The following is a 72,089-nucleotide window of genomic DNA, read 5'->3' as shown; positions in this document are numbered from 1 at the left end:
AATTATTTTATTCGTTTCTTAAGATTAACTATAAACAGCATACCGGTATATGCCTAAGGCCTCTTTCACACTTCGGTGTTTTACAATCAGTCACAATCCGCCAGGTTTTGAAAAAAACGGATCCGCAATTTTCTTTTGAGGATCCGTTTTTTTCCCCATTGACTTTCATTATAGGCGGATTGTGACGGATTGCCGTCCGTTGGATCCGTTTTTTTGCGGATCCGCCAAATGTTGCTGTCCGTCACCATCCTCAAAGTTTTCAAAACGGAGCTTGCAATGTTTTTTTCTCTAGCGGATCCTCCAGACACTGATTTAACCCGAAATTCTTTCTGGTTGCCGGAAAAAAAAAAACCTCTCTCTCTCTCTCTCTCTCCTGTGATTCCTTTAAAATTCTTCATTTGTCGGATCCGTCAAAAAAACGGATGGGTGGCATCCGTTGTCATCAGTTCTAAAACGGATCAGCATCCGTCCTTTTGGCGGATTTTGACTGATGCAAAAAACTGAAGTGTGAAAGAGGCCTAATTGGAAAGTGGCCGTTTACATATAATTTTAGAATGTTCTTATTAAATATCAAGTTTCAATCTGTAATAAACATTGTCCGTTTATGAAAAACTTCTGGCCCACTGTTTATTTCCGTAATTTTGCATCTCTAGACTTTTTCCCAACCACGACATTTTGTTTTTCAAATGAATGTTTTATTTTAACACAACATAAAGTAGTGCTAAACATCACTATCACTCAGTCCTTAGGCAGTAACAAGTAAATGGAGTAAAAAATACCCTTTAAGGCTGGTTTCACATTTGCGTTTTTTAGCGCTGGAAAAAAACGCATATGTGCGCATGCGTTTTTTCCCCTATATTTAACATGGGTGCGCATACCTGCGCGCTTGTAAGCGCATGTATGCGATTTTCATGCGCTGCATTTTTTGGGGGTGTGCGTTTGTATTTTCCAGACGCAGCATGTTGCATTTTTTGGCCCTGCAAAAAAGCGCATGCGCACATATGCGCACGTTTTGCGCTAAAAATGGCCATTATAGCCTATGGATGCGCATATGTGCGCACTGGCATGCTCATGTATGCGTTTTTTTGCATATGCGTTTTTTTTTTTTAACCATGGAATTTAGGGGTTTGGGTTAGAGTTAGGGTTAGTTAAGGGGGTTTAGGGTTAGGGTCAGGGTCAGGGTTAGGGTTGGGGTTTGGGTCAGGGTTAGGGTTAAGTATGGTTTGGTTAAGGGTTAGGGTCAGGGTTAGGGTCAGGATTAGGGTTAAGTATGGTTTTGTTAAGGGTTAGGGTCAGGGTTAGGGTTAGGTTTAGGGTTAGGGTCAGGGTTAGGGTTAGGGTCAGGGTTAGGGTTAGGGTCAGGGTTAGGGTTAAGTATGGTTTTGTTAAGGATTAGGGTCAGGGTTAGGGTCAGGATTAGGGTTAAGTATGGTTTGGTTAAGGGTTAGGGTCAGGGTTAGGGTTAGGGTTAGGGTCAGGGTTAGGGTTAGGGTTAGGGTTAAGTATGGTTTGGTTAAGGGTTAGGGTCAGGGTTAGGATTAGGTATGGTTTTGTTAAGGATTAGGGTCAGGGTTAGGGTCAGGATTAGGGTTAAGTATGGTTTGGTTAAGGGTTAGGGTCAGGGTTAGGGTTAGGGTTAGGGTTAGGGTCAGGGTTAGGGTTAGGGTTAAGTATGGTTTGGTTAAGGGTTAGGGTCAGGGTTAGGGTTAGGGTTAGGGTCAGGGTTAGGGTCAGGGTTAGGGTCAGGGTTAGGGTCAGGGTTAGGGTTAAGTATGGTTTGGTTAAGGGTTAGGGTCAGGGTTAGGGTTAGGGTTAGGGTCAGGGTTAGGGTCAGGATTAGGGTTAAGTATGGTTTGGTTAAGGGTTAGGGTCAGGGTTAGGGTTAGGGTTAGGGTTAGGGTTAAGTATGGTTTTGTTAAGGGTTAGGGTCAGGGTTAGGGTTAGGGTTAGGGTCAGGGTTAGGGTTAGGGTTAGGGTTAGGGTTAGGGTCAGGGTTAGGGTTAGGGTCAGGGTCAGGGTTAGGGTTAGGGTTAGTTAGGGTTTAGGGTTTGGGTTAGGGTTAAGTATGATTTGGTTAAGGGTTAGGGTCAGGGTTAGGGTTAGGGTTAGGGTCAGGGTTAGGGTTAGGGTCAGGGTTAGGGTTAGTAAAGTAATGGTTTGGGTAGTGTGAGGGGCCACCTAAAAATGTTGGAAAAAAACGCAAACGCGGTAAAAACGCACTAAAAACGCATACAAACGCATAAAAACGCTGCGTTTTTTTCATGCATGCTCATAAAAATGCTTGAAAAAAACGCAGCAGTTGTATGCTTTTGTATGCGTTTTTTCAATGCGTTTTTTTGCGGGAAAAACGCGCTGCAAAAAAAAGCAAGTGTGAAACTAGCCTAAGATACCCATATTAACTCTGAGGTCACTTGTATTATACGTAAAGAGAAAAAAACTGGACTATGCACAACCATAAAATTCCCAATATTCCAATAATGCTTAATCAATTGTTAAAGGGGACTTTCTGATTTGCTTATTAGATTTGTAAATACCATGAAAATAAAATAAAGTTGTTGATTTTGATTTCAGCAATCTGCTGCTCTAAATAATGCATTTGAGCACTTTCACTGTATTAGGCTATGTGCACACCTGCGGAATTGCTGCGGAACTTTCCGTGGCATTTCCTCAACTCCCTGCCGCGGGAAATATGCGAGAAATCCTCATGCATAAGTAATTCCAGTGAAAAACTAGCGTTTTGTAAGCGTAATTAACTTGCAGAATACTAGCGTTTTAAAAGTGATCTGTAGCATTGCTTGGAAAACTGATTGACAGGTTGGTCACACTCATCAAACATAGTGTTTGACAAGTGTGACCAACTTTTTACTTTTGAGGCTGCCTATGCAGCATCAATAGTAAAAAGATATAATGTTAAAAATAATTAAAAAAAATAAAAAATCATGATATTCTCACCTTCCGGGGTCCCACGCAGCGTTCCCAGGCCTCACCGATGCTCCCGGCAAGTCCCGTTCCCAGTGATGCCTTGCGACAAAGACCCCAGATGATGTAGCATCTCACGAGACCACTACGTCATCATAGGTCATTGTCGCAAGGCATCACTGGGAATGGGAGTTGCCAGGAGCATCGCCGAGGCCTGGGGACGCTGCGGGGGACACTGGAAGGTGAAAATGTCACAATTTTTTATTTTAATTCTATTTTTAACAGGAATATGTTACCCAGGTACTCTCCTCCAGACCATGGGTACCATCCGCACATTTTCCACTTACTTTGCGCATGGTGGCCATAGCCACATGCGGAAAGTCAGCAGAACAATGCATTCCTATGTGTGCGGAAATTCCCGTGATTCTGCAAAATGAGTGAGCATGCTGCAGATTTTTCTGCGATGCGATTCAGCTGCGGAAAAATGCGGAGCATTAGCACAGCATGCCCGGAATGCCATTGAATACAATGGGTTGCTTATTTTATGCGTTTTTGCTGCGAAAAAAACGCTGCAAAAATGCATAAAATTAGCGGGAATTCCGCACGTGTGCACACAGCCTTAAAGTTGAGAGCTGATTGCTCAAATCAGCATTAACAGATACAGCATTAGGGCAGTTTCACACGTCAGTGTCTCCGGTACGTGTAGTGACAGTTTTGTCACGTACTGGAGACACTGACACACGTAGACACATTCGAATGTATGTGTCTATGCAGATGTCAGTGTGTTTTCACGGACCGTGTGTCCGTGTGCAAAACACGCTGACATGTCCATTTTTGTGCAACAGCACGGATCACACGGACCCATACAAGTCAATGGGTCCGTGTAAACACGTACCGCACACGGGTGCTGTCCGTGTGCGATCCGTGTGTGTTTTTAAAAGTCAAAGGGTTACCATTGAAAATTATTTTTCAAAAACACGGACACGGACAGCACACGGACAGCACACGGACAGCACACGGATGATACACACGGACATACGGATAGCACACTGATGTCACATGGATGGCATACGTATTCATACGGACACACGGATATGGATAGCTCCGGTACCGGTTTTTCCGGTACGGCTGGGGTCACACTAACCGACGGAAAATACGGTCCGTAGTTTACAGGCGTAATACGGATGAATGACCCCTAAATAGTGCTCCATATGTCATCCGTAAGCAAGATGTGGTCGCGTATTTTGCGCATGTCAGCATCCGTATGTAATCCGTATGGCATCCGTATGGACTCCGTATGGCGAGATTTTCTCGCAGCCTTGCAAAATGGAGATTTAACGGTTTTGAGGCCTGCCAACTATTTAAATCATTAGCCTGCACCCTATTTATTGGCTCAGGAACAGGTGGCTGCCTCCATTCTGTCCATTTGTGACCTTGCCTTCACTAGGTGTGTTGGGGTTGTATGTGCAACATGGCAAACAGTCTGACTTTCAACACAACTGAGCAGGTTCTCTTCAACTGGCTTTTGTCACGCCGCTTTGGCCAACCATACCCAGTGATAGTGGATCCGCGGAGGAGGAGACGCATGTGGGTACATCCACTTTGAGGCAACGACTCGCAAGGGGTCATTTTCACCGCCTCTATTCTTCTCTGCGGCAGCATCCGGCTAAATTCTACCAATACTGTCGCATGAGCCTTGCAACATTTGATAGACTCTTGGAGACAGTGCGCCCTGGGATAACCTTTCAGGATACAAGGATGCGCAAAGCTATATTTGCAGAGGAGCGACTTCTACTCACAATACGGTATGTACTACACAACCGTATTCTCTATGTTCATGATGTGTTGGCCAAAGTATGTATTTTTTGCTTCTTGGAGTAACTTTTATGCCCTCATCTTAGTCCACATATGTGTCAACTTACAGACCAGAATGTTATGTGTAATATGTACTGAATATCACTAACTCATTGTGCAAACAAAGATGTGTGTGTTATTTGCTCTGAAATCCTACCAAGTTTGTTATGTATGAACCTGTTTGGTTTGTAAATATGTGCATTCTAAAATATTCCTTTTCTGTTGTTCTTCAGCTTCCTGGCCACTGGCCTGTCTTATGCTGCCCTACACCATGAGTTTCTGATTGGAAGATCTACCATTTCTGGCATAGTCAGGTCAACATGTAGTGAAATCTGGACAAGACTACATCAAGTTGTTATGCCCGAGCCCAGGATGGAAGACTGGTTGAGGATATCAAGGGACTTTGAGGAGGAATGCCAGTTTCCAAATTGTATTGGGGCCCTTGATGGCAAACATATCCGGGTGCATAAGCCACCGAACTCTGGCTCCCAATTCTTCAATTATAAACAATACTTTTCTGTTGTATTGTTGGCTCTGGCCGACCCTCAATACAAGTTTATAGTTGCTGACATTGGGGCCTGTGGAAGGACGGGAGACTCTAGAGTCTTCAATACTTCCATTATGGCTCGGCGGCTACGCACCAACCAGTTGGATCTACCACCACCACGCCAGCTACCAGGCTCCACTCAAGAATCTGTCCCTTATGTCCTTGTGGCAGATGAGGTGTTTCAGTTAACACGCAATGTCATGAGGCCATATCCCCGGCGCAACCTTGACCACAGGCGCAGAATTTTTAACTTAAGCCTATCATGTGCTCGGCGACTGGTGGATTGTTCCTTTGGCACTCTTTGTGCCAAATGGCGTGTACTTCAGTCTGCCATTCAGCTGAGTGAGCAAAATGTTAATGAAGTAGTGAAAGCCTGTGTGGTTCTTCATAACTTCACCAGGATACATGATTGTTCCTCTGCTGGTGTTGTGCGTAGGCCGGACAATGTGCGTAGGGTGAGACCACCTATCAACCCTCAACGTAGACCGCTCTCTGGCCTCAAAGTGCGTGATATTTTCACTAATTACTTTCTGGCACCTGAGGGGGAAACTTCTTGGCAAGAGCATGCTGTCTCTATGTTGTAAATTTTGGTTTGATGTGTGTCCAAAAATATATATTTCTACCCCTTCTGAATCTATGACTGTTTAATTGAATAGGTAAGCGTATGTTGATGCTGTTTTTGAGAATTGAGACAGAGACGTAAAGTGTAGTAGACAAATTTTTACTTTTGCCTTTTTTAGGGGTTTTTTTCTTAAAGGCAAACATATTCTTGCCCTATGTAAAACTTGGGCAATGGGTCAAATTGGCCATTTGGCAGATTTGAACATTGTTGCAAAATAAACTTTACAAACATATCCAACAAACGATATAATGCAATAACAACATTGCAACATTAGACAATTGGATTCCAAAGTCAAAAAGAGGAGGTCTCCATCATGAAAATGATATAAAAAATATAATACAAACATTTATTATGAATGTTTTCAAATCATATTAATAAGCCACCATGACAGTCAAGGCTACCTTACGCGTTTCTGAGACATATTACATGTCTGCAAAAAAGACAATATTTCAGCGCAATATACAGGGAAGCTCAAAGGATCACATTACAATACTCACTTGATAATACATAGAGAGAGCGTGATGTTCTTGAGGCTTTTTGCCTTGATTTGGAAAGAAAGTTAGCTGCCCACAAATTTACAAATTTTATATGGACAGCACGCCATTTCTATGTATTATCAAGTGAGTAGTCTATTTTGATCCTTTGACTTTACCAGTATAGCGCAGTGAAATATTGTATTTCTTACAGACATGTAATATGTCTCAGAAACGCGTAAGTAGCCTTGCCTGTCATGGTGGTTTATTAATATGCTTTGAAAACCTACATAATAAATGTTTGTTTTATAGTTTTTACATCATTTTGATGATGTAGAGCACCTCTTTTTTACTTAGGATTGTGATTTTTAGCACCAGTTGTAACACACTGGACATCTCCTGCCATCAGTCCACTTATGGACACTGATGTACAGTATGCATCAACAATTTGCATGTTTGTAGCCACTTATAAATTGTGGAATGTTGGGGAAGGAGAAGGCGGAAGAGCAGCCTGTGGTTGCTGCTGACTATTTTGAGCAACATCGCCCTGTGTGGGGGCATACTGTTGCCCATGATGTTGGTACTGACCTTCCTCCTGTGATTGTTTGGGGTAGTGGACAGAGTAATACTGCTGAGGGGCTTCTTGTTGGGGCGGGTAGGCCCGTGTCTCATACCCACCAATATAGCCATGTCGTCCCCAACTAGGTTGGGACCAGCCTCCAACACTGGGTGGGAAAAAGTGGCCATATTGGTGGGGTTGGCTAGAGGCAGACATATGTTGCTGCTGTAGGGAAGGTTGGGTAGGGGGAGGAAGGGGGTGAGGTGTAGGGCCACGTATTTGAGGATATTCAGACCCTGCTTGAGCAAGCATCTGTGTGGGTGGTCTCATGCGCATAAGATTTCTGGGGGAAAGCTGCCACCTCTCCAGATATTCAAAAAGCTCATATGGGGCGGTGTGCTTGCATCAAGCAGGATCTGAAAACATCCTCGAATACGGAGCCTCACCTCACGGGAAAGGGCACGGAGATAAAGGGCAAGGCTACGTGAGTAGGCCTCCTCCCCATCATCTGCATTGACTCTAGATAGGTAATTTAGGACCCCAGTGTCCACATTGGTCCTGGTATCTTGTACAGCCATCTGCCGCCTTCTTCGTCCTCGCCGGGATGTTACAGCAGCCTGTGGGGAACCCCAGATCTGGGCAGTTGGGCTGCTGCTCATGTTGCCCTGCTCCTCCAGTATGGGTGATGGGCCAGCAGCACAGTCCTGGTGGTGGTGTTTGTTGGGCAGGCAATGGGTTCTCATGAGATGACTCTTCACCCATGCTTCTTGTTGGGGGAGAAGATGGGCCATCCACCTCATCCCCTACAGGATCAATTATGGCCTCTGTCTCTGAGCCCGTTCCTCGATCCGCAAGGTTGGATTGAGTTCTGTTATGAAATAGAACAGAGCCAAAAATACATCAATATTTTTGGCCCTGTAAAGTATGGGTGCAATGTGGTGTGAGGTATCTACTTACGGTCTCAGATCCAGAATTGGGGCGAGGAAGGAGAGGCGGTCATAATATATATATTTTCTTTTTACGTAGCCCGCATCCCCATTCCTGGACCGCTGCTGACGTTCCCCCTGGTACTGATCCCGGATGCTGCGCCAGCATTTCATAACATCTTCCACTGCAATGTGACAGGAAATATTATCAATTTCACATATTTGATCGGTCACATTTGCTACCAGTAGTCTAGGCATGTGGCCTTCTGGGGTGTGCTTTCTAGCCAGGGTGGCATATCTAATTGGCCCATCCAGGCCAGATACACAGGGTCTGAATAGTTCATGTATCAAGTAACTACACTTAATAACATGGTTGGCTAAGAGGATGAGGAGCTTGTGGCCTGGGCAAAATTATGGCAGTGTGAAACTATGTGTCACATTAAAATCTACCAGCCTCATGAGGAAAAAAGTAGAAGCACAGGAAGGGGAGGGGGCAGAATCTGTATGCATTTTTGGTTGTGAGGTAATTTTAATCATTTTTGGGCCTTGTACTTACTCAGTTTCTGCTGCTCCTCACGTGGCCGATCACCAAAGTCATGAAACATCTGGCGACATATGCGCCTCCATGACGCCTCCTTTCTTGCCCGGTTTGCATAATTGGCATCCTGTTGGTCCCAGAGTTCTGGCCGCTCCTGTACAGTACAATGAGCATCTCCACATTTAGGAAATATGGCGCCATGACGCTGCTGTACTCCGTGGAGGCTGGCTTCCTGGATGTCTGGAGCGCTATTTGAGGTGATTTGCATGTCTAGGCTTCCTGATGATGGATTGGGCCATTTCCTGTTACCAACCAAAAGACCTGCGTATTTCTCGCAAGTCACACGTGTGGTCCGTGTGTAATCCGTATTTTTTGCGCACCCATAGACTTGCATTGACGTATTACGGGTGTAGTACGCTGACAATCGCAGCATGCTGCAATTGGCACGGACCGTAGAATACGCCCGAGAAATATACGGCTGTTGGGAGCAAACCCATAGAGAATCATTGGTCCGTGTTTAATGCGTGCTTTTAACGCCTCTCACTCGTCCGTATTCCTTGCCAGTGTGACCCGGGCCTACTGGAATTATCTGGACGTGTGAAACTGCCCTTACATTGTTTCAATGGACCTTCTTCCAATTATCCAAACCTATTGAAAGTCGACCAGCTCACAAAAGTTCTGATTAATTGTTTTATTAGCCAGAAGGAGATGGTGCCTAAAAATTTTTACGCTAGAGAGGAAGTAATTAAACACAAATGGTCCCCAAATAAACTTTGTTGTCAAGGACAAAAAACTCAGATGAACATTTTAACACTTAGAGGAAGTGAGTTTCCACCACCAAAGAGTATAATCCTTAAAAATTAAATATTTGTTTAATAATCAAAGAAAAAATTCATAGCAATAATTAATGAAACTAGTGGACACTAAACAAAGGGACAGAATGTTGCCTATGTAATATACAGTGTGTAGTAATTAAAAAACATAATATAAAAAGCATTGTAATTTTGCCCCACAAAGAAAGTTGGTGACAAACATCAAAAGGTGCACAGTGCAATGATAAATGCAAATGCAATGTTAAACCCAGCTGCCCGACACAAATTTATTGTTACCACATTATGAACAGCAATTAGGTTAGTATATAATGAACAGTGCACAGGAGGCACACGTTGTTAGCATGGAAAATAGATAAAGTGCGATGTGCTAACCAACAAACATAGTTTAACCCCTTTACCCCCCAAGGGTGGTTTGCATGTTAATGACCAGGCCAATCTTTACAATTCTGACCTGTGATTCTGACATTTTCTCATGACATATTGTACTTCATGATAGTGGTAATATTTATTTGATATGACTTGTGTTTATTTGTGAAAATAACTGAAATTTGGCGACTACTTTGAAAATTTCGCAATTTTCCAACTTTGAATTCTCATGCCCTTAAAACAGAGAAATATGTCACATAAAATAGTTAATAAGTAACATTTCCCACATGTCTACTTTACATCAGCACAATTTCGGAACCAACATTTTTTTTGTTAGGAAGTTATAAGGGTTCAAATTAAACAGCGATTTCTCATTTTTAAAACACTATTTTTTTAAGGACCACATCACATTTGATGTCACTTTGAGGGGTTTACATGATAGAAAATACCCAAAAGTGACACCATTCTAAAAAGTGCACACCTGAAGGTGCTCAAAACCACAATCAAGAAGTTTATTAACCCTTCAGGTGCTTTACAGGAATTTTTGGAATGGTTAAAAGAAATGAACATTAAACTTTTTTCACAAAAAATTTACTTCAGATCCAATTTGTTTTATTTTACCAAGGGTAACAGGTGAATTTGGACCCCAAAAGTTGTTGAACAATTTCTTCTGAGTACGCTGATACTCCATATATGCAGGTAAACCACTGGTTGGGCGCACAGCAGAGCTCAGAAGGAAAGGAACACCGTTTGACTTTTCAATGCCAAATTGGCTGGAAATGAGTTTGGACGCCATGTCGCATTTGGAGAGCCCCTGATGTGCCTAAACAGTGGAAACCCCACACAAATGACTCCATTTTGGAAAGTAGACCCCCTAAGTATCTTATCTAGATGTGTGGGGAGCACTTTGAAAACCAAAGTGCTTCACAGAAGTTTATAATGTAGAGCCATAAAAATAAAAAAATCATATTTTTTTTCACAAAAATTATATTTTTGCCCCAATTTTTTATTTTTCCAAGGGTAACAGGAGAAATTGGACCCCAAAAGTTGTTGTACAATTTGTCCTAAGTATGCTAATACCCCATATGTAGGGGTAAACCACTGTTTGGGCACAGCTCGGAATTGAAGGAGCACCAATTGACTTTTTCAACGCAGAATTGGCTGGAATTGAGATCAGATGCATGTCGCGTTTGGAGAGCCTCTGATGTGCCTAAACAGAAGAAACCCCCCCAATTCTAACTCCAACCCTAACCCCAACACGCCCCTAACCCTAATCTCAACCCTAAACATAACCCTAACCCTAATACCAACTGTAACCCCAACCCTAACCCTCATCCCAACCATACACCTAATCCTAACTTTAGCCCCAACCCTAACCGTAATTTTAGCCCCAACCCTAACCCTAATTTTAGCCCCAGCCCTAAACCTAACTTTAGCCCTAGCTCTAACCCTAACTATAGCCCTAGCCCAAACACTAGCCCTATCCCTAGTCCTAATCCTAACCCTAAACCTAATGGGAAAATGGAAATAAACACACTTAATTTAATTTATTATTTTTCCCTAACTAAGCGGGTGATAAAGGGGGGTTTGAATTACTACTTATAGAGGGTTTTTATAGCGGATTTTTATATTTGTCAGTTGTCACACACTAAAAGATGCTTTTTAATGGAAAAAATATCTATTGCTTCACCATATTTTGAGAGCTATAATTTTTCCATATTTTGGCCCACAGAGTCATGGTGCAGTCTTGTTTTTTGCGGGACGAGTTGACGTTTTTATTGGTACCATTTTCAGGCACATGACATCTTTTGATCGCTTTTTATTCCGATTTTTGGGAGGCACAATGAACAAAAACCAGCAATTTATGAATTTTTTTGGGGGGGCGTTTATACCGTTCCGTGTAAAATTGATAAAGCAGTTTTATTCTTCGGGTCAGTACGATGACAGCGATGCCTGATTTATTTCATTTTTTAATGTTTTGGCGCTTTTATACAATAAAAAATATCTCATAGAAAAAATAATTATTTTTGTGTCGCTTTATTCTGAGAGCTATAACTTTTTTATTTTTTAGGTGATGGAGCTGTATGGGGGCATTGTTTTTTGCGGGACATGACATTTTCAGCAGAACCATGTCTAGTTATACCCGTCTTTTTGATCGCATATTATTCCACTTTTTGTTCAGTGGTATGATGATAAAGCATTGTTTTTTGTCTTGTTTTTTTATTGGTGTTCACTAAAGGGGTTAACTAGTGGGACAGTTTTATAGGTCGGGTTGTTATGGACACGGCAATACTAAATATCTTTGCTTTTATTGTTTAGATTTTTTAAATTCATGTATTGATTTAATTATGGAATAACTATTTATCTTTTTATTATTTTAATAATTTTTTAATTTTTTTTACAATTATTTTAATTTTTCTATTTCATTCTATCTTTTACACCTTGTCCCACTATGGGACACTCATTTTGTGCCAGCTGATCACTTATATGGCATTGAGATCTGCATGCCATATAAACTGTCAGTGCTGCAGGGATTTGCACTAACCTCAGAGACTTCCTGATGTACACTACGCATGACAGGAAGTCTCTGAGCTCTGGTAACCCAGATGCTGTCATGACAACATTAGGTTACCATAGGAGCGATTGGGACCCCATGTCATGCCGTGGGGTCTCTGATCCAAAGGCACAGGGGTTGACACAGCTGACAGCCCCTCTGGCTGCTCCATGAATGCTGCGATCATGTTTGATAGCAGTGTGTCGGGGGTTAAAGTGCCGGGAGCGGTCCGTGACCAGTCTTCGCACTTAGTGCCGGGTGTCAGCTGTGAGAATCAGCTGACACCAGGCAGTGATCAGATGCGCTCCCCCTGTAAGCGCGGCTGATCACTATGATGTACTATCCCGTCCATGGTCATACGGGCCTGGGTCACCTGGATGGGATAATATGTCATATGTCAGAAAGAGGCTAAAACTCATGAACAGAAAATGGCTTTAAACAAATGGCCAGTAAAAGAGAATAAGAAATGAAGGGGTTAACTTACTGGTTCAATGCAGTGGCAACATGCTGTCCCCGCCTCCCCAATGCACATTTTGTTTAGACTTCTTAAGGAGACGTGTCCCATTGTTTAATGTCCAGTAGTTTTATTAATTATTGCTGTTAATTTTTTGTGTGAATATTGGGTAAATATGTAAATTTTAAGGATTATACTCTTTGGTGGTGGAAACTCACTTCCTCTAAGTGTTAGAGAGGAAGTTAGCAACAGTGTTTTAGTAATTGCAAAATTTTCTTTTTTAATTTTTTATTGACAAACCATAACAATTTAAACATTTTAGAATTTTTCCATGATTTTGACTTTCAAAAGAAATCAAGCCTATAGTTTTGGGCTATCTACATTGTGGGATCTAATATACAGTATATAATGAAAACAAAGATTTTTGAAAACATTGTAGATTCATTTATTAAAACCAAAATATTAATGACTTTGCAAATGATAAACGAAAAATATTAAGGATGGTTAAGATTTGTCAAATATTCTCTGTTTCATTAAATTACAGTGATCAAATGTTATGGACTCAACTAGGCACAAACAGGTTTTGATTTTTTCGATTTTTATCAAATTTCAAATGTAAGTTTGGTATAATCTTTAAGAAACAAATATTAAAGGGTAGTGAGCATTCATGAATAATTCATGAATTAAAATGAGTACAGATAAGTACATTAATTTGAACGATATTAAATTGTACATGAATTTTACAAAAATTGATGTTTGCTAAAATGCCAATTTTTTTTAATTGACTTCCTCGTAGATTCAAAAAAAATCACGGAACCTGGCTGCTATTTTTCTGAGCCATTAAGAGTCATTAAAAGATTTTAAAAATACCTCACTGTTCACCTGTATGGACCTTCTGCTCTTCAACTTCACCTGCCCAGCCCTCATTGCATCTTTTCATGACTGCCACAAGGGCTGAAATTGCTAAGTTCTGTGCATGTAATGTCATGATGTGGTGACTTTTTGAGTGCTTGCATAGAACACTTCTGTACCTCATCAGTATTTCAGCATGAGACACCAGACCATAAAAAGTGACTATAAGTTTGTGGGAATAACTTATTATGGTGCTTGAACCTCTAGGTTATATTATATTATATTAGGTTATATCGTAATCCAATTTCTTATATTTATAAAGTAGTGCTTTGAAGAAAGCACTATCATGTAATCTGAACGCTGCTAACTTCTTTTTCTTCTTATTATTATTCAGTTGATTTCCGCAATTAATGCGGCCCGAACCGCTACACGCACAGACTCCGTTGAGGTGTCGTTTCGAAGCCAGTGTCCACAAGAGGTGTAATAACTATTTTTCGTGTCAATCGGATTTGTAGTTTTTGCGCAATTTGCATTTGAAATTTTTTTTCCTGTCATTGGAATGCACTGTCTCAATACTTTTCAATGGGAAATGGCAAAACGTGCCCTGAGGACATTCAAATGGCAGTTAAGCTCATTTATAAGAGGAGGCAGACCCAGTTACTATGCTAACGCCTACGAACGTCACATGACGCCCCCAGGGCACATAATATCAGCTCTTAAAGCGAAACCCACAGCATAAATGCAAATCTAGCTTCATCACATGACGCATGGCCCTGAGAGAGAGTGTGCACCAAAGTGAATTTAGAAGCCCAGTGAGCCAAACTAGCTCTTAAAGTGCCGACGTGCCTAAGTGATTCTTAAAGGGCCGGCGCACCAAACTGAGTCTTAAAGGGCCTGCGCGCCAAATCTGAGTGACCCCAGGCTCCAAATCGGAGACTGATCGACCCTGGCCTACAAAAAGGAGGCTGAGCCACCCTGGCCTCCAAATTGGACCCAGAGTGGCACCGTCCACCAAATCGGACCCAGAGTGGCCCTGCCCACCAAATTGGACCCAGAGGGGCTGCGCCCACAAAATCAGACCCTAAGGGGCTCCGGCCACAAAATCGGACCCTGAGGGGGCCCCGGCCACAAAATCGGACCCTGAGGAGCCCCGGCCACAAAATCAGACATTGAGGGGCCCCACCCACAAAATCGGACCCTGAGGGGACCCACCCACAAAATCAGACCCTGAGGGACCCCAACCACAAAATCGGACCCTGAAGGGCCCCGCCCACCAAATCGGACCCTGAGGGGACCCACCCACAAAATCGGACCCTGAGGGGACCCACCCACAAAATCAGACCCTGAGGGACCCCAACCACAAAATCGGACCCTGAAGGGCCCCGCCCACCAAATCGGACCCTGAGGGGCCCCGCTCATCAAATCGGATTCTGAGTGGCCCCGCCCACCAAATCGGACCGTGAGGGGCCCCGCCCACCAAATCAGACCCTGAGGGGCCCCGCCCACCAAATCGGACCCTGAGGGGCCCCGCTCACCAAATCGGACCCTGAGGGGACCCACCCACAAAATCAGACCCTGAGGGACCCCAACCACAAAATTGGACCCTGAAGGGCCCCGCCCACCAAATTGGACCCTGAGGGGCCCCGCTCACCAAATCGGACCCTGAGGGGCCCCGCTCACCAAATCGGACCCTGAGGGGCCCCGCTCACCAAATCAGATTCTGAGGGGCCCCGCTCACAAAATCAGATTCTGAGGGGCCCCAACCACAAAATCGGACCCTGAGGGGCCCCGCCCACCAAATCGAACTCTGAGGGGAAGCGCTCACCAAATCGGACCCTGAGGGGCCCCGCCTACCAGATCGGACCCTGAGGGGCCCCGCTCACCAAATCGGAGTCTGAGGGGCCCCGCTCACCAAATCAGAGCCTGAGGGGCCCCGCTCACCAAATTGAACTCTGAGGGGCCCCGCTCACCAAATAGGACCCTGTGGGGCCCCGCTCACCAGATCGGACCCTGAGGGGCCCCACCCACCAAATCGGACCCTGAGGGGCCTCGCTCACCAGATCAGACCCTGAGGGGCCCTGCCCACCAAATCGGACCCTGAAGGGCCCCACTCACCAAATCGGACCCTGAGGGGCCTCGCCCAAAAAATTAGACCCTGAGGGGCTCCGGCCACAAAATCAGACCCTGAGGGATCCCGTTCACCAATTCAAGCCCTGAGGAGTCCAGGCCACCGAATCGGATCCTCAGGGGCCCCACCCACCAAATCAGACCCTGAGGGGCCCCAAAGGCCAAAGTGGCCCCTGAGAGGCACCCACAGTTAAAACGGATCCTGAGGTGAAAGTCTTGCAGGGGCAGCAGGCAAGTCTCTCTTAAAGGGGCAGCCTGGGCTCCATTTCAAAGCACTATCTGTACTTCCTTCAGGAAATACACATCTAGTTCTTATTATTATTCAGATGATTTCCGAAATTATTGCGGCCCAAACCGCTACACGCACAGACTCTGTTGAGGCATCGTTTCGAAGCCAGCATCCACGAGTGGTGTGCTAAGTATTTTTTGTGTCGATCGGATTTGTAGTTTTTGCGCAATTTGCGTTTGAAAAAGCATTTTCCCGTCATTGGAATGCATTGTCTCAATGCATTTCAATGGGAAAATTTTGCCATAGGAATACATTGGGCAGTCGTGAGACATTTCAAATGGCAGTTAAGCTCATTGATATGCGCAGGCACACACAGTTACTATGCCAACGCCTACAAACTTTACATGACCCCACCAGGACACAGTTTCTGCCAGATAATATCAGCTCTTAAAGCGAAACCCAAAGCACAAATGCAAATCTAGCTTGATCTCAAACTGGCTCTTAAAGGGCCGATGCACCAAAGTGATTCTTAAATGGCCAGCGCACCAAAATGAGTCTTAAAGGGCCGGTGCGCCAAATCAAAAGCTGAGTGACCCCAGGCTCCAAATCAGAGGCTGATTGACCCTGGCCTACAAATCGGAGGCTGAGCCACCCTGGCCTCCAAATCGGACCCAGAGTGGCCCCACCCACCAAATCGGACCATAAGGAGCCCCCCACCAAATCGGACCTAGAGTAGCCCCACCCACCAATTCGGACCCAGAGTGGCCCCGCCCACCAAATAGGACCCCATGGGACCCCATCCACCAATCGGACCCAAAGTGGCACCGCCCACCAAATCGGACACTATGGGGCCCTGCCCAACAAATCGGACCTAGAGTGGCCCCACCCACCAAATTGGACTCTGAGTGGACCCACCCACCAAATCAGACCCAGAGTGGCCCCGCCCACCAAATCGGACCCAGAATGGCCCCGCCCACCAAATAGGACCCTGAGGGGCCCCACCCACCAAATCGGACCCAGAGTGGCCCCGCACACCAAATCGGACCCTGAGTGGCCCCACGCACAAAATCGGGCGCAGAGTTGCCCCGCGCACCAAATCGGACCCAGAGTTGCCATGCAAACAAAATTTGACCCAGAGTGGCCCCGCCCACCAAATCAGACACTGAGGGGCCCCGCCCACCAAATCGGACCCAGAGTGGCCTCGCCCACCAAATCAGACTCTGAAAGGCCCTGCCCACCAAACTGGACCCTGAGGGGCCCCACCCACCAAATTGGAATCTGAGGGGCCTCGCCCACCAAATCAGACCCAGAGTGGCCCCGCCCACCAAATCAGACTGAGGGCCACGCCCACCAAATTGGACTCTGTGGGACCCCGCCCACCAAATCGGACCCAGAGTGGCCCCACCCACCAATTTGGACTGTGGGGCCCCACCCACCAAATCAGACCCTGAGGGGCCCCACAGGCCAAAGTGGCCCCTGAGAGGCACCCACAGTTAAAACGGATCCTGAGTTGAAAGTCTTGCAGGGGCAGCAGGCAAGTCTCTCTTAAAGGGGCAGCCTGGGCACCATTTCAAAGCACTATCTATACTTCCTTCAGGAAATACACATCTAGTTCTTATTATAGTGCTTTGAAGAAAGCACTGTCTTGTAATCCGAACGCTGCTAACTTATTATAGTGCTTGAAAAAGGACTATATTGTAATCCAAACGCTACTAACTTACACTTCTTCTGCTTCTTCTTATTATTATAGTGCTTTGAAGAAAGCACTATCTTGTAATCCAAACGCTGCAAACTTATTGTTCTTCTTCTGCTTCTTCTTCTTATTATTATTATTATTCAGTTGATTTTCTGCCACTGTAAAAAAAAATAGTCCCTGGTCTCACTTTTGGCATTGTTGTGTGAGAAAATTCCCACACAGCTTTTGACATAAAGTGAGACCAGGGACTATTTTTTAACAGTGGCGGAGGAATACAGTGCAGAAGGATACCTATCTCCCGTCACTGGATTCCTGGAGCCCCATAGAGAGCGGTCGCATCAGCTTATGCTGCTGTTCTCCACGAGAGATCGGCGTGGGACCCTCGTGGATTTCTGCGGATCAGGGAGTATATGGCTTGTTTGTTATTTTCATATTTTTCCTAGATAACACTGGCTTCGGGGATCAAAGTGACAAGTAATGGTGAGTATGTACTCTATGTTATATGTACTGTATGTCTATATGTATGTATTGTATGAATGTATGAATGTATTGTATGTATGTAGTATGTAGTATGCATGTATGTTGTATGTCTATAGCATGTTGTATGTATGTAGTATGTATGTATGTTGTATGAATGTAGCATATATGTAGTATGTATGTAGTATGTAGTATGTATGTATGTTGTATGAATGTAGTATATATGTAGTATGTAGTATGTATGTTGTGTGAATGTAGTATATATGTAGCATGTATGTAGTATGTATGTATGTTGTATGAATGTAGTATATGTGTAGCATGTATGTAGTATATATGTATGTTGTATGAATGTAGTATATATGTAGCATGTATGTAGTATGTAGTATGTATGTTGTATGAATGTAGTATATATGTAGTATGTACTGTATGTAGTATGTTTTTTTTTTAACATTCAGCACGCACATTAGCCAGATGATGGGACTACTACTGTCCCATCATTGGCTAATGTGTCAATCACTGTCATTGTAGCAGGCATCGCCCGATGGGACTTGTAGTGCCATCAGACGATGCCTGCACACACACAAGACCCCTGGCAGGCCCGCACAGACCACCGGCACAGGGCCCCGAGAGGCCCGTACAGACCACCGGCAGCTGGCACAGGCCCACAACAGGCCTGTACAGACCGCCGAGAGGCCCGTACAGACTACCGGCAGCCGGCACAAGCCCTCCGACAGTCGGCACAGACCCTGCCCGCACACACAGACACGCACAGTGTCCGCCCACGCACCGCCCACACTCTTCCCCCCTCCCGAACAGGATGTGCAAGGCAAGAAAGGTTTTTTTTTAATTCCGATATTTCTGTCCCATTGACTTGAATGGGATTTCCGGGATCGGAATTGGCGATACCTGATACTTTTTTCATATCGGCCGATCCAATTCAATCCGATATTTTTCAATATCGGGTGGTATCGCTCAACACTACACATGACAGCTCCAGGACAGAGCTTCTGCCACATAATATCAGCTCTTAAAGCGAAGCCACAGCATAAATGCAAATCACATGACGCATGCCCCTGAGAGAGAATGTGCTCCAAAGTGGATTTAGAAGCCCAGTGAGCCAAACTGGCTCTTAAAGAGCCGACGCGCCAAAGTGATTCTTAAAGGGCCGGCGCACCGAAATGAGTCTTAAAGGGCCGGCGCACCAAATCGAAAGCTGAGTGACCCCAGGCTCCAAATCGGAGGCTGAGCGACCATGGCCTACAAATCGGAGGCTGAGCCACCCTGGCCTCCAAATCGGACCCAGAGTGGCCCCACCCACCAAATCGGATGCAGAGTGGCCCCGCCCACCAAATCGAACCCAGAGTGGCCCTGCCCACCAAATCGGACCCTGAGGTGACCCGGCCACAAAATCGGACCCTAAAGGGACCCCACCGACAAAATCGGACCCTGAGGGGCCACACCCACAAAATCGGACCCTGAGGGGCCCCGGGCACAAAATCGGACCCTGAGGAGCCCCACCCACAAAATCAGACCCTGAGGGGCCCCAACCACAAAGTCAGACCCTGAGGAGCCCCACCCACCAAATCGGACCCTGAGGGGCCCCGCCCACCAAATCAGACCCTGAGGGACCCCGCCCACCAAATCGGACCCTGAGGGGCCCCGCTCACCAAATTGAACTCTGAGGGGCCCCGCTCACCAAATTGAACTCTGAGGGGCCCCGCTCACCAAATCGGATTCTGAAAGGCCCCAACCACCAAATCGGACCCTGAGGGGTCCCGTCCACCAAGTCGGACCCTAACAGGCCCTGCCCACCAAATCAGACCTTGAGGGGCCCGCCCACCAAATCAGACCCTGAGGGGCCTCGCTCACCAAATTGAACTCTGAGGGGCCCCGCTCACCAAATCGGATTCTGAAAGACCCCAACCACCAAATCGGACCCTGAGGGGTCCCGCCCACCAAATCCGACCCTGAGGGGCCCTGCCAACCAAATCGGACCCTGAGGGGCCGCGCCCACCAAATCGGACCCTGAGGGGCCCCGCCCACCAAATCGGACCCTGAGGGGCCCAGCCCACCAAATCGGACCCTGAGGGGCCCCTCCCACCAAATCGGACCCTGAGGGGCACCGCCCACCAAACCGAACCCTGAGGGGCCCCGCCCACAAAATCAGACCACGAGGGGCGCCACCCACCAAATCAGACCCTGAGGGTCCCCGCCCACCAAATTGGGCCCTGAGAGGCCCCGCCCACCAAATCAGACCCTGAGAGGCCCTGCCCACCTAATCGGACTCTGTGAGATCCCGCCCACCAAATCAGACCCTGAGGGGCCCCGCTCACCAAATCGGACCCTGAGGGTCCCCGCTCACCAAATCGGACCCTGAGGGGCCCTACTCACCAAATTGAATTCTGAGGGGCCCCGCTCACCAAATCAGACCCTGAGCGGCTCCGCCCACCAAATCAGATTCTGAAAGGCCCCAACCACAAAATCGGACCATGAGGGGCCCTGGACACAAAATCGGACCCTGAGGAGCCCCGCCCACCAAATCAGACCCTGAGGGGCCCCGCCCACCAAATCGGACCCTGAGGGGCCCCGCCCACTAAATCGGACCATGAGGGGCCCCACCCACCAAATCGGACCCTGAGGGGCCCAGCCCACCAAATCGGACCCTGAGGGGCCCCGCCCACCAAATCGCACCCTGAGGGACCCCGCCCACCAAACCGAACCCTGAGGGGCCCTGCCCACAAAATTGGACCCCGAGGGGCCCCGCCCACCAAATCAGACCCTGAGAGGCCCCGCCCACCAAACCGGACCCTGAGAGGCCATGCCCACCAAATCGGACTCTGAGATCCCGCCCACCAAATCAGACCCTGAGGACCCCCGCTCACCAAATCGGACCCTGAGGGGCCCCGCTCACCAAATCGGACCCTGAGGGGCCCTGCTCACCAAATTGAACTCTGAGGAGCCCCACTCACCAAATTGAACTCTGAGGGGCCCCACTCACCAAATCGGATTCTGAAAGGCCCCAACCACCAAATTGGACCCTGAGGGGTCCCGCCCACCAAATTGGACCCTGAGGGGCCCCGCCCACCAAATCGGACCCTGGGGGGCCCCGCCCACCAAATCAGACCCTGAGGGGCCCCGCCCACCAAATAGGACCCTGATGGACCCCGCCCAGCAAATCAGACCCTGAGGGGCCCCGCCTACCAAGTCGGACCGTGAGGGGCCCCGCCCACTACATCGGACCCTGAGGGGCCCCGCCCACTAACCGGATCCTGAGGGGCCCCGCCCACCAAACCGGACCCTGAGGGGCCCCGCCCACCAAACCGGACCCTGAGGGGCCCCACCCACAAAATCGGACCCTGAGGGGCCCCGCCCACCAAATTGGACCCAGAGAGGCCCCGCCCACCAAATCAGACCCTGAGAGGTCCTGCCCACCAAATCGGACTCTGTGAGATCCCACCCACCAAATCAGACCCTGAGGGGCCCCGCTCACCAAATCGGACCCTGAGCGACTACGCCCACCAAATCAGATTCTGAAAGGCCCCAACCACAAAATCGGACCATGAGGGACCCTGGACACCAAATCGGACCCTGAGGGGCCCCACCCACAAAATCGGACCCTGAGGGGCCCCACCCACCAAATCGGATTCTGAAGGGCCTCAACCACAAAATCGGACCCTGAGGGGCCCCGGGCACAAAATCGGACCCTGAGGGGCCCCACCCACAAAATCAGACCCTGAGGGGCCCCAACCACAAAGTCAGACCATGAGGAGCCCCACCCACCAAATCGGACCCTGAGGGGCCCCGCCCACCAAATCAGACCCTGAGGGACCCCGCCAACCACATCAGACCCTGAGGGGCCCCCCACCAATTTGGACCCAGAGTGGCCCCGCCCAATAAATCAGACCCAGGGGGCCCCACCCACAAAATCGGACCCTGAGGGGGCCCCGGCCACCAAATCGGACCCTGAGGGGCCCCGACCACAAAATTGGACCCTGAGGGGCCCTGGCCACAAAATCGGACCCTGAGGGGCCCCAACCACCAAATCGGACCCTGAGGGGCCCCGGCCACAAAATCGGACCCTGAGGGGCCCCGCCCACCAAATCAGACCCTGAGGGCCCCGCCCACCAAATTGGACCCTGATGGGCCCCACTCACCAAATCGGATTCTGAAAGGCCCCAACCACCAAATTGGACCCTGAGGGGTCCCGCCCACCAAATCAGACCCTGAGGGGCCCTGCCCACCAAATCGGACCTTGAGGGGCCCCGCCCACCAAATAGGACCCTGAGAGACCCCACCCAGCAAATCAGACCCTGAGGGGCCCCGCCCACAAAATCAGACCCTGAGGGGCCCCACCCACAAAATCGGACCCTGAGGGGCCCCACCCACCAAATCGAATTCTGAAGGGCCTCAACCACAAAATTGGACCCTCAGGGGCCCCGGGCACAAAATCAGACCCTGAGGGGCCCCACCCACAAAATCAGACCCTGAGGGGCCCCAACCACAAAGTCAGACCATGAGGAGCCCCACCCACCAAATCAGACCCTGAGGGGCCCTACCCACCAAATCAGACCCTGAGGTACCCCGCCAACCACATCGGACCCTGAGCGGCCCCCCACCAAATTGGACCCAGAGTGGCCCCGCCCAATAAATCAGACCCAGGGGGCCCCACCCACAGAATCAGACCCTGAAGATCCCCGGCCACAAAATTGGACCCTGAGGGGCCCCGACCACAAAATTGGACCCTGAGGGGCACCACCCACCAAATCAGACCCTGAGGGGCCCCAACCACCAAATCGGACCCTATGGGGCCCCACCCACCAAATCGGACCCTGAGGGGCCCCACCGACCAAATCAGACCCTGAGGGGCCCGGCCACAAAATTGGACCCTGAGGGGCCCCACCCACAAAATCGGACCCTGAAGCAAAAGTGGCCCCTGAGAGGCACCCACAGTTAAAACGGATCCTGAGTTGAAAGTCTTGCAGGGGCAGCAGGCAAGTCTCTCTTAATGGGGCAGTCCGGGCACCATTTCCAACCACTATCTGTACTTCCTGCAGGAAATACACATCTAGTCTTATTATTATTATTCAGTTGAGTTTCCGCAATTAATGTGGCCCGAACTGCTGCACGCACAGACTCTGTTGAGGTGTCGTTTCGAAGCCAGAAGCCAGAGTCCATGAGCGGTGTGATAAGTAATTTTCGTGTTGATCGGATTTGCAATTTTTGCGCAATTTGCGTTTGAAAAACATTTTCCTCAATGTATTTCAATGGGAAAATGTTGCCACAGAGAAAACATGCCGAGTCGATTCAAATGGCAGTTAAGCTCATTGATATGCACAGGCACACCCAGTTACTATACCAACGCCTACGAACTATATAGGACCTCTCCAGGACAGAGTTTCTTGAAGATAATATCAGCTCTTAAAGCAAAACCCACAGCACAAATGCAATTCTAGCTTCATCACATGACGCATGCCCATGAGAGAGAATGTGCGCCAAAGTGGATTAATAAGCCCAGTGCGCCAAACTGGCTCTTAAACGGCCGACGCGCCTAAGTGATTCTTAAAGGGCCGGCGCACCGAAATGAGTCTTAAAGGGCTGGCATGCCAAATCGCTGCCTGATCGACACTGGCCTACAAATCGGAGGCTGAGCCACCCTGGCCTCCAAATCGGACAGAGTGGCCTCGCCCACCAAATCAGTCCCAAAGTGGTCCCGCCCACCAAATCGGACCCTGAGGGGCTCCACCCACCAAATCAGACCAAGAGTGGCCCCACCCACCAAATCAGACCCTAAGGGGCCCCACCCACAAAATCGGACCCAGAGTGGCCCTGCCTACCAAATCGGACCCTGAGGGGCCCCGCCCACCAAATCGGACCGTGAGGGGCCCCACCCCCAAAATCGGACCTAGAGTGGCCCCGCCCACCAAATCGGACCCTGAGGGGCCCCGCCCACCAAATCGGACCCTGAGGGGCCCCACCCACCAAATTAGACCAAGAGTGGCCCTGCCCAGAGGGGCTCTGCCCGCAAAATCAGACCCTATGGGGCCTCACCCACAAAATCGGACCTTGAAGGGCCCCGGCCACAAAATTAGACCCTACCAGGTGGCCAAAGTGGCTTCCAAGGTGTCGAATGTGCCAAAGTAGCTAACAATTGGCCAAAGTGGCTACCAAGGGGCCAAAGTGGCTACTGAGGTGCCGAATGTGCCAAGTGTCTACCAAGAGGCCAAAGTGGCTACCGAGGTGCCAAATGTGCCAAAGTTGCTACCAAGTGGCCAAAGTGGCTACCAAGGTGTTGAATATGCCAAAGTGGCCACCATGTGACCAAAGTGGTACCAATTTGCCAAATGTGCCAAAGTGGCTACCAAGTGGCCAAAGTGGATACCGAGGGGCTGTGTGCACCAAAGTGGCAACCAACGATTCCTGCATGCCAAAATGGCTACCAAGGGGCCAAAGTGGCTAACAATGGGCCACGCACATCAAAGTGGCTACCAAGGGGCCAATGTTGTGAGTTCATTTTCCCCTTCACCGTTGAGGTCTGATGAACTCCCTCTTCTGGTGAAGGAGGATAGTGAGGCTGATTGCCAGGCACCTGGGCAGGATGATGATGACTGGGTAACGGGAGTTACTGACTGGATATAAGGCAGCCGACGCCCTTCTGCCTTGCTCATGATCTCTCTGAGGGATTCTAGGAGACCAGTCTGTTTCCTGCTCCTCAAAAGCTAAGTTTTCTGCTCTACTTTTTGCATTTGTGTTTTTTTTTGTTTTGCATTGTTTTCCTTGATTTCTGCCATTCCCTGCTGGGGTGAGCTGAATTCCTTTTTGCTCTGTCTTCAGAAAATACCTGAGTGCTGATATAGTCATTTTGAGGCCTAGCGTCTTCAGGGCTTTTTTTCCCTATCAGCTGTTGGCTCTTGTTTTGATAGGGTTTTGGTGGATTACAGACAGCAGCTTTTCTATCCTGTCCTATCTAGTTAGCTTGGGCCCCATCATTTGCTCAGCCTATCTTTCTATCTGTGTGAGTGTTTTTTCATCTTACTTCACCGTCATTATATGTTGGGGGCTGCCTATTGCTTTGGGGTCTGCTCTGGGGCAGTTTAGATTTCCCTTTCTGTCTTTAGGCTATGTAGTTCTCCGGCTGTGATCGAGGGGTCTAGGGCACCGTAAGAACCCCCCAAGGCTGCTGCTAGTTGTTGTTGATAGGTTCAATCCGATAGCTGCCAACTTCTCTGGTTTTCTGGACTTAGCTAGTATTTCTGCTTTTTTGCCTCCTATGGTGACTCATTCATAACAGGCCAAAATGGCTACTCAGGGGCAGGGCACTGCATGGCAGACTTGCTCCTGAGGTTCATTGGCACCAAAGTGGTTTCTGAGGGGCCCTGGGAACCAGACTGGCTCCTGAGGGGGCCCACACAACAAAGTGGGTCTTGGGCTTCACATACTAAAGTAATCCCTGAGAGGCCTCGCATGCCAGACTGGCTCCTGAAAGGCCCCGACATCATAGTGGCTGTTGAGGGGCTACACCATGCCAAAGTGGCTTGTGAGGGGCCGTACTATGCCAGTCACTCTGGCTTTTGCCAACTTAAGATGATTCGCACCACAAGAATGTCCACAAAATATTTCCATGAAAACTTGATATGCCCTTTTGTCCATTTTTATTTTTAAGGGGTACAGCTGCAATTAAATGGTTGCTATCATTACTAAGGTCCCTATCACACTGAACGAGCATCCGATCCATGACGTTTCAGCAATACCCCGCTGTGACGACAGCAATTGCTGCATGTGACAGTGGGATACAACATTGCAGGGGGCATTCCTGAGCACGGCAGATCCCTGTCCCGGCCGTTTTCATCGCTGGGGTGTCCTTGCATGCTTTTCCTTTAATTTAAATTTAATTGGTATGGCTAGCTTACCTCCCAATGTGATGGCCTGGTATATTCCCTTACAGTACCTTCACACTTGTCAATTGACAGCCAGTCAGCCGTGGTCGATCGCTGCTGTGGCTGAGTGGCTGTCAATTGAAAGCCGCCCTTACACTGAGCTGCTGCTGCGTCCACCTGCTCGACCGATTGGGTGGCCATGGCCATAGACCTTCATTGCTGTGGTTGAGTGCTAGCGTCAATGAATGGCCAAGCACGATACTGCAATGGCTAATTTACAGTGGTGCAGTATCTCTCCAACTGATCGAGCACTTGTTCAGTGCCCAATCTATCAGGGTGCAGACACGTACGGCAGCTGCTTGGCCGAGTATCTGCAGATGGTTGATGTGTGTGAGAGTACCCTTAACGACTAATCAGATCTTGTCACGTCCTTTGACACCGCTTCCGACATTGGATATAGCGTGTGCAGCATAAGAATTCTTCTCTTCCCACCAGGTGTGTTTTCTGTCCTGCCGTCCAACCCATGTATTGTTATGAACTCTGTATTTATGGATTTTATTGTAATCCCCTTTATAAAAAAAGAAAGAAAAAAAGTATATATTATATAAAGAATATATGATAATATAAAAAATAAAATAAATAAATATATATATATAAACATATATGGTTTACATGTTGTCTCATTTTGGGTGTTTATTCTTGATTTATTGTTATTAAGACACAGCTGACGGTATATTTTAACGGAGTGGATAAAATTATATGGGAAGGCACTAGTGCACGCCAAAAGTCTGTGTGGCACCCTGCTTCCTGTTCCATTTGAATGGTTTTAATTTTTAAAATGTGAGAGTTTCTGATTTAATATATCATATAACATACCCTAAAAATAATACTTTATTAATAAAAAACCCACCAGGGTCACACCACAAGTGAACACAAAGAACAAGACAAGAAAGTGTCCAAAAATACAAAACACATAAAATTGTGGGGAATATCCTAGGAATCCCTTTTGATGTCTCCTGTTATCACCTTCCTAACCGCGGAGGTTGGCACCCTAGGGGGAATGTTGTGGCGTCCCCGCTCAACGGTGGCTGTCCCTGGGGACCCTATTGTACCCTGGCACCACTAATGAAGTCCCTTCCCCGATACTAAGGGGACCCCTATCAAATAACAGAGAAAATCCTACGATGAGGGGGACCCTAGAACCCACAAAATATTGCACATATAATAGAACACATCAATAAATAGGCATATAGGGATACAGTTCTGAAAATCTTGACAATAAAGGATTAATATGCTATAAATAGTCCCATCTAGACTCGTGGCTCAGACATATAGATATAACTGAGAGGCCAAAATGCATCGTGACTCATCAGCAGCAAACAATGTGTGTCAATCCACCTAATTGTAGCAGCATGTATATTGATTCACAGATATGTATATATAATCCAAGATACCGCATCCTCATATATATAAGTCACGATATATAAAAATAGCCAAGGTCAAAAGAACACATTGAGCCTATATCCACAGCATTGGTTCACAGATCTCATCATATTGTCAGACAACAGATAAAAAAATCTCATCAGTGGAAAGCTCAGATAAAGGAGTTAAGATACTCATCGTATTGTCCATCGACTGCCCCATAGCCTAAGACGCCTCAACGCGTTTCACCCCTTTGGGATCATCAGGAGGCTCGATAGCAACCTTACTAGTGTCCTGATGTGGTATAGTGGCTGGACTGTCCCGATATCCCTCCATTTAAAACTACCGCCACAGCGTGCGCCAGCCCTGAACGCTGCGTAGGGACACACCCCCTAGTATCTGTGCGCATGTCAAACCAGAGTGTCATTAATCACCTTATTGTCAGGGCGCTCTATCGGCACACATCCCCTCAGTGCGCATATCTGATCTCAAGACAGAGATCTCGCATCATGTCTCGCGATAACTTAACACCAATCAATCCAGTGCACACACCGGCCGTGCAGCGCGCATCACATCCCTTGATCGACTAGCATAGGGGATGGATCTTTATATAATTTCTTCCATCCCTCCAATGCGCATGTCATTTCTACAATAGTGATCACATACCACATAGCGCGATGTCCGTAGTATACAAACAGAACGCGCATATTGTTGGAAAATGACCCGCGTCAGATCATACAATTTACTGTCAACAACCCGGAGACCATAGCAGTATCTCCTAGTGATCTCTAAAAGAAGAGGTAATGTCATGCCCAAATCCTAATGAAGAAATTATATATAACCATACAGGCAGGTAAATGCAGACTCTCAGGTTCTTAATTCATAATATATATACATAATTATGTTGATGATTCATTTAAATTATCCTGGAGACCTCAATAATTTTCTCCACCGTTTCATTGCATAAAAACGCATCATAGATGAATAATCTGCATTATTCTTTTCTTATAACTACCTCGATGGTTATTAATTATGGGGTATCCCGTCCCATGCGATATTAAGGGAAATAATATCCAAACAATCCACATGGAAAATCCATAGGGGTCTTAATCTAGACTCCCACAAGAGTTGCAATCAGATCCAGCATTCAAAAAAGGTACTAGATGGAAAATAAATAAATAAATTCTCTTCTCTCATAGGTTAGTATATGGCAACCATTGTCCTTATAAAGTGCAATAAAGGCCTGGCTCGACATATATAGATTCAAAGGGCCTATTCTGCTATAAGAAACAGGCAAATGACAGTTGTTCATTTAACCCCATCGGTTCGAGGCTCTCCATCCTGAAGATCCACTCACATTCTCTTTTGAGGATGGTCTTGTCTATATTACCCCCACGGGGATTAATATTGACCACCTCAATAATCGTAAATTTTATATCCGCAAGGGAGTTATTATGAGCACATTGCATATGTTTAGCAAGTGGAGTGTCTCTTCTATTTCTAATATCCCCCACATGTTCCCCCACTCTCCTTCTAAACTCCCTTTTAGTTTTACCCACATAGTCTTTAGGGCAGGAACATGTGGCAAGATAAACCACACCAGTGGTCTTACAGTTTGAGAAGTCTCGTTGATAGAAAACCTTCCCCGTCACTGAACTGTGGAAGGATTTGTTGGGTTTCATCCACTTACATAAGCTACAGTCTCCACATTTGAAAAAACCAACAGGTTTCCTCTCAAGCCATGTTCCCTTCTTAGCCGGCCTCTTATACTGGCTATGCACCAACATATCTCTTAGGGATTTCCCCTTCCTGAACGTGATGTTTGGCCGTTCACCTATCAGGCCTCCAATCTCGGGATCTAATTTCAAAATGTTTCTGATTTATTAAAAGCTGTGGCCACCACCACCCATTTACAATTTACAAAGTTGTTTGCGTTTTTACTTCATATTGTCAAAGGGGCATGAAGCGTAAGATCATCTGGTGTGTGTGGTGCAGTACTGGCACAGGCTTCCTGTTCTCTGACTTGGCATAAAACATTCTAATTCACTTTCCTTTGATTTTAAAGCTATATGTAAGTAATCATACTGTAGTATGTGTACACTTATACACTGCTTTATAAGGGCTAGTACGACCGATTATTTATTTTGACCGTGTGTACTAGCCCTAAATGTGACTTCATTAGGTACATAAAAATAGTTTGTTTCCATTATGGCCGTCCCTATTAAAATCTGCCAAAAGCAGACAGACTTTACATTAGCAGAGTCAACCTGTGAGAACTTGCTGCTAGAGAGATTATTCATTGCAATCAGAATTTCTAGTGAAATCAATAAATCAAACTGAGCAGCCACTATTTCTTACATACAGACACTGCCTTGGACAGTCTGCCTGTTCTTCACAAGTGTCTGGACCCCGTTCATTTAATCATTGTGGGTCCCAGTGTCCCCTTGAAGCAAATGGTGGTGACATCACACACATCCTTTAGCCTGCACCCAATATTATATGATGGTGACATCATTACATCACCCCCATTGGCTTCATATACAACCCATCCCAGGTTGTGCCATCGCTATACACAACATTCATATTCTATCTTTACTTTCTTACAGTCGACACCTGATACACTGCTGTAAAGCTGGCAGCACTGTTCAAGCACCATGTATTTCCTTCAGGAACTGCCCATCTATTTTGCAAATTGAAATTCCTGGGGCAGTTTGAGCGGATAGGCAAATTTAAATTTTGCCTGATCCACTCATCTCTATTACTGAGGATCCTATGAGCCTTATAGATCTAAGAACCTGTCCTAAGTTACTATACCCCTATGGTTACTTTGAATCAGGCTTTTGCAGTCCTTCAGCAGGAACTGTTCCAATTTGTGACGCTCAGGAGCAGACAACGTCCGAGAGTGGGCACTCTGGATTGCGGATCTGGAGCCCCTGGGCCAAGCGCGCCAGGTGATAACTGACCCCTATACAGGGATCGTTAGGGGCAAGACTGCAGGGGTCAGAACCGCGACAGTCAGTACCAAGAGGGATGGCTCAAAGGACAAGGAAGGCTTAAAGCGGGACAGGGATGCCGGACAGAGCAAAGGGTACCTGAGCAGGAAGTACCGGAGAACGAAGGAACCAGGCAGCAAATACTCGTGAGGGCAGCAGGAAAAAGGCACAGGCGGGGAGGAAAGGCAGAGGTGGAAGCCCCAGGGGCAGGTATAGCAAAGAACGGACTGAGGACAAGAGACCCAGGAAGGGAAGGAGACAGGCCAAGAGGCACGTTTACAGACGATAGGCTGGAGGAACACTGAGCGGAATGCACGGACAGGACGAGGCGGAACCAACAGGGAGGAAGGCAACAGAACAGGGACAGGGATGAAGCAACCTGGAACTGAGGGAACCACAAGACTAGAGAACTATAGTGAAACTATAGGGGCCAGAACTGTGCAGGGATACCACACAATCAACAGGCGTCTTCCCCATAGGGAGGACGCCTGAAATACCTCATTGCCAGGAAGTGGTCATGAAGCCCTGCCCCTCAGCGACGCCCACCGCCAGGTAAAGAGAGCGGTCTGGTGCGCGCCCGCGGCCTAAGGGCGGCACACAGGACCGCAGCAGAGCGGGAGCGGGGACAAGAGAGCGCGCAGGTGGAGGAGCGCCGGTAAGCAGAGGCTGCGGCGGGTGCCGCCGCTGATGGGGCATCGGCGGGCACGGCCGCTGATGTCACACAATTTCATATGACAAAATACTGTTATAGTGCAGTGTATTGTAAAGGCCATTAAACTGTTACAAGTTCACATAATATATATATTTTTGTTTCTAAAATTTAAAAAAGAGTATAAAATATATGAAATTGCCATTTTCCTAATTGTACAACCTAATGAGTCATAAAAACATTTATTTAATATGAACAGCAAAATTAAAAGAAAAGCTGAATTCCCAGAAATTTTATTTTTTGGTGGCCGTTGTTCCGCAAAAAAATGTAATAAAAACCTATGAAAACATTATATGTACCAAAAAATTGTATCAATACCAGCTACAGCTTAACATGCAAAACAAGCCATCCCACATCTCCATCAATGGAAGAATGAAAAATGACTTATCTAAGAAAATGGCAGTTGAAACCATTTTTTTTTTACAAAATTCAGAATCTTAATTTGCCTTTGAAGTATGCATAAAAAACTAGAAGTATGTTATTTGTGTAATTTGTGAATAATCCATGTCATTTTTACTCTCCAACAAAAATTCATAAAAACAAAACTGAAAAAACATGGCGGGATTGCCCTTTTTCATAATTTCACCACCTTTTTAATATTTCAGTTCATTATGTGATAAAATAATGGTGCCAGTCAAAACTACAAATTTGTCTGGCAAAAAAAAAGTCCTCGTATTTTTTAGTGTTGACACAAAGATGCAAAAGTTATGGCTCTTGGTAAAAGGGGGAGAAAATGAAAAATAGGCTTCTCCTTAAAGGGTTAATTAATGATTAAATAGTTTGTTAATACCCTGTGATGGAAGTGAATATGCAATACTATCCTGTGAAGAGAGTGAATGTTGGAAAAATAGGTTTGCCTATTAAGATTAATGCATCCACAATGTAATATACAGTCATGGCCAAAAGTATTGACACCCCTGCAATTCTGTCAGATAATATTCAGTTTCTTCCTGAAAATGATTGCAAACACAAATTCTTTGGTATTATTATCTTCATTTAATTTGTCTTAAATGAAAAAACACAAAAGAGAATGAAGCAAAAAGCAAAACATTGATCATTTCACACAAAACTCCAAAAATGGGCCGGACAAAAGTATTGGCACCCTCAGCCTAATACTTGGTTGCACAACCTTTAGCCAAAATAACTGCGACCAACCGCTTCCGGTAACCATCAATGAGTTTCTTACAATGCTCTGCTGGAATTTTAGACCATTCTTCTTTGGCAAACTACTCCAGGTTCCTGATATTTGAAGGGTACCTTCTCCAAACTGCCATTTTTAGATCTCTCCACAGGTGTTCTATGGGATTCAGGTCTGGACTTATTGCTGGCCACCTTAGAAGTCTCCAGTGCTTTCTCTCAAACCATTTTCTAGTGCTTTTTGAAGTGTGTTTTGGGTTATTGTCCTGCTGGAAGACCCATGACCTCTGAGGTAGACCCAGCTTTCTCACACTGGGCCCTAAATTATACTGCAAAATTTGTTGGTAGTCTTCTGACTTCATAATGTCATGCACACGGTCAAGCAGTCCAGTGCCAGAGGCAGCAAAGCAACCCCAAAACATCAGGGAACCTCCGCCATGTTTGACTGTAGGGACCGTGTACTTTTCTATGAATGCCTCTTTTTTCTCCTGTAAACTCAATGTTGATGCTTTTGCCCTAAAAGCTCTACTTTTGTCTCATCTGACCAAAGAACATTCTTCCAAAATGTTTTAGGCTTTTTCAGGTAAGTTTTGGCAAACTCCAGCCTGGCTTTTTTATGTCTCGGGGTAAGAAGTGGAGTCTTCCTGGGTCTCCTACCATACAGTCCCTTTTCATTCAGATGCCGACGGATAGTACGGGTTGACACTGTTGTACCCTCGGACTGCAGGGCAGCTCGAACTTGTTTGGATGTTAGTGGAGGTTCTTTATCCAACATCCACACAATCTTGCACTGAAATCTCTTGTCAATTTTTCTTTTCCGTCCACATCTAGGGAGGTTAGCCACAGTGCCATGGGCTTTAAACTTCTTGATGACACTGCGCACGGTAGACACAGGAACATTCAGGTCTTTGGAGATGGACTTGTAGCCTTGAGATTGCTCATGCTACCTCACAATTTGGTTTCTCAAGTCCTCAGACAGTTCTTTGGTCTTCTTTCTTTTCTCCATGCTCAATGTGGTACACACAAGGACACAGGACAGAGGTTGAGTCAACTTTAATCCATGTCAACTGGCTGCAAGTGTGATTTAGTTATTGCCAACACCTGTTATGTTCCACAGGTAAGTTACAGGTGCTGTTAATTACACAAATTAGAGAAGCATCACATGATTTTTCGCACAGTGCCAATACTTTTGTCCACGCTCTTTTTTATGTTTGGTGTGGAATTATATCCAATTTGGCTTTAGGACAATTCTTTTTGTGCTTTTTCATTTAAGACAAATTAAATGAAGATAATAATACCAAAGAATTTGTGTTTTCAGTCATTTTCAGGAAGAAACTGAGTATTATCTGACAGAATTGCAGGGGTGTCAATACTTTTGGCCATGACTGTATGGAGATTGCAACGTTAGCATGTGCCTCACAATTTTTTTTCCACCAAAAATAGCAATAAATCCTAAATATAAAAAACATGCCTTATTTACATACACAGAGAATGGAAAACAATAACAATAATAATAATAATAATAATAATAATAATAATAACTAAAATAATAATAATTAATAAGAAAATGGAGATAAATTGGAGTCATGTAAAATGTAAGTGCAGAACAAACTAACCAAAGTCTTGTGTTTTTCTTTCTATGAACTATATGAGTTAAAAGAGATAAGACAACTAGTCTTATGTAAATTAGTTTTATGTCTAATGTATGTTCCATTCTGATTATATATGACTCATACATTGTATTTAAAAAATAATCTGTTGATAAACGTCCGTCATTTATGTGATAATAAGTACATAGAATTTACAGAATTTGTACAATACCCGAAAAAGCATAGAGACAGACATAAAAAATGGTTTATGTAGTCAAATATAAGCTTTTTGAATCTGAAATTAGCATTTGTCCTTGGTTATCAAAAAGACCATCACCCTCTTTTGTGAATATATTAGGTCTTTAATTCAGTTTCCCCTAGGAAAAAAAATGCAGACGCAATCCCCTTGTGTGTAGGGCAACACTTAAGCCTCCTACACAGGTAACAGTCAATCCATTAACCTTTGCTTTTTTCTTAACCTGTGTGTCGTACGCATCACAATCGTCCTTCTTTTTAATACCTTTTCCTTAATAGTAGCTCACCCAGAACTGAAAAGGGCAGAGCAGCTTCTCATGACATTGACTGTGCTGCTACAATAATAAGCTTTCCTTTTTTCTTATCCTCTCTACCCCCACCACACTTCCACCCTCCGCATCAGTACAGTGTCAGCAACCATTTTTTGGAAGGTAATCTAAAAAGAGCTGTAGAGGCAGGGGTCATGTTAAACTGTAACGCAAATGTTATTCCTCGATTATCTAGCTGGGGTAAATGTCAACTGCTTCAGGCGAAAGCAATTGGAAGAGTAGTGTGTGAATCTAACAAAGAAGAAAAGACAGAGAAACAGAGGTTGTGACTGGGTTTGGCTGAAAGGCTGTGAATATGAAATAAGGAAATTCAGCCTATTGAGTTTTCATTTTCCTTCCCTGTGGTCATGCCGCATCAGCTAGATCATAGTAAGATAGCTTTCACTCTTGACTCTCTTATTATGTCTGCTTGTATTAAATCCCTGTAACTGAGTCGCTAGCTGGCCCTATGCGATGTGATATGCTGAGTAATACATTATACAAAACTGACCTTACGTTATTAAAAAGCGTTATAGGCATCCCACATATTAATTTCCCTTCAATTAGAATTGGAAAATATATATTCATTAAGCTTATAAACATGACCATGAACTCCAGTTATCCAGATGCCGGAACCCACATCCCCTCCTTAGGACCATACCCCTACCAGTGCACCAAGAATCCTAAAGAATGGCGAATCATATGAGAATACACAATCATTGCCACTTGAAACTCCAAATTACCATCAACAATAATCGGTGGCGGGTGATGGCTCCACAGGCGCTACATATTTTTTGAGGAATGACCTGTAGAAAACATTGTGAATTTTGAGAACGACAGTAAGCTCAAGATGAAAGGACACAGGGTTAAATACGATGACCACTTTGTAAGTAGAGTTGAGCTAATTTGTTAGGAATCGGTTCCGAATACGAACAGCAGCGAATATTGTTTTTGCAATATTTGTTGAACACAGCCGAACATCATTAGAATCAATGGGAGTAGAAATTACTGAACGTGTTCAGAACTGATCATCAAACATACATTCGGCACGAATAAAGTACCCATATGGCACAAATATGGCAAATTCTGATTCGGCAACCAAATCCGAACAAATTTTCTCAGGTCTACTTGTAAGGAACCTAGGACCTAATTTCCAGGAAGGAATCTTCAATTTAATATTTCTGGTACACAGCCTTACTAAATCGTTCATAGCCAGGTTTAGATCAGACAACCGCTTCTTATCAGCATTGCATTTTATTTGTCTCACATGATTTTATTTGTCCCATATTCTACCCCATATTTGGGGTAAACCACTGTTTGAGCGCATATCAGAGCTCAAAAGGGAAGGAGCGCCGTTTGACTTTTCAATGCAAAATAGGCTGGAATTGAGATCAGATGCCATGTCGCACTTGGAGAGCCCCTGATGTGCCTAAACAGTGAAAATCCCTCAATTCTAACTCCAACTGTAACCCCAACAAACAAACCCCTAACCCTAATCCCAACCATAACTATAACCCTAACCACAAACCTAACCCTAACACACCCTAACCCTAATCCCAACCGTAAGCCTAACCCTAACTTTAGCCCCAACCCTAACCCTAACTTTAGCCTCAACCCTAACCCTAACTTTAGCCCCAACCCTAACCCTAACTTTAGCCCTAACCTAGCCCTAACCTTAATCCTAGCCCTAACCCTAACCGTAAAGGGAAAATGGAAATAAATACATTTTTTAATTAATTATTTTTCCCTAACTAAGGGGGTGATAAAGGGGGGTTTGATTTACTATTTATAGCACGTTGTTATAGTGGGTTTTTATGTTTGTCTGCTATCACACACTAAAAGATGCTTTTCATTGCAAAAAATGCCTACAAGGAAACTGACCCCCTTAGACTAGCGTTTCTTCTGCGGTGTTGTTATCAGTGTGTCAAGAGTGGGAAAAGAGGGTTGCATTGACAATCCAACACAATGGGCAGCACTTTGAACACATTTTATAAGTGGTCATAAACTTGTAAATAACTCATGAAAGAATAAAGTTGTGTTAAAACCACGCACACCATTGTTTTTCTTGTGAAATTCTCAATAATGTGCCACAAACAGGAAGTTGATATCACCAACCATTCCCATTTTATTTAGGTGTATTCATATAAATGTCCCACCCTGTAGAAAAAATACAAAGCTGCACTCTGGATTGCTTAGAATGGTAAGGCTATGTGCACACTTTGAGTATTTGCTTGCAGAAAATTCTGCAAGGTACCTTCATCTCTTGGCAGGAAAAACACTGCTGCAAAAATGTGTGTTGAATGAAGGCTTTTTTGAGCTAAATAAAGATATTTAAACAAAGTTTTGTGATGTAATTTCTTGCTTGAACACCAACTTTTTCATTCTGATGTAGTAGCATCGGAGTAATGGAGTAATGGGATTAGGGCTTGGCGTCAGCAGCTGTCATTCATACAATGCCCTAGGCTTAGTAATGAAAAGGTGTCAGCCATTAAGTAAACACAAACACACACACAAACCCACATACATTGTCACTAGCCTATGTAGGAGCGTTAGCAGAATGCACATACATAAACTGTAACCAAGCAGAACTCTTAATTTAAAGAAAAAAATGTGTAATTTAATAACCAGCAGAGGGAAAACCAACAGTTGAGTGCTGATGCTAATATTCTTTGAAGGAGCCAATAGTCATAAAAACTCCCAGGCTATTAATATCAGCTCACAGCTGTTTGATTAGCCTTTACTGGCTAGATTACAGGGGGACCCCAGAAAAAAATTGACATAGGGTCCCCCTATAAAATCTAACCGGCAAGGGCTAGGCAGACAGCTATGGACTGATATCAAAAGTCTAGGAAGGGGACTTGGATATTGGCCCCCTTCCAGACTAAAAACATCAGCTCTCAGCCACACCAGAAAAGGTGCATCTATAAGATGAGGGAAATATGGTGCTTAGCCTTGCTCTTCCCACTTTCCCTGTAGTGGTGGCAAGTGGGGTTCATATTTTTGGGGTTCATGTCACCTTTGCATTGTCAGTTAACATCAAGCCCACGGGTTAGTAATGGAGAGACATCTATAAGACACTTATCCATTAGTAACCCCATAGTGTATTGTATAAAACACACACATGTAGAATAAAGTCCTTTATTTGAAATAATGACAGACTCCTTTAATGAATCTTAATTTAAAAATACTTACCAAATGACTAATCCACTGATGCCAACATCTCTTGTAAGAAAAATAAAATAATAAACCAACAAAAATAAAATAATAAACCACAATATTCCTCACCTGTGCACAGAGAAGATAATCCATAATGTCCCACGAAGATTCTGGTGACTTTGAGAGCAGTCACTAATGTGACTGCTCTCAAAGACAACCAGTGATACACTGACAGGAGGTAATTGCTCCTACAGTGTATCACTGAGCTGTTGTAAGAAAGTTCTCATGCAGCAGTGCCATAAGTGAGAGCACCAGAGCTGATCAGCTGATGAACTCCGATGAAGTCGCTCACTGCTGCTCAGTGATGCACTGCCGGAGCTATTACCTCTAGTCGGTGTATCACCGGCTGCTGGATAGAGCATTCACATCTCCAGATGTGACTGTTCTACGTGTGAGATCACTGTGGGACACTCGGGAATATGTGGACTATGGCGGACAGCCAGGTGAGTATATGGTGGTTTATTATTTTACTTTTTTTTTGGAGACAAGAGCATCTTGGATAATGTGTTAAGGAGAGTATATGTTTGTTTATTATTTTACATTTTCTATAGGAGATGAACGTGTCAGGGATTTGGAAACACCATAGGAAGCCAGTAAAAATGCAAACAAAACCTCAGCAAATCCGCAAGCATTTTTCTACCTGCGTTTTTGCTGTGGATTTGACTCACTCAGTTGAAGGCAATGGGTGAAAACTCTGCAGAAATGCCCAAAGAATTGACATGCTGCAGAATAAAATGCACTGCAAATACTCAAATGAAATTTACTCATCATGTGCACAACACTTCAGGATTTAATTGAATTAGCTTGCATAAGGATTCCATAGCATTTTTGTCCCATTTCCACAAGGAAAAAACACTGCGAAAATGCATAAAAAATGCACTGTGTGCTCACAGTCTAAATCTAGAAAATTGGGACTGCATTACTGCAATAGAAAATAGGTAAGTGCTATATTATGTACATATGGAATTTTGGAAAATTGTAAATGCAATGATGCTATATGAAACTGTACAAGGAAGGTAGTTAGCATATAAATTGGCCAATGTATTTGAATCCAACTGCAATGTCAATGTGCACCTTATAGTGGGGTCCCTGTACTGATAACACACCTCTCTTGGACTAAAAATCCTACAATTTATGGGGCAGGAAGGACCCAGCTAGCTAAAACCACTTGAGTTGGATGGGATTGGGAGTGGGAGTGCACATGTCATGTGATTTTGCTATAAACAGGCAAACTGACCAGCACATCACAACTAGTGTGAACATGCACAAGCTGACACAATTCTAGAAAAATACAAATATTTATCTTATCAGCACTGAGACCCAACTATAAGGTACGCATTGACTTTGCAGTTGGGCGCATATAAATTGGCCAATTTATGTACACTACTCCGGCTTGAAGTATGGATGCATTTGTAAGAGATTGCTGGCAATCTGGTGAGGAGAGATTCGACCCTGAAACAGAAGTGTCCCGCAAACTAGATGTCAGACAGGGGGACCAGGGAATGGTGCTGTCTTTGCAACCAAGAGAAATCAAGGTGAAGAAATTTCAGGTTTTCTGTAGGTAAAACCTTATTCAAGCTGATTAACCCCTTTCTGCCATTGGACGTACTATCCCATCCATGTGACCTGGGACTTATCTACCATGGACGGGACAGTACGTCATAGCAATCAGCGGCGCTCCCGGGGGGGCGCCGCAGATCGTGGCCTGGTGTCAGCTGATTATCACAGGTGACACCCGGCGCTATGTGTCAGGAGCGGTCACGTACCACCCCTACACATTAACCCCTGGCACACTGTGATTAAACATGATCGCAGTGTGTACTGGGGGCACAGGGAAGAATCGCTCAGGGAGGGGGCTCCCTGCGTGCTTCCCTAAGACCCCCAGAGCGACACGATGTGCTGCGTGGCTCCGAGGGTCTCCTTCCCTGCAGGACCCTGGATCCAATATGGCCGTGGGGGCCTTTGGGGTCCTGCAGGGAGGTGGCTTCATCAGTGCCTGCTGAGAGCAGGCACAGAAGAAGCCTGGGCAGTGCCTGTCAGATCGCTGACCAGACAAAAGTGCTGTGCAAACTGTCATATGAGCAATCTGACACGTGATAGTGATGTCCCCCCGGGACAATGTAATAAAGTTAAAAAAAAACTTTAAAAATAATTTAAAAAAATAAATAAAAAAAATTCCCTAATAAATTCTTTTTTTTCTAAATAGAAAAGAAAAATAAAAGTACACATATTAAAAGAACACGTAACGACCCACCCTAAAAATCTGTCCCACTAGTTAACCCCTTTAGTGAACCCCTTCAAAAAAACAAAGCAAAAAACAATGCTTTATCATCTTACCGCCAAACAAAAAGTGCAATAACATGCGATCAAAAAGACAGTTATGAATAAGCAAGGTACTGCAAAAAACATCATCTTGTCCCGCTAAAAAAACGCTGCCACATAGCATCATCAGGGAAAAAATAAAAAAGTTATATCTCACAGAATAAAGCGATGCAAAATAATTAATTTTTAATATAAATTGTTTTTATTGTATAAAAGCGACAAAACATAAAAAATGATATAAATGAGGTATCGCTGTAATTACACAGACCCAAAGAATAAAACCCTTTTACACACGCAGAATGGTGTAAACGCCTCCCCCAAAGAAATTCATGTATTGCTGGTTTTTGTTCATTCTGCATCCCAAAAATCAGAATAAAAAGCGATAAAAAAAGTCACGTGCCCGAAAATGGCACCAATAAAAACGTCAACTCATCCCACAAAAAATATGACCTCACATGACTCTGTGGGTCAAAATATGGAAAAATTATAGCTCTCAAAATGTGGTGATGCAAAAACTATTTTTACAATAAAAAGTGTCTTTTAGCATATGACAGCTGCCAAGCATAAAAACCCACCATGAATAGTAAATCAAACTCCCCTTTATCACCCCCTTAGTTAGTGAAAAATAATAAAACTAAAAAAAATGTATTTATTTCCATTTTCACATTAGGGTTAGGGTTAGTACTAGGGTTAGGGTTGAGATTAGGGTTAGAGATGTGTTAGGGATAGGTTTGGAGTTAGAATTGGGTGATTCCACAGTTTGGGCACATCAGGGGCTCTCCAAACGCAACATGGCATCTGATCTCAATTCCAGCCAACTCTGCGCTGAAAAAGTCAAATGGTGCTCTTTCCCTTCCAAGCTCTGCCATGCGTCCAAACAGTGGTTTACCCCTACATATGGGGTATCAGCGAACTCAGGACAAATTGCACAACAACTTTTGGAGTCCAATTTCTCCTGTTACCCTTGGGAATATAAAAAAAATTAGGGGCAAAAATATCATTTTTGTAGGAAAAAATATAGTTTATTTTATTTGCATGGCATAACGTTCTGTGAGGCACTTGGGAGTTCAAAGTGCTCACCACACATCTAGATAAATTCCTTGGGGGGGTCTAGTTTCCAAAACGCGGTCACTTTTGGGAGGGTTCCACTGTTTAGGCACATCAGGGACTCTCCAAATGCTATATGACACCCTCAGACCATTCCATCAAAGTCTGCATTCCAAAACGTCACTACTTCCCTTCTGAGCCCTGACGTGTGCCTATATCGTAGTTTTCTCCCACATATGGGGTATCAGCGTACTCAGGACAAATTGGACAACAACTTTTGTGGTCAAATTTCTCCTGTTACTCTTGGGAAAAAAAATTGGGGACTAAAAGGTCATGTTTGTGGAAAAAATATGATTTTTTTATTTTCATGCCTGGGCGTTATAAAGTTTGGTGATGCACTTGGGAGTCCAAAGTGCTCACCACACATCTAGATGAGTTCCTTGGGGGTCTAGTTTCCAAAATGGGGTCTTTTGTGGGAGGTGTCCTCTGTTTAGGCACATCAGGGACTCTCCAAATGCTACATGACACCCTCAGACCATTCCATCAAAGTCTGCATTCCAAAACGTCACTACTTCCCTTTCAAGCCCTGACGTGTGCCCATATAGTAATTTTCTCCCACATGTAGGGTGTCCGTGTAATCAGGAAAAATTGGACAACAACTTTTGTGGTCAAGTTTCTCCTGTTACTCTTTGGAAAATGAAAAAATTGGGGACTAAAAGGTCATGTTTGTGGAAAAAATATGATTTTTTATTATCACGCCCGGGCGTTATAAACTTCTGTGAAGCACTTGGGGGTTCAAAGTACTCAACACACAACTAGATTAGTTCCTTGGGGGTCTGCTTTTCAAAATGGTGTCATTTGTGGGGGTTTCCACTGTTTAGGCACATCAGGGGCTCTCCAAATGGAACATGGCATCCGATATCAATTCCAGCCAAAAAAAGTCAAATGGCGCTGCTTCCTTCTGAGCTCTGCCATACACAAAAATAGTGGCTTACCCCCACTTATGGGGTATCAAAGTACTCAGTACTCAATAACTTTTGGGGTTCTGTTTCCCTAGGGAAAATAAAAATTGGGGGTGAAAAGATCATTTTTGTGGAAATAATATGATTTTTTAATTTTACAGCTGTACGTTATAAACTTCTGTGAAGCCCTTGTGGGTTTAAAGTTCTCACCACATATCTAGATAAGTTCCTTGGGGGTTTAGTTTCCAAAATGGTGTCATTTGTAGGGGGCTTCCACTGCTTAGGCACATCAGGGGCTCTCCAAATGCAACATGGAGTCCGATCGATCTCAATTCCAGCCAAAAAAGTAAAATGGCGCTGCTTCCCTTCCGAGCTCTGCCATGTGGCCAAATAGTGGTTTACCCCCATATATGGGGTATCAGCGTACTCAGGACAAATTGCAAAATATCTTTTGGGGTCCTGTTTCGCTTGAGAAAATAAAAATTGTGGGGTGAAAAATCATTTTTTTGGAAAAAATATGATTTTTTATTTGTACGGCTGTACATTATAAACTTCTCTGAAGCCCTTGGGGGTTTAAAGTTCTCACCACATATCTAGATAAGTTGCTTTGGGGTCTAGTTTCCAAAATGGGGTCACTTGTGGGGCGTTTCCACTATTTAGGCACATCAGGGGCTCTCCAAACGTGACATGGCGCCCAATCTCAATTTCTGCCAATTTTACATTGAAAAATTCAAATGGTGCTCGTTCCCTTCCGAGCTCTGCTATACGCTGAAACAGTGGTTTCCCCCACATATCAGGTATCAGCGTACTCAGGACAAATTGCACAATAACTTTTGCTGTCCAATTTCTCCTGTTACCCTTAGTAAAATAAAAAAAGGGACCTGAATTAATTTTTTTTGCGAAAAAGTTAAATGTTCATTTTTTTAAGCATTCAAAAAATTCCTGTGAAGCATCTGAAGGGTTAATAAACTTCTTGAATGTGGTTTTGAGCACCTTGAGGGGTGAAGTTTTTAGAATGGTGTCACTTTTGGGTATTTTCTATCATATAGCCCCCACAAAGTGAATTCAAATGTGATGTGGTTCCTAAAAATAAAATGGTGTTGTAAAAATGAGTAATCGCTGGTCAAATTTGAACCCTTATAACTTCCTAACAAAAAAAAATTTTGGTTCCAAAGTTGTGCTGATGTAAAGTAAACATGTGGGAAATGTTACTTAATAAGTTTTTTGTGCACCATATCGCTGTGATTTAAGGGCATAAAAATTCAAAGTTGGAAAATTGTGACATTTTCAAAATTTTTGCTAAATTTCCTTTTTTTTTTTTTACAAATAAACGCAAGAGATATCAATGAAATTTTACCACTAACATGAAGTACAATATGTCACGAGAAAGCAATGTCAGAATCACCAGGATCCATGGAAGCGTTCCAGAGTTATTACCTCATAAAAGGACAGTGGTCAGAATTGTAAAAATTGGCCCGGTCAATAACGTGTAAACCACCCTTGGGGGTAAAGGGGTTAAAACAAATAAAAACTATTTACACAAGGCATTTCAGCTATTTGTAGCCTTCTCCAGGTGTATGGAGAAAATGAGTTTGACTCCTCTTATATAGCTCTTTCCCAATGTGAGAGAGGGTTGCGATAATCTTTTGATTAGTTTCTTTAAGAAAAAAATAGCTCACTCCCCTTTTCTCCTCCTTGTTATCATATACCTTACTATCTGAATAATGGTACATAAGTGTATGTGTATATACATATATATTGACTATATATAAGTAGCATTGTTGCTCGGGTGATCTCCGAGTATTTTGGCATGCTCGGAGATTTCGTTTTCCTCGTCTCAGGTGCATGATTTGTGGCTGCTAGACAAGCTGAATACATGTGGGATTCCCTAACAAACAGGCATTCCACACATGTAATCAGCCTGTCTAGCAGTCAAAAATGCATAAAATAAGCAAGGTCCTGTCGTTGTCCCCTGGGATGTTATGGGATGAGGCCCCCGGAAGAAGCAGCAGGGCGAAACGCGCGTCGGGGCGCAGGGGACAACAACAGGATTGTGAAAACACACCATCGGGTATAAACAATATATCCTCTTTTTAGGTTCCCCTCGTAGAGGTTATAGCTACACTGGGCGCACCATTCATGTTATGCACAAGGAAGCGCAGTGATTAATGAGATGAATTCACCAGCTTTAGGTTTCCGATTGTGGATGTTATTTATATGCTGGATGCATGGGCTGTATGTTATGGGATATAAATAGGCCTCCTTCATTACTGGTGTACTATATATGATAAATGGAATGAAGCCTTAAATGGGGGGATATAATATGTTGCTTAATAATATGTGCTGATCCTTTGAAGGCTGTCTGATTTGTAAGCAAAATGTATCAATACATTTTGGATAGATGCTTTTTATGGCACTAATTACATTTGTTATATGGTATATGAATATATGATCTTTATGCTGATAAGGAGACATACCTTCGGAGTATCTGTATCTATTACCTGTGGAATATTGTGTCTAGGTTGTGCTGTACTCTCCTATCTTTGGGGTATCTTTTACTATAATGGATATGTGGTCTTGTTATTGTACATGATTTTGTAATAAAAATTAATTTTTAATTTAACTTTTTGATTCGCTTCTTCAATGGTGAGCTCATTAATTTGTTGCCACCATAGTGTTCTTTGTCTTATCTTGAAGTGCCATTTTTTGTATATTTGGATACAGTGTTGAAATATGGAACTTAATAGTAAAGAGTTGGTCACACTCGTCAAGCACTATGTTTGACGAGTGTGACCAACCTGTCAATTAGTTTTCCAAGCAATGCTACAGATTGCTTTGAAAAGGCTAGCATTCTGCAAACTAATTACGCTTGCAAAATGCTAGTTCATCACGGGAAATACGAGGGAATTACGCATGCAGGGAGTTGTGGAATTTCCTCGGAAATTTCCGCGGGAATTCCGGACGTGTGCACATAGCCTTACTGCTGGCAGTGAAGCTAAGACTGCGAGTGCTTCGCAACTTCAGAATGCTATAAAACTGCAGATTAACCCTATATCTGCATATTAATAGCATTGTTTTACATGACAGTTTTCCTTTAAGTGATGATGCACCATGTTTTTCTGTCTGCCTATGTCTTTTCTTTCACCCGCTCCTCACTCCTCCCTCTTATTTCCAGAAACGGACTTTAGCTGCTTTTTCACAGTGGATGGTGAGTTCAGGAGGCTGGGAGAAGAAAAGAAATCTCTGATGAGTGGAGAAGGAAGATGATTTATCTGATAAGATACATTACAAAGTTTCTTATAACCACTTGTACTATTGATTTATGCAAAGTTTATTGAAAGTAAAATTCTTTAAAAATAATAATAATAATAATAATAATAATAATAATAATAATAATAGTATAATTCCTGATATCCCTGACATAAGTGGACCTAAACAATTCAGTCATTTTTTCACATGTAAATCAGTAATGTTCAGTTTCAAAATCAATAGCTAACTGTATGAAATGCTTAGATGTACACATATTGTATCTGCATAGGTGAAATGTTTTTAAATATTTCCAGTTTTCTGCATGAGTGGAACCCTTAGAGAAATAGTTTTGCTATGGCTATTGTTTTCTTAAATCTTTTAATTAAAACATGTTAACAATTGAACTCAGAAACTGTTCGAAAATAGAAAAAACAGCAGAAATTCATTCCTTTTCACCTACATTGTGCAAGACTTGGAAGTGTCATAACTGAGTATAAAGAATACCATAGATAAATCCATCCATAAATCCATCCATCAATCCATGGGTGGATATAGACCCTATAAAAGAACTTGCCAAAAAGATAAAGCTACTTTATGTTTACATCCAAATGACTTAAAAACACATTACAAACTTGCACATTGCAAACTTGAACAGTAAAGCTCGGCGTCTGTACCGAACACGTACTGATCGAGCATGGACTTCCCAAACCCAAACTTTTTTAACTGTTTGGCCAAAGCCACCAGACTCAAACATTCTGGTGTCCGCCCATCTCTAATTACAATCCTCACACTTCCATATTAACTACAAAGGCTGTGTGCAAATTTGTTTAAAAGTGTCTGCAGAAGATGTTTATTATCAAAACATTAACAATGCAAACAGTTCAACTAATAGCAATGACTGTGGAAGCCCAAATAGATATGAATTACTCATTTTTAATACATTTGACACAAGAAATAAAATAAATAATTGTAAATAATACCATAAACAAAACAAGAAATCGAAAAAACATAAATAAAAATGTTGCTCACCTATCCCAGCACAAGTGTCAGACTTTGTTGGTATGGCCAAGTATGAATTTGAAGTATACTATGCCAGGATTTTCAGGCAGCATGATGAACTCCTCTGACATCAACACCCTAGGCCTCTTAGGGCTGACTTTGGCAGATGCCAAGTGCTTGGGTCCAAAGTAGCATTGCTTCAGCTGCCCCAAGTTATAAAGAGTTTGCTGCTTTTTCACTTTTAGCATTAGCCAGGTATTTGTGACTTCCTCAGCTTCTCCTGTCTTCTGTGTTAGAGCAAAGCTTAGTCCAGTTTGCTTGGGTGTTATCCACACCAACCTTTCAGCAAGTTACAACCCTCTCACAACTGTATACACCTGGCTTCTGCAATCAAAGTAATGCAAGTATTCAAGTGAAACTCCAGTTTAAGTATATCTCACTAACTCCGTTAAATTCAAGAGAATTTTCAGCTTTACTCCAAAACTTTTTTAGATTTATGCCAACATAACCGTATACATTCGTGACTAGTGTTGAGCATTCCTGTCGGGGGCCTGTGCCGGCTGTTGGTGGTCTGTGCCGGCTGCCGGTGGTCTGTGCGGGCCTGCCGGGGGTCTCGTGTGTGTGCAGGCATCGTCCGATGGGACTACAAGTCTCATCGGGCGATGCCTGCTACAATGACAGTGATTGACACTTTAGCCAATGATGGGACAGTAGTAGTCCCATCATCCGGCTAATGTGTTGAATGTAAAAAAAAAAAAAAAAACATACTACATACATACTACATATATACTACATTCATACAACATACATACTTCATATATACTACATTCATACAACATACATATATACTACATACATGCTACATATATACTACATTCATACAGCATACACACATACTACATACATGCTACATATATACTACATTTATACAACATACATATATACTAAATACTACTTACATGCTACATATATACTACATTCATACAACATACATACAGACTATTTTTTTACAGTGGCGGAGGAATACAGTGCAGAAGGATACCTACCTCCCATCACTGAATTCCTGGAGCCCCATAGAGAGCGGTCGCATCAGCTGATGCTGCTGTTCTCCACGGGAGATCGGTGTGGGACACGCGTGGATTTCTGCGGATCAGGGAGTATATTGTTTGTTTGTTATTTTCATATTTTTCCACAGATGACACTGGCTTCGGGGATCAAAGTGACAAGTGATGGTGAGTATGTACTCTATGTTATATGTATTGTATGTCTATATGAATGTATTGTATGTAGTATGTATGTTGTATGTCTGTAGCATGTTGCATGTATGTTGTATGCATGTAGTAAGTATGTAGTATGTATGTATTGTATGAATGTATTGTATGCAGTATGTATGTAGTATGTATGCAATATGTAGTATGTATGTATGTTGTATGTCTGTAGCATGTTGTATGTATCTATGTATGTAGTATGTATGTACTATGTATGTTGTATGAATGTAGTATATATATTTAGCATGTATGTAGTATGTATGTATGTTGTATGAATGTAGTATATATGTAGCATGTATGTAGTATGTAGTATGTATGTATGTTGTATGAATGTAGTATATATGTAGCATGTATGTAGTATGTATGCATGTTGTATGAATGTAGCATGTATGTAGTATGTTTTTTTTTTTTACATTCAGCACATTAGCCGGATGATGGGACTACTACTGTAGTTGGCTAATGTGTCAATCACTGTCATTGTAGCAGGCATCGCCCGATGGGACTTGTAGTCCCATCGGACGATGCCTGCACACACACAAGACCCCCGGCAGCCCGCACAGACCACCGGCAGCCGGCACAGGCCCCCACAGACCCCCGGCAGCCCACACAGACCCCCGGCAGGCCCGCACAGACCCCCGAGAGGCCCGCACAGACCACCGGCAGCCGGCACAGGCCCCCGGCAGCTGGCACAGACCACCGACAGCCAGCACAGGCCCCCGAGAGGCCCGTATAGACCACCGGCAGCCGGCACAGGCCCCTGGCAGCCGGCACAGACCACCAACAGTCGGCACAGGCCCCCGAGAGGCCTGTACAGACCCCCAAGAGTGCCGTACAGAACACCGGCAGCCGGCACAGGCCCCCAACAGTCGGCACAGACCACCCGAGAGGCCCGTACAGACCACCGGCAGCCGGCACAGGCCCTCGACAGTTGGCACAGACCCCCGAGAGGCCCGTACAGACCACCGGCAGCCGGCACAGGCCCCCTACAGTCGGCTAAGACCCCCAAGAGGCCCGCACAGACCCCACCCGCACACACAGACACACAGTGTCTGCCCACGGACCGCCCACACTCTTCCCCCCTCCCAAACAGGATGTACAAGGCAAGAAAGGGTTTTTTTTAATTCCGATATTTCTGTCCCATTGACTTAAATGGGACTTCCGGTATCGGAATTGGCGATACCCGATACTTTTTGTGTATCGGGCCGATCCAATCTGATATTTCTGAATATCGGATGGTATCGCTCAACACTAGTCGTGTCTGAAAGTGTTGGCATTAGAGATGAGCGACTTTGCTTTTTTAGGGTCGAGTCGGGTTTCGCAAAAGTCAGGTCGAACGAAATCAGCCGACTATAGGGAAAAGTCGGAGGCCGACTGAATCACGGAACCCAATGCAAGACAATGGGGAAGCAAAGTCAGCAGGGAGTGGAGGACAGTAAGCACACCTACACTGCGCATTTCAATGCCACAAACATAAATTTTTATTACTGAAGCTTGTCAACCTTATTTTACTTCATAATAATAGTTATGCATTGAAAACTGGGGGTTATTTGGCTAAAGTTGTGGGGGGGTAGGGCTGGCTCCAGGTTTTCTTATGCCCTAGGCCAAAGAGTGTCAGTGCGCCCCTTTAACACATACCACAACTCATGATGCTCCGATACGGCACAGAAATATAGGTATAGTACAATGACAAATACTTCACTGCTTACATGACATGACTGATCTATTTTAAATTGTACAATAGCTCAAAAATGGACAGTATATTACTCCACACAGTATTATTGCCACCACATTGTGCACCATACATAATAATGAGCCCCATATATCTCCATTCAGAATAATTGGTCACCTATAATGTTCCATACAGTATATTATGAGCTCCACATAATGCTACAGTATATGATGGTCCCTATGGATGATGCTCCAGTGTGTTATGGGCCCAAATAATGCTCCATATATAATGGGCCCCATTTCTAATGCTCCAGTGTATAATGTGCCCCATAGATGCTGCTCCAGTGTCTGACCTGCCCCAATTAGAATGCTCCAGTATATGATGGGCCCCGTGGATGATGCTCCAGTGTCTTATGGGCCCAAATAATGCTCCATATACAATAGGCTACATTTCTAATGCTCCAGTGTATACTGGTCCCCGTAAATGCTGCTCCAGTGTCTGATGTCCCCCATTTGGAATGCTCCAGTATATGATGGGCCTCATGGATGATGCTCCAGTGTATGATGGGCCCTAATAATGCTCCATATATAATGGGCTCCATTTCTAATTCTCCAGTGTATAATGGGCCCTGTAAATGCTGCTCCAATGTCTGATGTCCCCCATTTGGAATGCTCCAGTATATGATGGGCCTCATGGATGATGCTCCAGTGTATGATGGGCCCTAATAATGCTCCACATATAATGGGCTCAATTTCTAATGCTCCAGTGTATAATGGGCCCCGTAAATGCTGCTCCAGTGTCTGATGTCCCCCATTTGGAATGCTCCAGTGTATGATGGGCCTCATGGATGATGCTCCAGTGTATGATGGGCCCTAATAATGCTCCATATATAATGGGCTCCATTTCTAATGCTCCAGTGTATAATGGGCCCCGTAAATGCTACTCCAGTGTCTGATGTCCCCCATTTGGAAAGCTCCAGTATATGATGGGCCCCATTTTTAATGAACCCAGGTATGGTATGTGAAAAGAGCTCCATGGAGTAATCTGAAGTGTGTGCTGCCGTATCCTTCACTTTTGGAGTGGGTGAAGGACACAAGGAAAGGGGATGCTCCTGACCAGAAGCCTGCACTGATGACTCAGTGCTTGCATTTTTTGAATCTTCAGAAGAGGAGGCAATAGAGCTGGATACTGTTTCAGCAATGTAAGCCAAAAACAGTTCCTGATGCTCCGGTTTTAAAAGCAGTCTACCTACTCCCAGAAAAGGGAGCCTTACAGGCCTTTCGGAGCTAGACCATGACGCAGGCTCAACACCTCCTGCCTTAGCTGCTATTGTGTTTTTGGCAATAGCACCAGATGCACTACCACCACCATCAGTACCAGGTGACCCCCCACGCCCACGTCCACGTCCTCTTCCACCATACTTCCTTATGTTTTGGAAAATGGACCCAAAATACTAGCAGATATATGGTACTGTATCAGAAGCGTACAGCTCTATACAGTCTAGGGATAACAGTAAATCTCTGTATATATTTCAAGAGTCATGCACAGATGCTCACAGGCTCAGTATGGAGTATCCAATAAAATAAAAAGGTGAAAAAGGGTACAGTATCACCAGATACAAGGTACATATAGTATAGTGTAAACATTCTGAATCTCCGTATATATTTCAGGAGGCAGACACAAACGCTCTCAGGCCCAGTATGGATTACACAAGAATATGAAAAGCTGTAAATGGGTAACACAAGCGTACAGCTGTATACAGTGTTGGGGTAATCTTAAATCTCCAAATATATTTCCAGAGTAACAGACAGACGTTCACAGGCTCATTATGGATTACACTAGATTCTAAATAGCAAAAAAGGTTACTGTATCAGAAGTGTACAGCTGTATACAGTGTTGGCCAAATTTGAAGTCTCGGTATATATTTCCGGAGTCACCCTCAGACACTCACTCAGTGCGGGTTTGACCATAATAAAAAATGTTGTAAAAAAGTACTGGATAACAAGATAGCAAATATACATATTATAGGGTGCAATTGAAATCTCTGTATACATAGTCCCGTAGTCACTCTCAGACGTTTACTCAGTATGGATTTGACTAATACTAAATGTCAAACAAAGGTACTGTATAACAAGATACAAGCTGTATCGAATATAGGGTAAAAATTGGTATCTCCGATTCACCGTATATATAGAAGGCATAAACCACACACACTCACTCACTATGGATGATACCGTACTAAAAAATTTTGAACAAAGGTACAGTATCAGCACATACCAGGTGTATCCAGTCTAGGGGTAAATGTAAATTTCCGTCTATACTTCCAGAGTCAGACACAGACACTCACAGGCTCAGTATGTATTACACCAGAATTTAAAAAGTAGAAAAAGGGAAAGGTATTCGAAGTGTGCACCAGTATACAGTGTTGAGGTACTTTTAAATCTTCGTATATATTACAATCTCAGTAAGCCAGTTCAGACACTCCGCTACTGGAAACTACATGGATACAAGTACAGATGGAAGGTTGAGTGTTATCAATGGGTCACCGAAGAGGAAAACAAAACCAAGCTAAGTCACAGAAAACCAGAGAGGTTGGTAACTAGGCAGATTGCAGACCCTTGAGCCTAACCACACAAATAACAGTAGCCGTGGAGCATACCTACGATGATTCTAGATGCCTCGTCACAGCCGGAGGACTAAATAAGCCTAAAGCAAGAAACAGGGAAATCTAAAACTGCCCCAGAGGAGACCCCAAAGGAATAGACAGCCCCCACACATGTATTGACGGTGAGACAAGATGAAAACATGAACACAGGTAGGAAAATAGGCTGAGCAAACGATGGGGCCCACACTAACTAGAAAGGACAGAAAAGGAAAGATACTGTCTGCAATCACGCCAAAAAACCCTGCAAAAATGTCCAACACTTTTGTTAGCAAAAAAAACCCTGAAGTCACTAGACTTCTCCCATTATATCAGCACTCTGGCATATTCTGAGAAAAGAGCAAAAAGAGGCCAATCTTTTTGACAAAAAACAAACTGGCACATACAGTGACATAAGAGTGGAAATTCAGCACAGCCCCAGCCGGGCTGGCTGACCACACAAAAAAGTTTAGACCAAACCAAATCAAATGTGAACATTAGCAAAGAAACTTAGCTTGAGAAGACAGAAACTGACCTGGAAACTAAGACCTCAGGAGGCAGGAAAAAATCACCAGCATGGGAAAAGGGAGTCGGCTGTCTTAAATCCACTCTGAGACTCCAGATGTCCAATCCTCTTCCTCATTATCAGGTGGCAGGTCTCTGCTAATTAGATCAGCTTCATTACCTCCTGCCACCACCAGAGAGAGCCTGGAAAGAGAACTCACAACTCCTCTGTCAGCACAACCATCTCCCTCACCAGAAGCCAGAGGCAGATCAGAAAATGAGTTCACAACAGTATCCCCCCTTGAGGAGGGGTCACCGAACCCTCATCTATGCCACCAGGCCGATCAGAATGGGCCCGGTGAAAAGCATGAACCAATCTATTGGCATGAATGTCAGAGGCAGAGACCCAAGAGTTATCCTCCTGGCCATAACCCTTCCATGTGACCAAATACTGGAGTCTCCGTCTAGCCAAATGAGAATCCAATATTTTCTCTACCTCATATTCCACATTGCCTTCAACCAATACAGGGTCAGGAGGCACCGCCACAGGAACTACTGGCTCAACAAACCTCTTCAACAGAGATTTGTGAAATACGTTATGGATCTTAAACATAACTGGAAGAGCCAAATGAAAAGAAACAGGATTAAGAATCTCCAAAATCTTATAAGGTCCAATAAATCTTGGCTTGAACTTTGGAGACGCAACCTTCATAGAGATATTCTTTGACGACAACCAAACCATATCACCCACTTTAAACCGGGGACCAATGGTCCTATGCTGGTTGGAAAACCGCTGGGCCTTTTCCTGAGAGAGTGACAACTTATCCACCACTTTGTCCCAAATCTGCTGCATTCTCTCTACCACAGTGTCCACACCGGGGCAGGCTGAAGATTCCACTTGCCCTGAAGAAAATCGAGGATGAAACCCAAAGTTACAGAAAAAGGGCGACATCAAAAAGGCAGAACTAGCTCTATTGTTTAGCACAAATTCGACCAAGGGCAAAAATGAGACCCAGTCATCCTGATCAGCAGATATAAAACATCTCAAATAGGACTCCAAAGTCTGGTTTGTACTCTCAGTCTGCGCATTGGTCTGAGGATGAAATGCAGAGGAGAAAGATAACTGAATTCCCAGTTTGGAACAAAAGGCTTTCCAGAATCTGGAAACAAACTGGACTCCTCTGTCCGACACAATGTTCTCAGGAATCCCATGCAAGTGAACCAAACTGTTGTAAAAACAAGGGCACCAACTCTGAGGATGATAGCAACTTTGGGAGTGGTACATGATGGACCATCTTAGAAAATCTATCACAGATCACACAGATAAAAGTCATTCTCTGTGAGACAGGAAGATTGGAAATAAAATCCATTGAGATATGGGTCCATGGCCTCTTGGGCACCGGCAGGGGCATCAACAACCCACTAGAACGAGAACAGGGTTTGGACCGAGAACAAGTCCCAGAGCACTGCACAAAATTCCTGATATCACGAGATAAGGCAGGCCACCAAAAAGACCGACTCACCAAATCTCTGGTACCAAAAATACCTAGATCACCAGCCAATGCGGAGCAAAGAACTTCAAACATCACTCTCTTCCTCCACTGGTCAGGAACATACAATTTTCCCATAGGACAACGCTCAGGTTTATCCTCCTGAAATTCCTCCAGGGTGCGTCTCAAATCGGGCGAAATGGCAGAATGAACTACCCCCTCACCTAGGATGGTAGTAGGCTTGGTCACAATAAGAGAATCAGCAAAGAAACTCCTAGAAAGGGCATCTGCCTTAACATTCTTAGTGCCCGGAAGAAAAGAGACCACAAAATTAAAACGCGTGAAAAACAAGGCCCACCTAGCCTGTCTAGGATTCAAGCATTTGGCCGACTCCAGATAAATCAAATTCTTGTGGTCGGTGCGGACCGCAACATGATGTCTAGCTCCCTCCAACCAATGTCCCCACTCTTCAAATGTCCAATTCATGGCCAACAATTCCCGATTCCCCACGTCATAGTTGCATTAAGATGGGGAGAACTTTCGAGAAAAGAAGGCACAGGGATTCATTTTAGAAGTCACAGGATCTTTTTGGGACAAAACAGCTCCTGCACCAATCTCTGAAGCATCTACCTCCACCTGAAATGGGAATGAGACATCAGGTTGCCGTAAAACCGGAGCAGAAGTGAATCTCCTCTTAAGCTTCTGAAATGCTGAGGCAGCCTCTGGAGACCAATTCAGCACATCAGCGCCCTTCTTGGTCAGATCAGTCAGTGGTTTGACAATACCAGAAAAATAAATTTAAGATAGAAATTAGCAAAACCAAAAACTTCAGGAGAGCCTTCAAAGAAGTGGGCTGAACCCAATCATAAATGGCCTGTACCTTGGCCGGGTCCTTTTCAATAGTCGACAGTGACAAAATAAATCCCAAAAATGAAATCCTCTGTATACCAAAGAGGCTTTTCGATCCCTTAACAAACAGGGAATTCTCCCTCAAAATCCAGAACACAGTCTGGACATGTTCCACATGAGAATCCCAATCACTGGAAAAGATCAAAATATCATCCAGATAGATGATCAAAAACTTAGCCACAAAGTCCCTGAAAATATCCTTCATAAAGGATTGGAAGACAGAAGGGGCATTAGTGAGCCCAAAAGGCATCACCAGGTACTCAAAATGATCCTCCGGAGTAAAAAATGCCTTCTTCCATTCATCCCCGTGCTTGATGCGAATAAGATTATACGCCCCCCTGAGGTCAAGCTTAGTAAACCAGCAGGCACTTTTAACTCTGGATCATCAGGGGCAACGGGTACTTATATTTAACTGTCATCTTGTTAAGGGAATGATAGTCAATACAAGGTCTTAATGAACCATCTTTCTTGGACACAAAAAAAAACCCAGCACCTAAGGGTGAAGAGGATGATCTAATATGACCCTTCTCCAATGACTCCTTAATATAGGATCGCATAGCATCATGTTCGGGTACTGATAAGTTGAAAAGACGACCCTTGGGAAATTTGCACCCAGGCATCAACTCAATTGCACAGTCATAACTCCTATGAGGAGGCAAAGACGCAGACTTTCTCTCACTATATACATCAGAAAAATCAGCCAAATAATCAGGAATATCATGAGACTGAGGAGAGGTGGAGAAAACGGGAGTGTCACTAAGAACACACACAACCCCAACTCACCACAGACACAGATTTCCAATCCAAAATTGGATTATGAGTTTGCAACGAGGGAAAACCCAGAACAATAGTATCAAGCAAATTGTGCAGCACCAAAAATTTTCAATTTTCTTGGTGGTCTCGGGCAACTCGCATTATCACCTGGGTCCAAAACTGAGGTTTATTCTCTGCCAAAGGAGTAGCATCAATACCCCTCAAAGGAATAGGCATCCGCAGAGGTATCATAGTAAAACCACACCGTTTAGCAAAGTCCAAATCCATCAGATTCAAATCTGCTCCTGAATCTACAAAAGCCTTAGCGGAAAATATGGATAAGGAGCAGATCAGAGTAATTGTCAAAAGAAACTTAGGCTGTACACTGCCCACAGCAAATGTGTGTGCAAATCGTTTCTCTCGTTTAGGGCAGAAAGAAATTGAATGAGAGGCATCTCCACAGAAAAACAAAGCTTATTACGCCTTCTAAACTCCTGACATTGCACCCTAGACAAAACTCTATCACATTGCATAGGTTCAGATCTTTGTTCAAATGGTGGCAACGCCTCTCGTGTAGTTTTACATTCACGTAAATGCCGATCAACTTTAATGGCTAATGACATAGAATCATCAAAACCAGGGGGAACAGTAAATCCCACCATAACATCTTTTACCGTCTCTGGTAAACCCTTCCGAAAGAGAGCTGCCAATGCACCATCATTCCATGTAGTAAGGACCGCCCACTTTCAGAATTTTTGACAGTATAACTCTGCAGAATCCTGACCCTAGTTGAATGCCAATAGGGTTTTCTCAGCTTGATCAATAGCATTATGTTCATCATACAACAACCCCAAGGCTTGAAAAAATGCATCCACATTAGTAAGAATAGGATTTTCAGGTGTCACAGAAAAAGCCCAATCTTGAGTATCGCCGAGCAGCAAGGAGATGACAATTTTAACCTGCTGAACAGAGCTCCCTGATGAGTTAGGTTTCAAAGCAAGAAATAATTTACAATTATTCTTAAAATTCAAAAATTTAGACCAATCCCCAGAAAACACATCAGGAGTAGGGATCTTTGGTTCAACAGCATGTGACTGAGCGAGATAGGCGGAAATTCCCTGCACTTCAGCAGCGAGCTGCTCCACACGATCAGACAAATGCTTAATCTCCATTAGAGAAAAAATCCTCCTATGGCCCCAGAGAAAAAGAGGAAAAAATACATCTAAAAAAAATTTCTGACACTTTTTTTTTTTTTTTTAACAATTCCTTCCTGCTTTTGAGCACCCTAGAATCTGCGGTATGGCTGGTGATTCTGTTATGAATGGGTCACCGAAGAGGAAAACAAAACCAAGCTAATTCACAGAAAACCATAGAGGTTGGTAACTACGCGGATTGCAGACCCCTGATCCTAACCACAAAACTAGCAATAGCCGTGGAGCGTACCTACGATGATTCTAGATGCCTCGTCACAGCCGATGGACTAAATAAGCCTAAAGCAAGAAAAGGGGAAATCTAAAACTGCCCCAGACTTCTCCCACTATATCAGCACTCTGGCATATTCTGAGAACAGAGCAGAAAGAGGCCAATCTAATAAGGGACAATAAACAAACTGGCGCATACAGTGACATAAGAGTGGAAATTCAGCACAGCTCCAGCCGGGGCTGGCTGACCACACAAAAAACTGAATAGACCAAACCAAATCAAATGTGAACATTAGCAAAGAAACTTAGCTTGACAAGACAGGAACTGAGCTGGAAACTAATACCTCAGGAGGCAGGAAAAAAATCACCAGCATGGGAATAGGGAGTCGGCTGTCTTAAATCCACTCTGAGACTCCAGATGTCCAATCCTCTTCCTCATTATCAGTTGGCAGGTCTCTGTTAATTTGATCAGCTTCATTACCTCCTGCCACCACCAGATGGAGTCCGGAAAGAGAACTCACAACTCCTCTGTCAGCACAACCAGCTCCCTCACCAGGAACCAGAGGCAGACCAAAAAAAGGAGTTCACATCAGTCAAGTGTTTGCAGAAATTTGGGAATTACTCATCGTGGGAAAACTTCCCAGTAGATGTTGCAGAGGCGATGCAGACCCTCAATTACTGTGTCTGTGGAGACAGCGAAAACAGTTCTTTGTGAAGAAAGGATTGCTTTATCACAGTAGCATGGATCACATCACCGTTACTCATCTCCATCAAATTGTGATCACAGGGAGAGATGTAGACATGGTCCTCACTGCCTATCATGATGTGTCTGGTCATTTTGGAGTGCAAAAGACAGAAGCCACAGGCAGCAGGCGATTCTATTGGATTGACATGAGAGGAGATATTGAAAAATGGTGGCAGGAATGTCACACATCTGTGACTATCACAACTGTGATAGTTGATCATACAGCACCACTGCATCTGCTTGTAAGTTGACGTCCATTACAAATGGTAACCATTGATCATCTGAGTGTAGAGGCCAGCAGGACAGGCCATAGCTGCATCTTAACCATCATCGATCAATACACCAAATTTCTAGTGGCTGTCCCTGTGAAGGATTTAACTGCCCAGACTACACAGCAGTGGAGCACGGAGAGGTAAGTATTGCAACTTGCAAGTGCCATGACCAAGCAGGGGGGCACACTCGTGGGTGGCAGTACTGTCACAGGGCCCCTCTTAATACGCTGGTGTGTCTGATGGTGAGTGGGCCCCCCACCGTCAGAGACACTGTATTGTACTATGAGGGGCCCTGTGAGAGTGCCGTCGGCCATCAGTGGGCCCATCAACCTGTTCAGAGCAACGGCACTTGCCCAGATGCGCCAGGTGTTGACCCCAGCCCTTGGGGGGGCAGCCCAGTTAGGGAGGTTTAAAAATGGCCTATGTTGATGTGTAGGCTGGACATTCAGCAGCTGCAAATGGTGGTATTGGGCAAGTCCAAGGAAGAGGAGGACAAAAGCGAGGCAGTTTTCTGGCAACCTATGTGTTAACAGGGGAGGGTGGGACAAAATCTTTTGAAGCCCATGCATGGTTCATTTTAATGAAGGTTAGATCATCAACGCCCTTCTTGGTCAGATCAGTCAGTGGTTTGACAATACCAGAAAAATAAATTTAAGATAGAAATTAGCAAAACCAAAAACTTCAGGAGAGCCTTCAAAGAAGTGGGCTGAACCCAATCATAAATGGCCTGTACCTTGGCCGGGTCCTTTTCAATAGTCGACAGTGACAAAATAAATCCCAAAAATGAAATCCTCTGTATACCAAAGAGACATTTCGATCCCTTAACAAACAGGGAATTCTCCCTCAAAATCCAGAACACAGTCTGGACATGTTCCACATGAGAATCCCAATCACTGGAAAAGATCAAAATATCATCCAGATAGATGATCAAAAACTTAGCCACAAAGTCCCTGAAAATATCCTTCATAAAGGATTGGAAGACAGAAGGGGCATTAGTGAGCCCAAAAGGCATCACCAGGTACTCAAAATGATCCTCCGGAGTAAAAAATGCCTTCTTCCATTCATCCCCGTGCTTGATGCGAATAAGATTATACGCCCCCCTGAGGTCAAGCTTAGTAAACCAGCAGGCACTTTTAACTCTGGATCATCAGGGGCAACGGGTACTTATATTTAACTGTCATCTTGTTAAGGGAATGATAGTCAATACAAGGTCTTAATGAACCATCTTTCTTGGACACAAAAAAAAACCCAGCACCTAAGGGTGAAGAGGATGATCTAATATGACCCTTCTCCAATGACTCCTTAATATAGGATCGCATAGCATCATGTTCGGGTACTGATAAGTTGAAAAGACGACCCTTGGGAAATTTGCACCCAGGCATCAACTCAATTGCACAGTCATAACTCCTATGAGGAGGCAAAGACGCAGACTTTCTCTCACTATATACATCAGAAAAATCAGCCAAATAATCAGGAATATCATGAGACTGAGGAGAGGTGGAGAAAACAGGAGTGTCACTAAGAACACACACAACCCCAACTCACCACAGACACAGATTTCCAATCCAAAATTGGATTATGAGTTTGCAATGAGGGAAAACCCAGAACAATAGTATCAAGCAAATTGTGCAGCACCAAAAATTTTCAATTTTCTTGGTGGTCTCGGGCAACTCGCATTATCACCTGGGTCCAAAACTGAGGTTTATTCTCTGCCAAAGGAGTAGCATCAATACCCCTCAAAGGAATAGGCATCCGCAGAGGTATCATATTAAAACCACACCGTTTAGCAAAGTCCAAATCCATCAGATTCAAATCTGCTCCTGAATCTACAAAAGCCTTAGCGGAAAATATGGATAAGGAGCAGATCAGAGTAATTGTCAAAAGAAATTTAGGCTGTACACTGCCCACAGCAAATGTGTGGCCTATGTTGATGTGTAGGCTGGACATTCAGCAGCTGCAAATGGTGGAATTGGGCAAGTCCAAGGAAGAGGAGGACAAAAGCGAGGCAGTTTTCTGGCAACCTATGTGTTAACAGGGGAGGGTGGGACAAAATCTTTTGAAGCCCATGCATGGTTCATTTTAATGAAGGTTAGATCATCAACGCTTTGGGTCGACGGACGGGTCCTTTTTTCTGTCAGGATTGATCCAGCAGCACTGAAGACTCTTTCAGATAACAGACTAGCAGCAGGGCAAGCGGGCTCCTGTAAGGCATATTGTGCCAATTCAGGCCAGGTGTCCAGTATAGAGGCCCAATAGTCAAAGGGGAATGACCTGTGAGGGAGAACATCGATATGGGAGAAGTAGTTTGTAACCATAGTTGACAAGTGCTGTCTCCTGTCACTTTTAATCAATGCAGTATTAGCAATTGCGTGAACGGTACTTGAGAAATCAGTCCACAACATTGTCATGAAACCCCTGTCTCCAACGCCACTTTGGCTGTGTGCACCACGAACACAACTTCCATTGTGCCCACTACGGCTCGTGGGAGAACCAGCACCGCTGCTGTGTGCTGGGAAAGCCTCAAACAAATGGTTTACCAGAGTTGCTTGTTTGTTAGCCAATATTATCTCTGAGGCATGATGTTGTGTAATTTTCCTTTGTAGCGTGGATCGAGGATGCTGGCCAGCCAGTAGTCGTCATCCTTCATCATTTTGGCAATGCGGGGGTCCCTTTTTAGGATCCACAAGGCATAATCGCACATGTGGGCCAATGTTCCAGGTGTCAATAATGCACTGCCAGTGATGGGTGGAGGAGCACATTCTGTTTCTGGCAAATCCACATCCCTATAGTCACGCACAAATACTGTACCTGACCTTTGAACGCCAACATTTTCTCTTGCCCCCTGAGAAGCATCCTCATGCCCAAAATAATCATCCCCCTCATCCTCCTCCTCTTCCTCTTCTTCCTCCACCTCGTCCAGGACAGTTCCCTGACCAGACAATGGCTGACTGTCTGCAAGGCTTCCCTCCTCCTCTTGTTCCTCCTTCTCTGCTGCAGTCGCCAGATCCTTAATGTTCGTCAAACTTTGCATTAGCAGACGCATAAGTGGGATGCTCATGCTTATGATGGCATCGTCTGCGCTTACCAGCCATGTGCATTCCTCCAAACACTGAAGGACTTTACAGAGGTCTTTCAGCTTTGACCACTGCACACCCGACAATTCCATGTCTCCCTTCAAACTGCCTGCCTGTGTATCCTCCCACAAATGTATAACATCCTGCCTCTGTTCGCACAGCCTCTCAACTATGTGCAGGGTGGCGTTCCACCTTATTGCAACATCTATGATTAGGCGGTGCTTGGGGAGGTGGAGCAAGCACTGCAGCTTCTGCATACGACTGGAGTGTACGGGCGAGCAACGGATGTGCGAGCACAATCTTCGCACCTTATGGAGCAGAGATGTTAACTTCGGATAATTATTAAGGAAGCACTGCACCACCAGGTTCAAAGTGTGAGCAGGGCAAGGTATGTGTGTGAGTTTTGCACGGGCTATGGCTGCCACAAAATTACTGCCGTTATTACTGACTACCTTGTCTGCCTCAAGATGTAGACTGCCCAGCCATGACTCAGTTTGTCATCGCAAGTAGTCGGCCAGTACCTCCGCGGTGTGTCTATTGTTGCCCAAAGACTTCATCTATAACACAGCCTGCTGACGCTTACCACTAGCTGTTCGATAGTGGGACACCTCGTGTGCAACACTGCCAGCTGCGGATGGAGTTCTCGTGCGACTGCGCTCTGTGGACGAGCTTTCGCTTATGAAGGAGGAGGGTCGAAAGCCTACAGCCAACTGTTTCCTATACCGTGGGCTAGGCAGCACTGTTCCACCATTGCTGTCCCCTGTGGAGCCTGCATCCACCACATTAACCCAGTGCGCAGTGATGGACACGCAACGGCCCTGGCCATGCCTACTGGACCATGCATCTGTTGTGAGGTGCACCTTTCCACTCACTGATTGCTTGAGGGCATGGACAATGCGGTCATTCACATGCAGGTGGAGGGCTGGGATGGCTTTTTGAGAAAAGAAGTGCCGACTGAGTAGGTCATAGCATGGGACTGCATAGGCCATGAGCTTGCGGAAAGCTTCACTTTCAACCAAACGGTAGGGCATCATCTCTAATGAGATTAGTTTGGCAATGTAGGCGTTCATACACAGTGTACGTGGATGAGAGGATGAGTACTTTCTTGTCCTACTCAGAGTATCTGGTAGGATGAGCTGGACTGGAGAGATGCATATGGGGGAAGTAGCGGTGGACTGAAAGGAGTGAGAGGGGGTTGGTCATGGTATTGGTGGTGATGGCCTAGATTGAGTGCTTTGGCCTTGCGACGACACCTCAATATTTCTTACAGTGGGGGAAGCGGTGGAGCGTTGCTGGCTACCTTCAGTCGGAGCAGGTGCACATGTGCTACCTGAGGTTTTGTAGTCCGTCCACGCTTGCAAGTGCATGTTGGTTAAATGTCTAAGCATGCAACTGGTATTCAAATTTCTGAGTTGTTTACCTCAGCTAAAGGTCCTTCCGCACTTCTTACAGGTAACCTTTGCCTCATCAGTAGGATTTTGGATAAAGAAATGCCACACTGCACTCTTCCTACTATGGTATACATTTTCTGGCCTTGCACGCTGTGCTAAGTTGACTGTCTGGCCAAGCTGTCCTGCAACTCTTTTAGTTTTTGTTCCAGGTTTTTGGACAGCTACGGGCTTGGCAGGTAACCGCTGCTGCGATGTCAATGCCTGCTGTGGATCCTTCTTCTTATCTGAACTATTGCCAGCGCCACCCTCCTCCCCCAATGGATGCCAATCCGGGTCAAGAACTGGGTCGTCCATCACCTCCTCTTCAAAGTCATCTGCACCTTCCTCTTTACCTTCCTCTGTGTCACCATGTAAGGTGGCATAGTATGCGGGAAGGGGCACCTGAGTTTCATCAGGGTCACATTCTGGCTCAGTAGACAGTGAGGGCAAGGTAGTGCTCTGGGTCAATGTACCAGCAGAATTTTCTAGCAGTGGCTGTGCATCAGTGCACTCCTTGTCAGATTCATCTTGGACTGGGGAATTCAGGATTTGACTGGATAACCCAGGTATGGTATGTGAAAAGAGCTCAATAGAGTAATCTGAAGTGTGGGCTGCCGCATCCTTAACTTTTGGTGCGGGTGAAGGACACAAGGAAAGGTGTTTTTCCTGACCAGAACCCTGCACTGATGACTCCGTGCTTGCAGATTTTGAACGTTCAGAAGAGGAGGCAATAGAGCTGGTGACTGTTTCGGCAATGCACGCCAAAACCTGTTCCTGATGCTCCGGCTTTAAAAGTGGTTTTCCTACTCCAAGAAAAGGGAACCTCACAGGCCTTCTTTGGCCAGACGATGACACAGGCTCAACTCCTCCTGCCTTAGCTGCTATTGTGCTTTTGTCAGAACCAGTCGATGCACCACCACCATCAGTACCAGCCACGCCCCCCTGCCCACATCCGCGTCCTCTTCCACCATCTTCCTCATGTTTGGGAAAATGTACCAAAAATACCAGCAGAGAGATGGTACTGTATGAGGAGCGTCCAGCTGTGTAAGGTGTATTAAAGAAATTAAATCTATGTATTTGACTGTAATCCAACAAGCAGATGTACTGTACTCTATCAGAAATGTACAGCTGTATACATTTTTTGTGTAACTAACAATCTCCGTATATGTATTTATGGAGTGTCACACACACGCTGACTTTGTATAGATGTGACTGTAATGCGAATAGCAGATATACAATACTGTTTGAGAATCAGACAGCTCAATACGTTGTATGGAGAAATGGAAATGTCCATATATGTATTTATGGAGTGTCACACACACGCTGACTCTGTATAGATGTGACTGTAATGCGAACAGCAGATATACAATACTGTTTGACAATCGGATAGCTCTATATGGTGTCTGTATGGAAAATTGTAAATCTCCATTTATTTTTATACGGAGTGACACATGCTGTCTCTATATAGTTTTGACCCTTATCAAACAGCAGATATACGAAACTGTTTGAAAAGCGGACAGCTCTATACAGTGTAGGTCTGGAAGAATGGAAAATCTCCTTGGCTTGTTTTTCCATAGTCACACACAGATAGCTTGTATTTGTCCGTGATACCAGCTGGTACATGGTAGTGTGTGAGGAGCATACACCGCTATACGGTGTCTGTATGGAATATTTTAAATCTCCGTTTATTTTTATACGGAGTGACACACGCTGTCTCTGTATAGTTTTGACCGTAATCAAACAGCAGATATACGAAACTGTTTGAAAAGCGGACAGCTCTATATGGTGCAGGTCTGGAAAAATGGAAAATCTCCTCGGTTTGTTTTTCCAGAGTCACACACAGGTAGCATGTATTTGTCAATGATACCAGCCGGTACAGGGTAGTGTGTGAGGAGCGTACACCGCTATACGGTGTGTGAAAAAATGAATGCTCGGTAACTAACCAGAACAAAATAATAAAAGTTGGAGTGCTTTGAAAAAAACAGTTTGAACAGAAGTGTGCACACAGCAATGCAGCTATCAGGTAGCCTTAAAAGGCAGCCTAATCACCACCAGCGCTGCTGCACACAACAAAAAACCTCCCCTTTCACTGCACACTAACTGTACAGTGAAAAGCGCTATCAGCAGAAGCTATTTTTTTCCTTCTTCCCTGCCTAACGCTCTCCCTATTCAGAATCAGCAGCACCTCTCCCTATTCTAAGATCGGTAGAAGTAAGATGGCGGTCGGCAGTCACAGCCTTTTATAGCCACTGTGACACCACACAAAGCCAGCCAATCACTTCAATGCCCTTCTCTAAGATGGTGGTGGCCGCTGCCCATGTCATCGCGTTGCCCACAGTGTGCGTCCTCTATCGGCTGAGAAAAGGCGCTGGAAGCATTATTTGAAACGCGACTTTGGCAAGCAGGTCGGTGACCTCATTGCCAACCTCACGCTATGGTCAGGTTTCGATCGACAAAACCCGACTTTAGCTAAAGTCGCCGACTTTTGAATTTGACCGACCCGTTTCGCTCAAATCTAGTTGGCACCCTTGAAATTGTTCCAGAAAATGAAGCATTTCTCCCAGAAGATTATTGCAATTATACATGTTTTGTTATACACATGTTTATTTCCTTTGTATTTATTCGAACAACACAGAAAAACAGGGAAAAAGGCAAATTGGACATGATTTCACACAAAACCCCAAAAACGGGTAGGACAAAATTGTTGGTACCCTCAGCTCAATAATTGGTTGCATACCCATTAGAAAAATAACTGCAATCAATTGCTTCCTATAACCTTCAACAAGCTTCTTACACCTGTTAACTGGAATTTTGGACTACTCTTGTTTTGCAAACTACTTCAGGTCTCTCATAATTAAAAGGTGCCTTCTCCCAACAGCAATTTTAAGATCTCTACACATGTGTTCAATGGTACTTAGATCTGTACTCAATGCTGGCCACTTCAGAATGCTTTGTTTCCATCCATTTCTGGGTGCTTCTTGAAGTAAGTTTGGGGTCAAGGTCCTGCTGGTAGATTCATGACCTAGGACGCAAACCCAGCTTTCTGATACTGGGCACTATATTAGCCCCAAAACATCTTTGAACATCCATTATATTTTCCTGTAGGTACTTTGTCCTTTTCTTTGTAAGCCTCATTCCATTTTCGGTAAATGATAGAATGATGTGCTTTACCAAAAAGCTCTATCTTCATCTCATCTGCCTACAAGATGCAGAGAGATTTTTACTTTATCATGTACATTTTGGCAAACCACAGTATAGATTTTTTATGCATGTGTCAGTAGTGAGGTCCCTCTGAGTCTCCAGCCAAAGCGTTTCATTTTATTCAAATGTCAGTGAATAGTTCACGCTGACACTGATGCATCCTGAGGAACTTTCTCTAACCTAGGGGTAAATAGGCACCTGGGTTGATATGTTGTGCTGTTTAGTCTCCAGGAAGTGTCACCCATTGATATAGGGTTGCTTCACTGTTAGGACATAGAGCTATATAAATACTATCTTTACATAAACAGAAAGATTCTTGTAAAGGTACTGTCACACTTAGCGATGCACCAGCGATCCCGACCAGCGATATGACGAGGTCAGGATCGCTGGTGCATCGCTAAGTGGTCGCTAGTGAGCTGCCACACAGGCAGATCTCACCAGCGACATTGCAGGGGTCGGGGGTCGCTACTTACCTGTCAGACGAGGCGATCCTGATGTCCTCCCGCCCGCGTCCACGCGTCGCTCGTCGTCACAGCAGGAAGCCCAGCAGGAATCTGACGACGAGAAACGGTCCAGGACGTTCTCGCGCGATCAGCGGTAACCAGCGGGGGAGTCGGTCGGAGGTAAGTATCAGACATAGCGATTTCGCTAGCAATATCGCTATAACGTCACAAAAAACAGTGACATTATAGCGATATCGCTAGCAATATCGCTTAGTGTGACAGGCCCTTAAAGCACGCATATTTTTCCTAACATGGAAAGGCAAATTCCTATGTAAAAAATGTTAGTTTTTACCTAAAACTCTGTGTACCCAGTCAAATATCTTGGTGTTGACATAAGGCAGGCAAGAAACGAGCATCAGTGCTTTGCTATTGTTATTGCAAACATCTCTAGATAATCCAAAGTCTACTTTGTCAGCATTGATAACTTAAGTTAATAAGTGGGATAGCCAGATGACTATTATTTTATCATAATTCTTGATATTAATATTGATTATGAAGACTGAATGGTTTTCTTAAAATGAAAGTATCTTTGTGGGATTTGGGATAACAGAGAGACTGGTCATTAATATCTCCAGATAAAAGGGAGAATCTTCTGAAACTGAAGATCTTGAGCATAAATGATTTAAGTTGTTGGCATAAATGTGATAAAATTGCTCTGTGTAGTTATTCAGCCATGGACACTCGCCTTTTTGGGGAGGCTTAATGTGCACACGTAATTTTTTGGGTGTGCGGATTTTGCCGAGAAAACTGCAGGTAAATCCGCAGGACAAAAGTCCTGCTGTTTATCTGTGGTTTTGCCTGCGGTTTTGCCCTGCGGTTTTACACCTCATAATGGATGAGGCGTAAAACTGCAGCGTTTCTGCACCAAACAATTGACATGCTGCGGATTGTAAACCGCAGCAAAACCGCGCAGAAAAATCTGCAGCATGTGCACAGCGCTTTTTTTTTCCATTGAAAATAAAGGTACTGTACAATGCAGCAGAATCTGCTGCGTTTCTGCAGAGCCAAAACCAGATTTCACTACGTGTGCACATACCCTCAATGACTTCCTCTAATTCCGCGATGTAAAGGTATCCTCTAATGAAGTTTTTTCTTCTTCCAGGGTATTTTCATTTAGAAAACAGTCTCCTTTTTAATGGCATTATGCTGGAGCATGTCCACTAGTAGCCCTGTAATGTGGTAAATGGAGTGGTAATAATCCTTGAGTGTCTTAACATTATCTTCAGGCTTATGTCTATCTAATACCTGAGTGGTTTTGCTGATGCTTAAAAATAAAGGCATGAAAATTGAGCACAAAGATCTACAATCTCCAGGAAGGCAGTCAGATTTGTTTGTTGTTGATTCGCTGGGCAGTTTTACACTTGGCGTTAATGGAAATTATATAATGTATCAGTATTGATATACAGTCATGGCCAAAAGTTTTGAGAATGACACAAATATTAATTTTTACAAAGTCTACTGCTTCATTTTTTCTAATGGCAATTTGCATATACTCCAGAATGTTATAAAGAGTGATCAGCTTAACAGCAATTACTTGCAAAGTCAATATTTGTCTAGAAAATGAACTTTATCCCCCAAAACACATTTCAACATCATTGCAGCCCTGCCTTAAAAGGACCAGCTAACATCGTTTCAGTGATTGCTCCATTAACACAGGTGTGGGTGTTGATGAGGACAGGGCTGGAGATCAATCTGTCATGATTAAGTAAGAATGACACCACTGGACACTTTAAAAGGAGGCTGGTGCTTGGCATAATTGTTTCTCTTCTGTTAACCATGGTTATCTCTAAAGAAACACGTGCAGTCATCATTGCAATGCACAAAAATGGCCTAACAGGGAAGAGTATCGCAGCTAGAAAGATTGCACCTCAGTCAACAATCTATCGCATCATCAAGAACTTCAAGGAGAGAGGTTCCCTTGTTGCCAAAAAGGCTCCAGGGCGCCCAAGAAAGACCAGCAAGCGCCAGGACCGTCTCTTAAAAGTGTCTCAGCTGCGGCATCGGGCTACCAGCAGTGCAGAGCTTGCTCAGGAATGGCAGCAGGCAGGTGTGAGTGCATCTACACGCACTGTGAGGCGGAGACTCTTGGAGCAAGGCGTGGTCTCAAGGAGGGCAGCAAAGAAGCCACTTCTCTCCAGAAAAAACATCATGGACAGACTGATATTCTGCAAGAGGTACAGGGAGTGGACTGCTGAGGACTGGGGTAAAGTCATTTTCTCTGATGAATCCCCTTTTCGATTGTTTGGGACATCTGGAAAACGGCTTATTCGGAGAAGACCAGGTGAGCGCTACCACCAGTCTTGTCTCATGCCAACTGTCAAGCATCCTGAAACCATTCATGTGTGGTGTTGCTTCTCAGCCAAGGGAATGGGCTCTCTCTCAGTCTTGCCTAAAAACACAGCCATGAATAAAGAATGGTACCAGAATGTCCTCCGAGAGCAACTTCTCCCAACCGTCCAAGAGCAGTTTGGCGATCAACAATGCCTTTTCCAACATGATGGAGCACCTTGCCATAAAGCAAAGGTGATAACTAAATGGCTCAGGGAACAAAATATAGAGATTTTGGGACCATGGTCTGGAAACTTCCCAGATCTTAATCCCATTGAGAACTTGTGGTCAATCATCAAGAGACGGGTGGACAAACAAAAACCTTCAAATTCAGACAAAATAAAAGCATTGATTTTGCAAGATTGGACTGCTATCAGTCAGGATTTGATCCAGAAGTTGATTGAGAGCATGCCAGGGAGAATTGCAGAGGTCATGAAGAAGAAGGGTCAACACTGCAAATATTGACTTGCTGCATTAACTCATTCTAACTGTCAATATAACCTTTTGTTACTCATAATATGATTGCATACAGTGGGGCAAAAAAGTATTTAGTCAGTCAGCAATAGTGCAAGTTCCACCACTTAAAAAGATGAGAGGCGTCTGTAATTTACATCATAGGTAGACCTCAACTATGGGAGACAAACTGAGAAAAAAAAATCCAGAAAATCACATTGTCTGTGTAACGTCCGTCTGCGGTTCTGGGCTGCAGCCAGGCAACACCCCGAGAAACACTGATACCCTTTACCCCTATACAGGGATCTGGATTTACAACAGAGCCCAGGAGGTACTGTCTGAATAGGAGCAGCAGCCAGAGCAGGACGGTCGTCAGAGTGAAGTACAAAAACGGTAGGCAATAGCAGAGTCAATTTCAGGCCAAGGTCAGAGTCAAAAACCAGGAGGGCGGCAGAGGTACAGAATCGTTAGGAAGTAGCAGAGTCAGAATATCCAGGCCAAGGTCACAAACCAGGAGAGTAGCAGAAGTACAGAATCGTCAGGCAATAGAGGGGTCAGAAATCCAAGCTGGGGTCAGAGTCAAACAGAAATCAATCACTAAGTAACACACAGGGGAACCAAGAATATATCCGGCGGCTTGCAAGACCAGTCCCAAGGTATTTGAGGGATCAGGTCATCCCTCACAGGTTCCTGGACTGGTGATGTCATTAGGGCCGCCCCCAGGACCAGGCCAGATGGAGTTGCAGTAACCCCCTGATGACTGACAGAGGGGCGGAGCCTGCGCCCACCAGATGCCTGCGCAGGAGCCACTTCTCTGTCACCACCATAACTCACTGGCGGACCACGGCGCCTCCCAGTAGCCGAGGCAGGAACAGCCGTCCCCGAGTCTGACAGTGAAGTGGCGGTCTGGCGCCTCCTAGTGGCCGTGACCGGAACAGCAGGCCTCGAATCCAACGGTGACGTGACAGACCGGCGCCTCCTAGTGGCTAAAGCTGGGACCATAGGCCCTGAGTCTGACGGCGACGTAATAGAAACACGGCGCCTCCCAGTGGCCGAGGCAGGAACAGCCGTCCCCGAGTCTGACGGCGAAGTGGCGGCCCGGCGCCTCCTAGTGGCTGCGACCGGAACAGCAGGCCCCAAATCTGACGGAGACGTGACAGTCTGTTTTTTTTTTCATTTTATTTGCATATTATGGTGGAAAATAAGTATTTGGTCAGAAACAAAATTTCATCTCAATACTTTGTGATATATCCTTTGTTGGCAATGACAGAGGTCAAACTTTTTCTGTAAGTCTTCACAAGGTTGCCACACACTGTTGTTGGTATGTTGGCCCATTCCTCCATGCAGATCTCCTCTAGAGCAGTGATGTTTTTGGCTTTTCGCTTGGCAACACGGACTTTCAACTCCCTCCAAAGGTTTTCTATAGGGTTGAGATCTGGAGACTGGCTAGGCCACTCCAGGACCTTGAAATGCTTCTTACGGAGCCACTCCTTCGTTGCCCTGGCGGTGTGCTTTGGATCATTGTCATGTTGAAAGACCCAGCCACGTTTCATCTTCAATGCCCTTGCTGACGGAAGGAGGTTTGCACTCAAAATCTCACGATACATGGCCCCATTCATTCTTTCATGTACCCGGATCAGTCGTCCTGGCCCCTTTGCAGAGAAACAGCCCCAAAGCATGATGTTTCCACCACCATGCTTTACAGTAGGTATGGTGTTTGATGGATGCAACTCAGTTTTCTTTTTCCTCCAAACACGACAAGTTGTGTTTCTACCAAACAGTTCCAGTTTGGTTTCATCAGACCATAGGACATTCTCCCAAAACTCCTCTGGATCATCCAAATGCTCTCTAGCAAACTTCAGACGGGCCCGGACATGTACAGGCTTAAGCAGTGGGACACGTCTGGCACTGCAGGATCTGAGTCCATGGTGGCGTAGTGTGTTACTTATGGTAGGCCTTGTTACATTGGTCCCAGCTCTCTGCAGTTCATTCACTAGGTCCCCCCGCGTGGTTCTGGGATTTTTGCTCACCGTTCTTGTGATCATTCTGACCCCACGGGGTGGGATTTTGCGTGGAGCACCAGATCGAGGGAGATTATCAGTGGTCTTGTATGTCTTCCATTTTCTAATTATTGCTCCCACAGTTGATTTCTTCACTCCAAGCTGGTTGGCTATTGCAGATTCAGTCTTCCCAGCCTGGTGCAGGGCTACAATTTTGTTTCTGGTGTCCTTTGACAGCTCTTTGGTCTTCACTATAGTGGAGTTTGGAGTCAGACTGTTTGAGGGTATGCACAGGTGTCTTTTTATACTGATAACAAGTTTAAACAGGTGCCATTACTACAGGTAATGAGTGGAGGAAAGAGGAGACTCTTAAAGAAGAAGTTACAGGTCTGTGAGAGCCAGAAATCTTGATTGCTTGTTTCTGATCAAATACTTATTTTCCACCATAATATGCAAATAAAATGAAAAAAAAAACAGACAATGTGATTTTCTGGATTTTTTTTTCTCAGTTTGTCTCCCATAGTTGAGGTCTATCTATGATGTAAATTACAGACGCCTCTCATCTTTTTAAGAGGTGGAACTTGCACTATTGCTGACTGACTAAATACTTTTTTGCCCCACCGTATATTTCTGTATGTGATAAAAACATCTGACAAACACACATAAAAACCAGAGGGCAGCAGATCATGTGAAAATATAATATTTGTGTCATTCTCAAAACATTTGGCCATGACTGTATACACAAAGAGAAAATTGTTCATTTGTGATACTCTCATGTTAAGTTGTTGTTTATTCATTACAGCCTTGACTAAAAATCAACCATGTTAACCTATGATCCAGTATATCAAGGAAGGTTAATATGTGCAAGAAACATATATGTATGTAAATTAGGCATTTCACTATAATCAAAAATAGAGAGAAAATGTGTTACAGTCCATATAAATATTATATTTATCCATCAAAAAGACAATACCTCACACTTAATAAAGGTAAAAAATGTTTCCAATTATAGAAATAAAGGATGGGTTATTTATTTTTAAACCAATGGGGTTCCAAACCTGATGGTTTCTACCAATCAGCAGTGAGATGGCACTGTGTAATAGGTGCATCAATAATAAGCTGCTACCGTTGTTTGTATTTCCTTTCTATTATGATTTTTGCAAGTGAGAACTAATAATAATCGTTTGGAATATCCTATGACTTCCCCGTCTGCAGAAATAGACTGCCATGCAGAAGTTTTTAGCTTTAGCTTCATTCTGTATGTGGAGCACAAAAATTGCAAACGGTCTGGATTCTGCCAACAAATGTTATGGTATATGA

The sequence above is a fragment of the Dendrobates tinctorius genome, unplaced genomic scaffold (assembly GCF_039654945.1).
Source record: "Dendrobates tinctorius isolate UK_male_01 unplaced genomic scaffold, ASM3965494v1 ptg000102l, whole genome shotgun sequence".
In the NCBI taxonomy this organism is placed as follows: Eukaryota; Metazoa; Chordata; class Amphibia; order Anura; family Dendrobatidae; genus Dendrobates; species Dendrobates tinctorius.
Note: the sequence above shows the minus strand (reverse complement) of the source record.